Consider the following 68,240-nt stretch of genomic DNA (forward strand, 5'->3'; position numbering starts at 1 on the left):
AAGACATATAGTCCAGCAGGAATCTAGGCCTATCTAGAATAACACCTTTTTTCAAAAGAGCATTCATGATAATTTGTAAGACACTGGAGTTGTGTCAAGTTTACAGCTTGAACTGAATGTTTCTTTTGTTCCTCATGCCTAATTTCATTTCAGGAGGGACAAATTAAACATTGCACATTTTTACACAGTTTTGTTCAGGGCTGAAAATGCAACAGCATTTGACAGAGGGCATATGTTTCTAGTGACTAACTTTAAGTCTGGTACAATCTCTTAAATGTAGATTATGTTTTATTAAAGAGTGTTGCATTCTAATTTCCCCTATGACATGGAGGAAAGTACTGTGAGGTTCCTATGTGGTTTAGTTGACTACATCTTCTAATAATCCCTACAATTCAATTTCAACTGTCTCTCCTTTTGATGCTATTGAACCACTTCTACCTCCACTAAATGTTGCAACTGCTGTGGGATGCTTGGACCCCAATAATTGCCGATTGCAGCTATATTTTAAGGTGGGCTTTTGAGGAGCTTTTTTTCAAGGCCTATTTTAGGTGTTCACTGTTTACAGATACATTTCCTCTAGTGAGAACATCAGCTGGTATGCAGCATAAACTGTTTATTACTATTTAACAAACTAGATGTACCGCATAGCGGTACAAAATATGACCGCCGCTCAGTCCTGTGCATCCGTTCCGCGAAAATAAATCACACTTCAATTTGTCTCCATATTTTACTCCATCCCCCACTCTTGAAACTTTTGTGTATGCTTGTTTGGCATGCCTGAGTGTGTGTGTGCGGCTGCACAGAAAGTAGCCTACTGGTGCTGAAAAGGTGAATAGATTGTAGAATAGCCAAAGAAGATGTAGCATTGTTATAAAACCTTTAAAATCTCTAAACAATCACAAGTAGGGCAGTTCATCACAGTTCATCCATTGCAACTGGATTGATGAAAGGTCACTTACACCTGTAGGCTACATTGTATTTGGGAAAAGCAAAAAGGTATCAGCATAATGTTATTTATTTATTTATTTATAAACAAAAACATCTCTGTCAGTTCCATGCCGTTTTCAACAGCTATCAAAAACAAAGGTCATTTTTGGATGGATGGATTTTTTGTGAATATTTCTTCTTCTACATAAGATTTTAGTCATCTTTAGTTCATGTAATACTTTATTGTAAATGCACAAATTAAGTAACAGTAGTCTGAAACGTTATTGTTAATGCACAAATTAAGTAACAGTAGCCTAGTCTGAAACGAAATGCTGTTTTACATCTAACCAGTGGTGCAAATAACTGACATGTCCAAATGGGCCTTGATGAAATTAATTTTCCGATTGAGATATACACGCTCTGGCTATTCTAAATGCAAAAATGCATCAGGGAGTTATGACAAAACGGTAACTAACAAACTAGATCCTAATAGAAAGCTGTTAGCTTCCCTAAGCTTCAGGTAGGATTATAAGGTAGGCCTATTTACAACATAAATTGTCAATAGGCTATGCTGGCTAACACAAATAAAATCTCCTTTGAAACCAATGGCTTACCTTACAGTATCGCTTGGACTTAAACTGTCATATCGTATTAAAAAAGTTGTAATAACATTCACGCAGCTCCATGAGTCAAGGAAAGCGAATGAAGTAGCCACTTCTAAATGGGACCCACTACACTGTAGCTTAAGGTGTTTTGCTAAAGCAGCCATAATGAAATGAAGGTGTCATTGTTTGGATACTTCACACACACGCTTTTTTTAATTTCACAGACTACAACTACCAAGCTGTAATCAAAGCACATCGATTCCCCTCTCACACCCTGCACGCACTTAAAAGAAAATAAACAGGCGTCTCAGTCTCACGCATGTATAGGCAAAACTGTATCAGACCGGTGTAGTGTAACGTTGGTAAATCTTCCATTGCACAGAATGATTTTGTAGCACGTGCAATAAATGACAGTCGAAAGATACAAACAGTGCTGCTATACATTTGCTTGGTATAACCGCATTTATAGTTTTCTACAAATGCAATCAATCAAATGCCTCCATCACTCAACCAACGCTAACGGTAACATTACCTAGGTCCTTATTGATATTACAAGATTAACGTACCTGCAGTAAAAACCAAGCATGTCCGATAAACATCCTCAGATTTATTTCGGCTTCAAGAAGAAATGGATACAAGGATACAAGGATACAAGGAAGTTTATTGTCACATGCATATAGTTACTGGAAGTAAGAAATGCAGTGAAATTATGTCTGGTGTCAGCCTATTTGTGCATTAATGGGGGTAGTAGATTAAGTGGCAAGGGCTGCATAAAAAGGTGGGGAGGATTGGGATTGGGTGGGGGCACCAACAAGGAGCACCCAAGAGCAACAGGGGCAAGGAAAAACTCCCTTACCAAGGAAGAAACCTTGGGCAGAAGAAATGGGAATTACACTTCATGTGAACATCGTCCTATCCTTATTAGATGTTCGCTGCGGTAAATTACAGTCCTTGTAGGAAGCGTCCATTGTTTTTTCCAACCCACTTTTAACTTCCAACAAAATTACGTCTCACTGCAACGATGCGCCATCTAGTGGACAACGACTACTTCGCCAATACTGAAAATGCAGCCATGATGATGATGATGATGAATATTTATTTTGGCTTTCTTTTAATCCTACTGAATTTGTAATTATGTATCGGCCGTTCTAATACCGATAGTATGTGGGTGCCTGTGTGTGTACATGTGTATATGTGTGCACCGCCATTTACAGGCCAATGAGTGTACAGTCACTAAATGTACACATAACCTAATTTTTTTAGACCCCCCCATGGATGAAATTCTACGAAACTTGGCATACCCCCAGAGAATGCCAGGTCTATCATACACATAAAATTTGGTGCAGTTGTGGTGGTGGTCCCCGGGGACGAAATTAAATTTTTCCGTAAAAGTCTAGTGGGGCTACATACCCACCAAATTTCATGTACCCCGGTGGTTCGGTGTCCCGGGTATCAATGACCAAAAATTCAGGGAGTAGATGACGGGAAAAATTCTTGAATTGTGTGCATGTGTGCGTGTACAAATTTGTGTTTATGTGTGTGTGTGTGTGTGTGTATGTGCGTGCTTGTGTGTTTGCCTGCGTATGTGTGTTTGTGCATGTGCATGCATGCGTACATATGTCTACTGTGTGAGTATGTGTCATACGTATGATTACTGTAAATGTATGTGTGTGCGTGTGTATCTGTTGATGCACATGTGTGCACATGGAATGGGTTAACATGACCCCTGGAGGCAAACATACGGAAAAAATTGGTCATCCTAGGCCCTACAGTTCTCAAGATATTCACAGAGAACTGTGTCTGCCCTACCCTCCTTTCGGGGGTCCAGTCCAGCGGGGAGGGCTACAGATCAAAAACGAAGAATGACGGTTCCATGCTATCCATGTGGGGGTACATGCCCACCAAGTTTTGTGTACCCCGGTCTTTCAGTGTCCGGGAATCCTTGTTGGTGTAACGCCACTAAATGTACACATAAATTATTTTATTGTAAGGCCCCCCCATGAACGAAAGTACACAAAACTTGGCATGCATTCGGAGGGTGTCATAATGATCCTACACTTTTAATTTCGTGCAGTTTTGACCTTGTCAGCCAGAGATATTGTGATGAAAACACCACATTTTTTTTTGCTTTTAATTTTTAACTAGGTGGCACTATACATGAAATAAGTGGTAATGGGATGGGTTGACATGCCCCCTTAAGACCAACATACATAAAAAAGGTGGACCTCCTAGGCCCTACGGTTCTCGAGATATTCACAGAAAACTGTCTCCGGCCACCTACAGGCCAGTTGGCGTATAGTAACATAAATTAATTTATTGTGTGGCCCCCCATGAACGGAATTCCACAAAACTTGGCGTGCATACAGAGGGTGTCATAATGATCCTACACTTCCAATTTCGTGCAGTTTTGACTATGTTAGGTCACAGATACCTTCAATTACAACACCTCATTTTTACTTTTTTGGGTTTAACTAGGTGGCGCTATACATGAAATGAGTGGTTATGGAATGGGTTGACATGGCCCCTTGAGATCAACATACCAAAAAAAAATGGTCCTCCCAAACTCTCGGTTTTCGAGATATTCACAGAAAACTGTGTCTGCCCTACCCTCCTTTCGGGGGGTCCAGTCCAGCGGGGGGGGGCTACAGATCAAAACGAAAAACGATGGTTCCATGCTATCCATGTGGGGTTACATGCCCACCAAGTTTCGTGTACCCCGGTGTTTCAGTGTCCCGGGAATCATTGACGGAAATTTGGGCATGCAAAAAAAAAAAAAAAAAAAAAATCTGACTAAACCTATATGACCGCCGCTTCGCTGCGCGGCGGTCATAATAAGGGGAAAACACATGATCGAAAATTAATTAATTGTTTCTCACCAAGTGAAAGTGGTAAGACAGTGCACCTTGCAAGACTACAAGACAAGACATTGCAAGACATTGTAGCAAGGCAGCTCACTGCTCCGGGTTTGTGTTTGCTTCACCTTACTGTGTATTCACTGTGTGTTCACTAATTCACGGATGGGATAAAAATTCCTTGTATACGCAAGTATACCTGGCCTAGAAACCTGATTTGCATTTACATTTGCATTTAAGTAAATATGCAAATATACTTGGCCTAGAAACCTCATGGGACTACCCACAATATCGTGGTCCCTTTTTACTAAGGCAAATCACCAATGAGACACATGGCAGCTTTTGCAGCTGTTGAGTTTTCTCATTTTTTTCTCTTTACACAATTTTCTTGACATGCATAGGTCTACATCACAGTATGAGCTGATGGTACCTGAAAAACCAGGATATGATCATATACAACATAGCTTGATATTATGAGAACAATAGAATGATACCAACGTTTATCATTGAATGGCAAAGTATAGTAGTCCCTTCCAGTTACAGGTGGTTCTTCCACCCCACCTCCTTGAGAAGGCAGAGGGAGGGTATATAACCACCATCCTTGTGACTAGATGCCAGTGTAGATGTAGTGGCTGGATGGATACCAAGACATGCCGTGCCATTTTCCCCCAGGCATTGTAAGAGAGAACATTCATTGCATTGAGACCTGGCTGCCAAATTCAGGATAGGGTTGGCAAAAGTATTAAATACGAGAACAGCTGAGGATAGATGGATAGATAGATAGATAGATAGATAGATAGATAGATACTTTATTGATCCCCAGGGGAAATTCAAGGAGGGTATAAACAAAAAGCATGCAATGGTCCTAAAATAGCCTATATTTGTTTTTTGTGAATTGCATTTTGCTGTTTGTTAACACTGCAAATGCTTAGTATCCTTATAATTGCATGTTAAGTTAGTTTAGTTTAGTGATCTAGCTTTCCATGGGTTTCCAGGTGGGAGAATGGTGGTGGTTTCACACCCATTTGTTGCCCAATGTGGGTACATCTGCATGACAGCTTGCAAGGCGTCCAAAAGCTTGGCTACTGAAATCTGTCATTCAAGATAAGAAGCACAAATACCTCAATCTCATATACCACCTTCACATAAAAAAATCAAACATTGTCTGACTGATAATTCATTCAGCATTCATTCATGCATTGATTCTTAAAATAGCCACAATATTCTTCTGAAACTAAAATGATATTGAAAATGTGAAAAATAATATTTTCCCACTAACAAAATATGCCATTGTTCTTTACACATGCAGCATGTAGTTAAATAGGAGCAGGAGTTAAGTGGGTTATGTGTATCTGTGAGACATTTCACATTGGCAGGTTACCACACACCATCGAGACACAGGGACCTGTGCTGTTTGTCTGTTGCCTTTGTATTCAGAGGGAGGCAGAGGGGGAGGGGAGGGCAGGGGAAAGGGGGCTGGGCAAGTCAGCTCTCTCCTGGGTGCAATAATCTATAAATATCTTGCCTGAGTCAGAATGAGCCTGCAAGGTATAGCACAAACGCGGTCAGTCACTCACCAATCCACATACCCAGCAAAATCAACAGGTGAAAACCACCGAAAAGCTGACAGAGAAGTAAAGTAAAGAGCTCCAGAGCTTAAGAAAAGAGGCACTCCCTATGTGTGCTGGAGGGTGTCTGTGTGTGTTGCGCAACAGATCCTTCATAGTACAACTGCAGCAAAGTGGAGTAAAACACTTGGTGCATATAAAGACTTTCAGGCTCTCGAATCTCAAATCAAAAGTAAAAGGGTGGTTCTCTTCACTAATCCAATATAGACCGATGCTAGCATAAGTGGCCCACACATAGGTAAACTTTGAGTCATTTTTTCTGAAGTATTTTGACCTGGCACTAAAAACACTACCCTCTTTCTTGTTCTCTTCGATTTTTTGTATGTCTTATAACATTGCTTTGAATATCAAGTGAATGAAATAAACTCACTTGTCATTGTTGTGGCAAATTTTGAAGTGGGGGTATTTTGAAGTGACTGACTGACATGTTGATCCTGAGAGGTTTGTTTATGAAGTCACTTTGTTGCCCATTCTGTTCTGTCTGTAATTCAGAATTGTTTGGCAGCGGTTAGGCTAGTGTGAAAAATGACAAAATATGCAGCTCAAGCCTGACATTTATACATTCCTGTTTTCTTTGAGGGATAAAAAGTAGTAGCCTCCTCTCTCACTCTGTGTGTGTGTGTGTGTGTATGTGTGTGTGTGCGTGTGTGTGTGTGTGTGTGTGTGTGTGTGTGTGTGTGTGTGTGTGTGTGTCTCCCACTCTCTTCTCTTAAGTGCAGGGTCCTGTTTTGGTCTGCTCCTGCCAGTGAGATAATAAGACACTTCTGATGCTTGCAGCAGCATTACCTCACAGTGGGTGTCTGCGACTGGACCGAGTGAACCATCAGTAACAGTGGCTGGGCAGGGCTGGGTGGTGCAAAGGCGTGAGTCAGTGCACCAGCTTGGCTACCTGCCGATGGGTGACAGACGTCATTGCCGTCACACACATGCATGCAGGGGGCGCACAGAGAGAGAGAGAGAGAGAGAGAGAGAGAGAGAGAGAGATGAACTGCAGGCAAAACTGATTGACATCATCACTAATGCCAAAATGTGTCTGGAAACACTTTGTTCAGTGAAAAATATTAGTTAGATGCATATTGAATGCAGGATAATTTGGAAAGGGACTTAATAATGCTATGAACAACTGCTGTTTATCATATTAACAAAACACAAATGTTAATTAATATCAAGAATCTTAGAAGGACAAATACTCTTCTCATGTCCTTTATTTTCGTCTTTCCTCGCAAGCAAATCTCCTCCGGTCTAAATGCCAAAGCCTATTATCCAATTTACAAGACTGGTGAAGTGGGTCGACGCTGCTGACGCCGCTGATTGGCCCATTTTCCCTAATTACACTATTGTTATCACCTGAATTTATGAACGTGTCACGAATATATAGACAATGATCAACTGGTAACAAACTCCCCAAATAAAATAGACAAAGGAACAGGGACAAAGAATATGCACGCATTAACACACGCGTTTCTCCGCTGTCTTGCCTTCCTCCTGCCTCCTTCCTGGCTTCAGCTCGCATTTTGCTGGTGGGTTGGGGATGAGTGCGGAAAGATGCCATGGCCCAATCCGAGGGCGCGTTTCAAAAGGAAAAAGCCTCTTACATATCAGGAAGTAACACCACAAGACGACTCCATCCCCTTCGCTTCCCCTGCTCCTAGCTGTGTCTCGCTAGCTGCTAACAGCTCCGCGCCGCCACCACAGGGCTCTCCGTGGGGTAGAATCCGGGAGCTCTGGCAAGCTGTGGAGCGCATCTTCGGGGCTCCCTTCGCCTTCCATCAGCGCTTGTGCCAAAAGCCTGAAGCTTTTTGCAACCCTTACCCCGTCGTTGCTTTCGATTCGAGCGCCAACTCCGTCAGCAGTCGGGGAGGCACTGCCTTTGCAACGGAGGCGGACGTACTGACAGGAGGCACGTTCACCTCAGGCAGCATGAGTACGACCATGGAGCTCCCCAGCCAGTCTGTATCAGACTTGGTCGGGCTGACTGTAAACGAAGAGGTGATAACGGTGGACCAGCACCAGTCGGAGATGGGCACCCAAGTGACTATAACTGTTGCTATTCAGGCAGCAGAGGACGAGGAGTTAGAACCTGACGAGGAGGTATCGGTAAACCATTTGGATATTCATGGAGGAAGCGGTAGCGACGACGAATTTGGACGACATGACAAATCAAGGTAGGTTATTGCTTAGAAGTAGTCCGTCATAGACTATTTACAAAGTAACCGCATATTCTAACAATGTATCCTTTTCAGCCTATAGTTACACTGTGTCCGAGAGATCATTGATGTTGGGCTATTTGATTGTGAATCGTGATTACTGACTGCCAGGAAGCCTATAGCGAATATGGATAGGCCTACCTAAATGGTTAAAGTGCTGATATGTTACACTTGGACGTAGCTCTGGAAAGTCATTCAATTAATCCCTTCCCTTTGACGTAAATCTCGACTGTTTGCCAACCAGGTCAAGAATGGCACCTTCTGACCTGTTGATCCAATCCCCTGTGTCATGTTTCGCTGGCCCTCGATTTCTGACACGTTCAAGCTTCTGCCCTTTGGTTAAAAGGGGGTAGCCTATTTGGAAGGTTTAAAGCCTCCTTTAGTGCCCACAACAGTTGGCACCTGATGCAACAAATCAGGTTCGCGTGCCTCGCCGTCCAAATGGCTCGCGGTCGGATTCTCATCGCCAGTTTATTTGGGCTTCCACACATGTCCGTGCCTAAGGATACTTTCTTGACAGCTGGCCAGTGTGGAAATGAAGCACCAGCGCGAATAGCCTGGGGCTAATTGATTGCTTGTGTAGGAGGCATGGTGAATGATCACCTTTGTATTATTTTTAAAGGCCTTTCCTTCCTGACCGCAACACAATTGTTGATTATGCCACTCTGAGTCGTCTAGGGTGCCGTCCACTTCAGCCGGTTGCTGTTCGCGCTGGGTAGCTATTAGAAAGCGAATGTAGGCAGCGGGAGGAGGCGATGACTCACATTTATTTTTTTTTAGCAGCCAGTGTTTTGATCAGCGGGATAAAAATGTTAAGCCTTAACAATAGTCCTGTCTGATAGTTCTAAAGGTAGAAACAGTTGATTGGGAACACGTTTCTGTCTCTCACACTCGGTGTGTGTGTTTACTCTAGATTAAGAGGTCTTGGCTGCTTCACTGATGTTGGCTGGACAGTTTGTAGTGTTCAGATCCTGGCGCAGAAAGCTGTTGATGGTCATGTAATGGTCAGGCAGGCTGACTGACGATGGAATTTTGAATCCGAAAAAGCATGTTGCAGGGACGCCCCTCAGATCCCGCCCAGGCTTTTTGCGTTGTCATGTGTCATGTGTTGACATCTACACAGCCATTTAGGTCACCCTAATTTGGAATTTCTTTTCCCTCCAACATGCACTCGCCTCCTCCTTTCTTTGTTTCTGACGGTCTTTGTCTCTTTGTTTTGTCTGTGTTTTTGTTTCTTTACTTTTGTCTGTCTGTTCCCCTCTCACTATTTCTGTATTCCTTTCGTCTTTTTTTTTTTTTTTTTTTTTTTTTTTTTTAACCCTCTCCTCCATCGTCAGTGGGGCTGGCACGAGTGGGGGTGAACTTGAGGAGGAGAGCTGGCAGCCCCCGGACCCAGACCTTACACAGAAGCTGGTGGCCCAGATTGAGTATTACCTGTCAGATGAGAATCTGGAACATGACGCCTTCCTGCTCAAACATGTCAGACGCAACAAGCTTGGCTTTGTCAGCGTCAAGCTGCTCACCTCCTTCAAAAAGGTATTTTCTCAGACACACACACACACACACACACACACACAGAGACTCACTCCATGCATATGGAATAGAATGCACTGATCCATGCAAGGATGAAATAGAAAAATGAACCCTCTTCCTTTTCAGTGAAGAGACTTGTGCAACAGCACTGTGATGGTCTCTCAACATGGCATGCTCCAGGCTTTCTAAGATGTACAATCCTTTAACTGATCACAACAGCCGGCTAGAGGCTCCAGCATGATTACCCTGCTTATAGTGTAATAGCTCTGTTTCTGTTATTGCTGCCATTGCTCTGTTTTTCACAAAGCACTGTGCTGAGAGGCACATGCTAGCATCAGCAAAGACTTGTCACAATAAATTGTGAACACATTGTAATCGCATAGCGTCACAGAAATCCACTATGACCATAAAGTGTTAATCAGCTCAGTGTAACATCCTCTCTTTTTTCAAACTGTCAGTCATGACTCATGAGAGGAAGTTGCATCAGCCACATCCTTTTTCTTGCGCTGTGTGTGATGGTTTTCCTGCTCTCACCCGCCTTTCTCCCTGCAGGTGAAGCATCTGACCCGGGACTGGAGAACCACAGCCTATGCCCTGCGCCAGTCTACGCTGTTGGAGCTGAACGACGAAGGGCGCAAGGTGCGCCGCAGGACCACAGTCCCTGTGTTTGCCAGTGAATCCCTGCCCAGTCGCATGCTTCTACTGAGTGAGCTCAACCGCTGGCCCGAGCTGGGTGTGGCACTGCAGGGAGGGGCATTGGATGCGGGGGCCAATGGGGGTGGGTCGACACAGCAGGAGCGCCTGATGGAGCTGTTGCTAAAGGCTTTCGGGACGTACGGGCCGATCGCTTCGGTGCGGGTGCTCAAGCCCGGGAAGGACTTGCCTGCAGATCTGAAGAAGCTGAGCGGGCGCTACCTGCAGCTGGGAAAGGAAGAGTGCGCCATCGTTGAGTTCGAGGAGGTTGAGGCGGCCGTGAAGGCCCACGAGGTGGTCGGGGGCGAGAAGGAGGGCGCCAGCCCGCTGGGCCTGAAGGTGGTGCTGATCGGCACCAAGCCACCCAAGAAGAAGGTGTCCAAGGAGCGGCTACAGCGGGAGGAGGGGGGCATGGGCATGCGCAAGAGTCGCTCACTCAACAGCCGTGTGCGGGAGCTGCAGTTCGCCGACGACTCGGCGTGCAGCTCCTCGGAGACGGAGAGCAACCCCACGTCGCCACGACTGGCCCGCAAGACACGCTCTCTGAACAAGCTCAGCCCCACGTCCGGTGGCGGTGCTGGCTTCCAGAACAATCACCTGAGCCCGGCGGTGTCCCCGCGCTCCAGCCCTTGGTCCAGCCCGCGCGCCAGCCCCTGCTCACAGCGCAAAGCCCCCCACAAGTCTCCACTGGCCAGCGAGGGCCGACTCAGCCCGGAGCCGGGCAGGCGCTGGGCCGACTACTCCTCGGACAGCAGCCTGACTCCCTCGGGGAGCCCCTGGGTGCAGCGGCGCAAGCAGGTGGCCTCTCAGGAGAGCAGCCCCGTGGGGAGCCCTATGCTGGGTCGAAAGATCCAGAATGCCGACGGCCTTCCTCCTGGGGTAGTGCGCCTGCCTCGCGGGCCTGACGGGAGCCGAGGCTTCCACCCTCCCGCCATGAGCGACCGGGTAAAGACTGTCACCACGCAAACTTGATGCATCCCAGGACCACCCAATAGTTACCCCCTTCTCAGCCAGTTACAAGACTCTCCCATCCCCAAATCCTCAGCCAATCAATCCCTTTACCCAAACCCTCACCTCTTTACCCTCCAAACACTGAAGTGGCCACCAAAACATTTAGTTTGAGTCGTTTTGAAGTCTGGTCTTTTTGTCTTTGTAATACTTTTTATACACTTTGGTTAATAACATGCATTGTGATCATTTATTTTGGATTTGTTTTTTGTTTTTTTTCATTTTTCCAATTGATATTGTAAAAAAAGTATTGCTAGAGAAGAAATTGATGGTAAAGTAATTTATATATGTAGAACTTACAAAGCAAGCTCCTCAGTATTTGAGTTGCCACCTCCACAGGTGTCTGAAGTTCTAATTAGGGATGAACTTCAGAAGCACTTTCAGTTTTTCTATTTCCTTTACATCGCTGTCCTCTTGTGTATGCGTGTTAATGTATGTGTGAGTAATGTTACACAAACGACAGTCTTTTGAATGGTCTATGTTTATAGTGTGGTTTAGGGGTGTGTGGTGTATGAAGTATCACCATAGCACTTCCTGTATTTTGTTAAAAAAGGAAAAGTGGCAATTGCACTCATCTGTGGCCATAACCTTTCCCTTTGCCATACAGTTTCAATGGTAATTGTTTTGTTTTTTTATTTGTTTCTTTTAATTTAAAGTTTTTAGGTTTAACTTATTATTTCCCCCTTTCCATTTTTTGCCTTTTGGAGAATGCTTTTTATTTTAGTGGTTACTAGGCCTATTGTTAATCAAAGACAGTATGTCATGGCAGGGTTCTCTTCCTTGGCTCGAGGTTTTGCTGCTTCCTGTCCATTTGTAGCATGTTGAGTAAAGGGATACGCGAAGGGACGTCCATCATGGCAAACCTTCTCTCCAACACTTGCCTTTACTCATGAACTGGGGCAATGTACAGCGTGTATTTGCTATGATACAAATAAATCACCGAAATGGCATCTCAGTGGTTGTTGTTTCTTCAGGCTTTGTTCTGTAAGCTATACCTAGTTTGATATGTTCCATTCAGGGATGGATTACTGCACGGGCCTACCGGGCCCAGGCCCAGGGGGTCAGGGGGCCCAGAAGCCCAAGCCTTTGCATGGAATCATTGCCTCAATATCAACAAATCAGGATGTAGGCTATGAATCTGATTGAATTTAGTATTGGCTATCCCCAAAATGCACCAGAATACAGGAAATCACATCAAACAAATTTACCCCCAAACCCCCCCCTCCCACATATGCAACAATTAGTGTGGGGCCCGAAAGTTCATAATCTGCCCATGGTTCCATTACATTTGGCATCATGCCAACCTCGGCAAATTACCTACCAGGCCTGGGCATGGCACATAGATTTGCATCCCTTAACACAGCCGCGATGGTCTGCCAAGGCTATGCGCGTGAGCGCACGCACAGCCGCGTCTCGAGCGTGTGAGCTTTGCTGGTGTGAATCTGCACAGATGGACCGCTCTCGAGCGACTGGCGGAGTGTGATTGGGGCACGTCGGAAACGGCACTGCGGAAATCAGCAGAAAGTACAAACGCGGCACGGTGTACGAAGGGGTCGTCGGAAATGAGGCGCCGGTATTTCAGCTTCATTACATTCTAGGATACAATTAGTAAGCGCATGACATTCAGATGTTTCTTAGCAACCAGCCACATCTATGGAAGCGCAACTCCTGCCGAAATCGACATGGAAATGTGCTGCAATTAGGCAGCGCTGAACCTGGGCACGGAACTCTGACAAAAGGGTGCTGAAGAGTAGGCCTAACTGAAGTTGAATGCCGTCTCCATGCTCATTGTTTTTATGTAACACTAATTGAACAACCCATTATTCAGTCACTGCGGATCTGCTCCCCTGCGCCCTGCATTTGGCATCTGCAATTCAAAATAACGACGTTCCCCCAGACATGCTATCTTTATGAAATGGCTTAGGCTATGTGACGTTAGTCTTTAAATATTGTTATTGAATCAGGACTATGAATGGCTGGCTTGCGTCGTTAGCGTAAAATTACACCTGATCATTGGTCTGGATGATTGTTCCACGTGGTGCTTTCTTTATTCCCCCTCCAACAACTAGGCTACTTTTTTGCGAGCCTGTAATGACCATCATTACCAACCTCTCTCTACAGTGAGACAAAGAAACTAACTTCATGTAAAGTCTGATCTTAGCCTTCACTGGAACAGGCATCTACTATGGAACCTCCACTTAAAAGAGACAAAACAGTTCACAGCATGGTGATGACTCATAAGGGGCAGAGGTCACAGCTGGTTATCAGGAGGCCCACCACAGACTCCCACACCAACACGCACATACACACACACACACACTCCAGTAACAGTGCAGAGGCAGCCAGCTGGATCTCTGTCAACACCACACACACACACACATACACTGCTGTTGTGTAGGAGGTTTTGTGTGAGGGGGAGTAAGTTTAAGCAAAGGCACCGATAGTAGGAAGCAAGGGCAATGCAGTGTATGGTGTCTGACTACACTACGCTGCCTCATTTCCTCAGGAGAAAAATCTGTCCCACCATGGACGATGGAGACTCGTGCCTGGCGTGGTATTGTGCATGACTGAGACTCGTGCCTGGCATGGTATTGTTATGCAACAGCAGAGAGGGAAAGTGAGGATCTTTGCTCTCTCTGGTCATAATTTGTAATACTTTGTCAATAGTGCGATGCAACAAAGTCGTGGTGACTGTGAAAAATAGCACATTTGTGTTAACACAGCTTTAGGGGACTGGTAGGGTGGAGTGACCTTTTAGGTGACTCATGTATAATACAGAAGTTATGGAAAAAACTCAAGGTCAATAAACAACTCTGGAATAATTAACCATTATGAGTAGATATACACCATTGCTGGAGGGCACAAATAAATGTTTGTCTTTTTTCGCGGTCTTCCATGGTGTGTTAATGGCATTTAAAAGGCTACGTTTGGGTATCTACTTGGGCAGACTAGTTTTCAGGTCAACTTTCAAAGAAATACACTAGCATGAAACATAACCAAGAGTTTATTTAATCTTAAAACTTGTTGTGACAAGATGTGATACCATGTGATGCCTGACAGTAATTATTTTTTGATCAGTTATGTACTTAACCATGCACACAAGCGCAATGGATCATAACCATTAATTGAATCACGTCTTAACTCGTTTTTCTGCATACAAAATAAGAGCATTTTAACAGTTCAACAGAAAACATTCAATTTCCTTAGAAGTAGAAAACAACAACACAAAAAGACACTGGAGGAACACTACAGCATGCCTTGGCAGATCTGTGTAAGTATCAGTGCACCAGAATAAAGGAGAGCATCCATAACATCTGTTCCATTTATCATCTCTGACCGGTCATGCATTTGGAGTTTGTCTTCCGTGAGTATTTAACATAAACCATATATGGTGCTTCAGCGTCCTTCATACTGCCATGGAAAAGTCATTCCAGTCACACAGCCCACAACGAATAAATAAAAACATTAACAACCAACTATCACTTGAGTTCTCAGCGGGCAACTCACATTCAGGTTCAACCGTGTGGCAGTCGCTTCACAAACTCTGATGTGCAAACAATATCTATGGCACCCCCATCAGTATAAATCCTCAATGGCATTCCCCTCACGGGAATGTATAATGCATATAACCAATGACTTAAAAGACTCATTGCACGCACAGGCCCCATCCTGGAGCAGTTCTCCGTGAGTGACCCACCACAGAGCTTGGGGGAGGGGGAGGGGGAGGGGAAGGGTGACGTGAAGTGGAGGGGGAGCTGTTTTGACACGCGTGGGCCGCAGTGGAGACAAGCGGTGCTCCGAGTCCTCTCAGAGGGCAGATGGGAGCAGGAGGCTGTTGTGGTGGGAGCTTGGCTGGCCAGACATGTGCTAACAGGGATCTCATTTGATCTCTTGCGCATAGAGAGAGAGAGTCCATACAGAGAGGGAGAAAGAGATACAGATAAATTAAGAGAGCGCGAGAGAGAGAGAGAGAGAGAGAGAGAGAGAGAGAGAGAGAGAGAGAGAGAGAGAGAGAGAGAGAGAGGAGTCTAAAGTGACCTGGGGGGACTGGACAAGAGATCCAAAGACCTGGCGCGCCGTCGTTCCACTGTCCCCCACCCACCGCATTCCTCACCACCTCCTACAACCAGTCCACCTCGCGCTGGGCCAGCCAATCAGATGTAGAGGGAGCCGTCTGCCGGCCCCACGTAGCCCACTCCGATCAGGAGCACGTCTATCAGCGTCCAGATACCCAGGCCGCCGAAGCTGAAGAGCTTGCCCAGGCCCTCGCGCCACTGGCCTAGGTAGAACCGATCGGCACCGAAACCACCCAGGGTGATGCTGCGTAGGAACACAGGCAAGGCATGAGCTGGGCTTATTTATCACAGGATAAATGTTACAGTCCAAAAGAGAGTAATGGCCATGAGCAACACAAGGCACACTGCATTAATGCATGTGTTGAATATTGAATGAAAAGGTGTCATTGGTTCCCTCATTAGTTAAGTGACTTCCAGTGCCGTGTTTGACAAGGACTTCATAGCTTGTAATAGAAGTCTCTGATGCTAATGGATAAAAAAACTATGGCAAGCTTTTCTCAATCCAATATGACTCTCAAAGCAACTCCAAATAAGACAATAAAACGTGTGTGTTTAGAGCTAAAATCATAATGTGTAAAACTGTAGCTGCAGAGCCCAGATATCCAGGCTGTCAATAACAATGAATCATGGGATTACTACCTTAATGCCAGTGCTGTAGACCACTTGTATCCCCCGGTCCAGTTGCAGAACAAACGCTTCTTGAACTCTCTTTTCCCTGGGGAGATAAAGGCAATGGTTAACGTATTTACATAGCAACAAGCCAGCTACTCCCTCTCTCTGAAACAGCACAAAAAAAAACAATCAATCATCAGTCATCAATCAAGGCCTAGTTCCCCAAATTCCAAGTCAAGTCATAAACCCAATCATAACTGTCTGATAATCTGATTGTAATCATAATACACATCACTTCCACCACTACTATGGCCACACTAATAGAAGATATAAAGCTTGTATGTTAGGGTGTAAATGCCAAGAGTGGCTAAACACACAATAAACCATTTTATTATAGATTACATTTTTAAAGGTGCTCTAAGGGATGCTGGGTAACGTCACTTCTGTTAACTTTCAAACAAAATAGAGAGCTAGCTCGCTACTTCCTCACCCTCCCTCCCGTATTGCTCCCGTGCAATTGAAACTCTCCTAATCTTATGCAGTGATATGACCCACAGTGAGGTGAACTCAAAAGTACAACTTTGTTCTTCTTTTAGCAGTGGTATACAAACTGAGATACCTTTGCACTTTCAAGCCTGTGATGGGTTTCCCCAGATCCCATCACATTTAAGAAACATCCATCACATGCATCTTGTACCTACCCAAGCAGTGGACGTGATCCAACACTTTGCAGGTGGTGTTGTATCGCCTGCGTGGGCAAGCCACTGTCATGCAGTTGGTTTCGTTCTTGCAGCGGTACTGAGATGGGTCCAGTTGCCAGCAGAATTGACATGCTATGGTCTGGTTAAATTCTGTCTGCTGTTTACCCGATTCATCCTGAGAGTAAACACAAACACCGCAAACAGAAGGTCAATTGGCTGCCCCTCAGATGCACTGATTTGTCACACACACACACACACACACAGGCATTGTTCCATGAAGAAAATTAAAGAATTATAAAGAATTATGAATTAAAGAAAAACTGACTGTGCAATGGACACCCTTGTTGGACTTGCAAGAAAAAGATGCAGGTCTTCCATAGCTACAGTTAGACAGTTTGTACTCTTGGTAACTGCATGTAACACAGTCTGCAGGAAGTTTGCTGCATAGCCCACCACTGGGACACTTGGAGGTATCACCATTTGGTTGAACAGGAGAAACTGTGGGTGAGATGAAACAACAGATTTTCCTCCCCATACAACATACAGCACAGATCATGTGTGGAATTCAGATATTGTGTAAGTATTAGTCTTACCGGAGGAGACGGCGGGTACCACTGGACTAGTGATGACAGGACTATACTGCGCGTCTCTACTGAAGGCTTCCTGGCCCACATGCGGTGAGCTCAAGTACCCTGCAACATAAAACATCGTGTGTCGAGTTGTTCAAAATCATGTGTCTAAACGGATTTGTACAGTACGTACAAGGCAAGCATGACATGTCACTGAACTACTAAACATACGATATCTATGTCTGGGAATGCTGATAAACTACATTGTTGGCATTGTTGATCCACGAGAAACCACGTTAAGGTGATAGGGTTAAGGTAAACATGCAGTTTAAAAACGGATAAAAACGCCTATAGTGACGTCTATAGACTACACTAAAATGGGTGTTGCGACAAAGTAGGGCTGCTGACTTATGACACTGACACAGTGAATAATCTAAGGATAGAAATGTGCCCCGTGATGGAAAACAACGTTCAACTTAAAAGACGTCAACACCAATGCTGCTGTGAGCTTTCTATGATTGTATGCATTTACACATCTGCTTATTTAAAGGCCCAACAACTGCATACCTACTGTCATTGTAATGTTATATTAGAGGCATAACGTTAACGTTAGAACCTGTTATGCTCACGGCAAGCTGGCTAAGTTGCTGATGTGTTAGCTAGCTAACGTTAGCTATCGCAAATTTAAGCTAACTGTTAGCATTTCATATCAACAGAGATGGCTAACGTTGTATATGAATGCTAGAGAAGCCCGTGGCTACTCAGAAAGATTAATCTCACTTGTAACCTTGACTGCTAAGTGTTGAAAAGATCAGGGAGTAACGACATTTGTCTTCATTCCCAATTCTCAGTATAACACGAGACAGCCAGTTAGTAACGTTAGTTAAAGTTAGCTAACAGTTAACGTTACCTATCCAGCTTGATTCGTTAGCATAACGCTGGCTTGGCAAACGGAATGCGTGTCATCAGCTCTTATATAGAAATATAAGACATATGACCTTACCCTTACCGTGAACAGATTTCAGGCAAATATCTGTGATTAATAGTAAAACTATTCCATAGGCTTTCATGATGCTATAGCCCTTCCAAACACACCAGAGGTAGCGCAGGGCAGCCATGCCAGCCTCTTCCTCAGCAGCCAAACGCTCCGCCCCCAAACCTTCCCATTGTCCTTGTCCGTTTGTCCTATAGACTGTATAATATTGATTTGTCCTGTCCCCAATTAGGCCTACATTAGACAGTTTTGAACATGGATTACAAATGCAACGAGTTCAGCGATCTAGCGTTAATTTAACAAATTAAAACGCAACCACCTTGCACTGGTAAACCTTACTTACTTGAACAAACAAGTAAAATACATGTGAGCATAATGGTCAAAGGTTTATTTCAAAGGTCCAGAAGCACAACAATTACATGGAGACAGAGCTTAAATACAAATCCTTCATTGACATACACAAAATTAATTCAATATAAATGTGCATCTGTCTTTGAACACAACATGATTTTATCTTACTGACTCCGTGCCATTCCCTTCATGATTGATATTGCCCAGTTGATCTGATAGCCATTGTGTTTCAGTGTCCCAGTTAAACTTAAGTATTTCTCCAAAGCAATCAGACAACACAATGGCTAGTCAGTCAAATGGATACAATTTCTTCTCTACAGAGAAAGTACAATGACCTTACAGTCAAAGGTATCCTTTGTATCTCCTTTCTCAAAAAATGACCTCACTAGACCTTTTGCCCACCTCGCTTCCTTTCTGTGTTCACAAAAAAAAAAAAAAAGACAAAAAGAAAATCGCACCTATTCCTATTTTAGATTAAGATGTCTCCCTGTCTAATGTCACTGGTAAACTCGAGTGGTGACTCAACGGCACACATGGTGTCTAACGAGGCGCTGGTCCGGCTCCAGTTCAGAACACCTCCTCTGCGTTCCGGCAACGCGACTGCTTCAGCAGGGTCAACCGTGCTAGAACCTCCTCGACAGAGAGCTCTCCGTGCACTTTGTTGTCTCTGGTGCGCACATTCACGGTGTTAGTCATCTTCTCCTTCTCGCCAACCACTGCCAAAACACCAGGGGGAAAGAAAGATGCTCAAGACACAGCCAAGCAAAACAGTTTTCCCAACACCCTCACACTACCACCACAGCACAAGCTCCTCTGGTGGGAGCTGGGAGGAAGAACATCTGACTGACTGACTGCAGCATACTAATAAGCTATGTTTTTATGTTTATTTCTGCACACTTGAATAATTTCTCACCTAAGATGAAATTGTACTGCGCAAGCTGGGCATTGCGGATCTTCTTGTTCAAGAGACAGCCTGAGTCAAGATCGGCATCTGCCATGAAGCCTGCTTCCACAAACCGCTTACATAACTGAAGTAGGGAAAAAATAGTCAGAGCTAACCAGTGCTGCCTCCCCAACATTTCAAAACATGAGATACAGCAACCACTGAATTAAAGGAGAAATGATGAATGGACATCTATAATCAATATATGAAAAAAATGAATGTGTGACAACTAATAACCAGGGGACTAAAAAACACATTCGAGGAAATGAAAGGGTACCTCTTTGGCATAGTCCTCCAGGGAAGGATTGACAGGCACGAACATCACCTGCCGTGGGGAGAGCCACAGCGGCCTGCAAGACGAGGAGGAAAATCAGCCGCCATCAACAAAATCACACTTGTCAAAACACAATCTGACAATAGCCTCTGCCTTTAGCTGCACCATCACTATGTGTCAATGTCCACAGAATGACTCATTATTAATGAATTTAGAGTGACAGATGACTGATCAAATCCAGAGCCTTCCCATTGAGACATTTTATGTGGAAGGAAAAGCCATAACAACACATATTTAGACAGAAATACAACGAAGACCATGACAGTCTTTTCCATAGCTTTTTGATTTGGTCTGATTGTGATTGATCGTACCACTTCCCAGCATAGTTCTCAGTGAGAATGGCAATCATCCTCTCCACTGAGCCTAAGATGGCCCGGTGAATAATGACAGGTCGAGCTTTGTCATCTCCATCTTTCCTGGAAATAAAAGAAGGAAAAAAAAGTGGGGGGGAAAGAAAATCACTTTATTTCATATTCACTTTTAGATATCAGTTCTCTTTTTCTCTAATGCTAACTCCCACGCTGGGTAAATGCTGCTTCCTTTAAAATTAGATTCTAAGTCAGCAGCACTGTGTCCTTCAAAGGCTGATGAAGTTCAAAAGGGCGGGCGATGACTCACCCTACAAAGGTCAGGTTGAAGCGGATCGGAAGCTGGAAGTCAAGCTGGATGGTGGCACACTGGTGGTAGCGCCCAATAGCATCTTTAATCTTAATATCGATCTGTGGTCATAGAACATGGCATTCAGTCATTGTATACACAAACAGACACCCACACACACACACTGTTTCTAGGTGTGAGTCAGAGGGCCCCTACATCAATTTTCTGACCGTATACACATTGTACAATTACAATAAATGTTATCAGTGCATTACCTTGGGTCCGTAAAAAGCTCCATCGCCTGGGTTCAGTTTCCACGGTTCCCCAAACTCATTTAGACTATCCTCCAGTTGCTTTGAGAGAATAATGAAAGCTCAGCATAGCAATAAAAAAATAAGTATTTCAAATTCAGATCAAATATTGAAAAGACCAAAAATAGTCATTTCATTTTATAGAGTACAAACAGGCTGTATGTCAGGAAGACTAGCTTCTTCTCAGATCTGTGTCTCAGGCACCTTTCATGTTTTGTTTTATTAAGGACCCTTATTTCTTAATTAGAATATGACGAGGAATATGAACACAGGAAATATGTACACAGCAGGTCATTTAAATACACATAAAATGTAGTTTTTGTTCTGATACCAGTTCAATTTCAGTCTCAAGATAGCATTAGATTTGTTGTTTTAGCAGTGTTATAATGACCAATAACCCAAGGTTTGGGTCATTATAACACTGCAAAAACAACCAACTAGACCTAACATGTTTTTTTTTATATATATATATATATATATATATATATATATACCCTCTATCTTCTGGTTGAAAAAAGGCAATGAGAAATAATGTATGTATGGTCATCATAACATTGCTAAAACAACAAATCTAATGGGTGCCTAACACCTGTGCACAGTACTGAACCTTTTCAGCTTGGTTCCACACAGCAATGTCACCCAGATACTTCTCTGGACGTGTGGAGAGGTTGAGTTGGAAGGAGAAGCCGAAGACGTCATAGACACAGCGCAGGAAGTCCAGGCAACCTTTCATCTCGGACCCAATCTGTAGGGGAGGGAACAGCATGAGCCCGAGAACACTCTCACAAAAGAGAACAGTGGGGGTGGGGTGGGAAGGTGTGAGAGAGAGAGGGGGGGGGGATAGAGAGAACACGAGCGACTGAAAAAAGGAGAAATGAAAGGAAATGACATGAAAATTGATTGAGAGCAACAAAAAAATTGAGGTTAGAAAGAAATAACAAAGTGAAAAGCAACAAATCATTCAACACTCCCAAAAGACCCAAACCTATTACATGTCATCCTCTGTAATATTGCTCAGTCTACTGTTCAAAAAGCCCTTACATAATATGAACTACTCTTTCGGCTCACTACCTGTTCCATGGTGCAGAAGATGTGGGCGTCGTCCTGCTGGAAGCGTCGCACCCTGGTGAGCCCAGTGAGTGTCCCCGACAGCTCGTTACGATGGAGGACCCCGAAGTCAGCCAGCCTGAGAGGCAGCTCTCGCCATGACCGGGGCCGATGGCTAAACATCAAACTGGGCCAGGCGCCAGAGATCAGAGTGATGAAGAGGAGAAAGAAGAAGAGTAGATGGTCGATCAAGAAGAAGTAGAAGAAAATGCTCTACATATTTAAAGTCCCTCTACAACATACATATCTCAGATATACAAAGGGACGTCTAAGGTGTTATCAAATAATATTTCTTGGACTGTTTACTAAAATATAAAGAAGAAGACACATATATGCAAATACAACTATTGAATAAAGTCAAGTCTTGCCTACAAACACAAGAAAATTAATAAACAAGCATAAATACAGTAACCTGCATAGATATAGTAACATGCATAAATACAGTAAATTATATGACATTTAACATGTGTCTGAAAGAAATACTGAGATGACGAGTGTTTAACCCAGGCTATCAGATGCTGAGGCTTTACCAGTGACCAGGGCAGTTCATGGGCTTCAGAGCAAAGATATCCTGCTCCACGGGGAAGGAGAACATGTTCTCACTGTAGTGCTGCCAGTGGCCAGAGGTCTCCCACAGCTTGCTGTTGTAGATGTTAGGTGAGGCCACTTCCTGGAAGCCTCGTCTGCAGTACTCCTCCTGGAAAGATATTTTACAGCAAAGGACAGCAGAGGGAGGAAAGCAAGAAGGAGCATTTATTTTAGATTTTTTTAGATATTTTACATAGCACCCACTTGCACCCTGTCCTCCTAGCAATTACCTGCAATACCACAATCCATTCTGTGACCCATATAAGTAAACAATAATTGTCCAAGGACATTATACACAATTACAATGGAAAGTGGATTGACTCACAAACTATAATTAAATGAGAAAAACAGTTTCTCAAAAGTGTTTTTTACGTCATCGTTCTATGCATAATGAGCATCTGTTAGACCACTGTAGAGACTCAAACATGTGAGTTGTGAGAAAGAGTATGGCGTCTTTACCCTGATGAATTCTGTGAGGGTGTTATAGAGGTAGGCCCCTCGGGGGAGGAAGAAGCAACTGCCTGGACTGAGGTCATGGAAGAAGAAGAGTTCCTGTTCCTGTGATCGAGAAGCAAGACACATTAGGAGAAAATTGCAGCGACTTGTCAGCTCTGCGGGGGACTATTCAAACACATGGAGGCAAATCTGCTCTTGAATTCATGGCCAACTGCTCCTGCTGAACCATTTGCACAACATTAAATTCATGAACCGGTCACATGGAATGAGCCAATCAAGAAGTTATTTCTTTCCTCATATACTTTATATATTTTTTCCAGAAGCTCTCCAATAAAAGGGACTATTGACACAAGCAAGAAACATTAATTTCCCCTCATAACTGTGTACGTGAGGTTGCCTGGCAGATTTCCACCAGGGGGGCCAATAACACCGGCTAAAGTGATATCTGATTGAAGGGAACACCAATCAGATTAGGCCGACAGGGGAAACAAGTCAGACGCATTGCCCAGTGGGCATTAAGATTCCACCCACATAAACCATTTGGCAAAAAATATCTTGCCACCAACTGTTAATAAATTGTTCTTTGAGAGGTAATGGTGACACAGCATGCTACGCCTAAAGAGACTTTCTTTCACCTTTACACCACTAGAATGTGTCCATGAAAGGCTCTCCAGCACCACACAGTTGTCCACATGGACATTTATCTGGACATTTATCTAGACATTTATCCCATACTTTTCCGATCTTGCGATGGTCTCGGTTCCGGGCTTCCTCTTGGAAGCGCTCCCATTCCTTCAGCATTTTGGAGTCTGGGAAGGAGATTCCATAGATACGCTGTAAGGTCTCCATGTCAGAGCGTCCTTCCCAATATGTGGAGGAATTCTGCGGACAAAGACACATGCAATGGTGAATTGCCTGTCCCCTCATCTCCCCAAAAGGGGTCCAAAGAGATGAGAGTGTACACATTCTTGAAGGTGAAATTAGGCGTAAAGTGCTTTCAATATATTTAAAAAGCACCATGTATGCATCTATCACTAGCATATTCACGCTCTTATCAAAATGGATGCTTCAGTCTCCAACCTTGTAGATCTTTAAGGCTTTAATCTTCCCAGTGTGTCTAACGTGGGGTCCTCGACACAGGTCAATCAATGGCCCGCATCTGTGAAAGCATCCACGATCATTTTATAACAGATCCAAGAGATGTTTTCTACTTCAGATAAATTGTGTGTGCAAAGGACACACAATGGACAAGGACAAACAGGGCACCACTTTACCTGTAAACTGTTGTGGTGGGGGTGGTAACCTTCTCATTTAGGATGCGGCATTTGAACTTGTTGTACTAATAACCACAAAAGAACACATAACATGCTAGTTGAGTTGGATCATGGGATGGGCAAAAATACAACTAAATGTATTTTCAAATAAAATATCAAATACCCTCATTTTAAGTGTATCCAAATAAACTACAAAATTCAGTAGCCACGCCATGTATTAAAGTAAAATACTAAAAATACTCTTCAAAGGAAATCTTGAATCTTGAATTTCCCCTGGGGATCAATAAAGTATCTATCTATGTATCTATCTATTTAATCTATAAATCTATTCTAATCTAATCTATTCCTTGATCACAACACTGACTCTGTTGTGGGCAGTGGTTTGGGAGCTTTTCTCTGCCTACGAGATATGTCATACATCTGCAAACATCTGCAAACAGTCAACAGATCAACTATGCTGACCTGCATGTAACATCTCATAGCCTGCTGTATCAGAGATGTACTCAAGAAGTCACAACTGAACTTGTCAAGTGGTACAAACTAACCACCGAACCTATTGAGAGCCACAAAATGTGGGCTTAAAGCAACTCAATGCAGTTCTACTACCTTAAAATAACAGCTTCAAACTCATGGTACACTGACATATAATATGGAGAATGAAGTCTCTGACATTGTCAATGCATGATCAATGATACTGTGTCAAGCTGTTGATCAGGTAGGATCATGACCCTTTTAGTTGGTTTTTAACTAACTGGGTACTGTGTAAGCGCTAAACGGGGCTATATTAACGCCAAGGGGCATAGACAAGGAAACTTGAGGCAACAGCAGTGTTGCAGGAAACCACATACTGTAATGGGTTCAATGTGTTACGATGATTAAAGTTCTTAAGAAAATGATGATTAAAGTTCTCAAGAAACTGATGGTTACAGTTCTCAAGAAACCTTAAATTGGTGTAAGAGAGTGGGTGTATTGTGTATGGGAGAATCCTCACAATAATAAACAAATGCTTCTTATGTGCTCAACCTTAAACATGCGCAACAGGGTCTCCTTGCTGATCTCCAGCCTCTCAAAGGGCTGTTTGTCCTTCATTATGCCTTTACAGATGGACTCCAGATCCCCAAACTCTGAGCTCGACACACCACCACTACAGAGGCAGAGGGGGGGGGGGAGAGAGAGAGAGAGACATTAGGATTTATTCAGGACACACAAATAATACATCTGTGGCTTTCCTTATAAATTAGGCTTTTCACAAACATTGGAACATCATCACACTTTCTCCATAACAATGATAACCACTTACCTCTGTCCATCCAGAAACATGTCATAGTAGAAACCATTCTCTATCGGAGGTCCATAGCAGAGGCAGCCCCCATAGAACCTCTCCATGGCTTCCCCCAGGATATGGGCACTGGAATGCCAATAGACCTGCCCAGGAGAAGGGACAGAGGTGCCTGGTTAGTGTAGTGCTATTACCGTGATTTCCTGACTATTAACCGAGGTTTATACATTGATCTTGCTCAATTTCTTCAGCTATGAGGTTAATACATGGGGACGAGCTATACATGGTGTAGAATTCTGGGGTATTCTCACTGTATTCTGATGTGTTCATATGTTACTTCTGTGTGTAGTATACAACAGGGAGAGGTCCATATTATTGTACATAACTGTGCTTTAGGCCTGTGTACCAGCAGGAAGGTCATACAGGCCGATGTTTAGGAACATCCGAGGAACATCAGTGATAACATGGGCCGAGGGAGACAGCATGTCTGCCTATTCGGGCTAGTATCTCCATCTGTCCAGAGACGTTTTTTGTACACTGGTTGGCACCTGCCACGTTGGCATGATTGACGTTTGTATGTTTTAGTATAACAGACTTTGTCTTAGGTTTTGACACGGAGACGGATCGAGGAAGCGACCCGAGGAGCAACTTCTGTCGGAAGGCTCAGCAGCCGCTTCTAATAACAACCACAACTGTTAGACTCTGCACAGTTTTACTGTTTGAGACTTAGCCTGTGTTCTGTTATTCATTGTTGTACCATCAACAATAAATCATCATCTAATCGCCGATCCTGATCCCGCCGTCAAGCTTTATTGACCATCTTCAATACAGACATTAGAACTAAAACACAACGCAACAACCAGAGAATCCAACAATGGGAATGCATTTCTTTTTCTTCTTTCTTACTCATCATTAAAGCACGGTCTGATTCTGATTCATCGGGCTATTGGGCAGTGTGGTTAATAATACACAGGTGCGGTTAATACATGGTTTCGTTTTTGTTTTTTTTATTAGCATAACAACGGTTAAAGCAGTAAAACGGTACAGTTGTGACTGACCCAGGAGAAGTGAAAGAGGCGCCTGGTTAGTGTAATGCTATTACAGTTGTGACCGGAAGGGGAAGGGAACAGGAAGTTGCTGGATATGTATAGACAACTGCCATATTGGGGTTACAACTATAGTTACGACCTAACCCCATACATTTCTAAGGAGGATTCTTTAGGTGCTGTGTCTCCTGATTAGAGAGTCTCTGATTTAGTGCCATTAGCTTTTTAAGGCACCTTGGCCCAGACACAGCAAAGCAACACCAAAACATAACTGAGCCTACTCCATTTTTGCAAAATAGGTATGGTGTTGTTTCTTGGACGAATTGATTTTTTGGTCTGTGAACTTACAGCTGATGAGAGCAAAAAGCTCGATATAGTATAGGATAGTCCTACGATCCATGTCATGAAGTTAAGGAATTCAGGATTCAGAATAAAAATTGTGAGCAAAATAAAAGATTTTGCAAAGCATTAGGGCAAACCACTCACAGCTTGGGCGTCATCATTGTCAAAGCGCAGCAGCTCCAGAGAGCAGTCCTTCTCCAGAGGCCGGTCTAGGTCCCAGAGCTCTCCGTCCACACGGGCAATCACAGAGTTATCCGCAAGACCTTGGCTAAATGAAGAACAAGGTCATTTAAACCAGTTATAAAAAAATAAACATGCTCCATGTCTGGTACTAGCATCAAAAGGCATTTTTTATGGGGGTATATGCACTAGTTAATTGGTACTGCACATTCTTTCCCGTATCAGTTTGAAATGCAATGATTCTGCGACTGTTAAAATGATGGCATTCAGATTAGCTAAATATCTTTGACAACTATGACATCATGGTGGACCACTGAATACATTGCTGTCTGTTTTGTTTTTGTCCCAAAACAATCGTGTTATGGCCAGTGGAATTTTGATGAATCACAGAAGGAACACAGTGGACTGTGTAATGGACAGCAGAGTGGTGCTGAAATGATAGTTCCACAAAAACAAAATTAAGGCGAGGACATGAGCACAAAATTGTAGATTAACAGTGTCGGTAACTCGACCAGGAAAAAACAAAACACACAGTGGCTACCAAAGAGACCCATGTCAGCTTCAGCCCTCACCTGATCCCACAGGCTATCTGGTAGGGGCTGGACACCCAGGCCTGTGTCTCCACTTTCTGCCCATCTGGCAGCACCACTGAGATGGGATGGCTCTCCGCAGCACGCTTTGCCAGCAGGGCATCATTCTCCTTCTTCAGCTCCTCATAGAGTGTCAGACGCTCTGGTATGTAGCTGGGCCAGGGGCTTAACTGAGGGAGAGGAGAGGAGAGGAAGCCAGCCAGGGTTATGGGCATTTACTGAGTCTGGGCCAAAGGTGATTGAACAAGTCAAATATGTTCTGTGTTGATGGGCCATGATGGTGATTGATAATCATAACATAACAAACCTCCACAGCTCCTTTCTGTCCTCCTGCTTTCTCCTTCTTGCTTTTATCAGCTGGTTTGGCCTCAGAAGATGCAGGCTTAAAAAGACAATCGAATGGGATAAGGGAAACAAGTGTTTAAAAATTCAGTGTGTAAAGAATGGCAAAACGTCTGCATGCGTGCCGTTTCAGTTATGACTTTCCGAAGTAAAGATATGCTCATCATCTAATACTCGACAGCAGTGACAAATCATACTCGAGCTATTTTGAGACTGACATTGCTGTATGCCGTTGCAATAGGCTGCACTGACGTAGGTTGTATTCTGAACCTGTTCAAGGAGTGGGACAGAACAGCTACATCAGTATGTAAAAACAGTAAAAACCTTGTGTTGGGTGTGGTTCTGTTGAATATTGTTTTTTTTATTTTCCCTCACTGCTTTCTCCTTTTTGTCTTGGCCTTTCTTAGCCGGTGCCTGGCCTTGCTGCGCTTCTGAAGCTAGCTCCTCCCGCAGACCCCGCCGGAGGTGGATCAGCCGGTACTTCAGTTTCTCGTTCTCGGTCCGAAGCTCCTCCAGCTCCGGGCTGCTGGCCAAGGCCTTGAATATGTCCTGTCCGCCACAGATTCCATCACGGAGCCATGTAATTTCATTGCTTAACAGTTCTATTTGTTCTTCCTGAGCAGCCAAACGTGCTGCCATGCGCTCCGCCATGTTTAAATCCCAACCAGGGGAAGGAGGAGGGGATAGGGACAGCTGGTCAATGGAAACCAGGGTCACAGCGACATCCTATGGTCAATTTCTTACACTGCAGGTCAATATAGTAACGGGAATTACTGTGGAATACTGGAGCCAGCAATAATGTAGAAATAATGTAACATTTAAATGTCATGTTGGTCCAATTAATTACACGAGCAATTAAGTTATTTAAAATGTTATAACAAAAATAAAAAGAGAGCGGAGCATTTATTTACATACATTAATAGAGAAATGTATTTGCATTAAAATCTGCTTGACAAAGTGACGAAAAATTGGTGTCGTTGCTTATTTTCCTTTTTGCTACTAGTGGATATGCAGTACTACATCCAATCACTAGTGGGCAATAGTCGATTTGAGGTAGATTTGGATCCTCAGCTGACAGCACGCGTACACAGAAGAAGGAAATGTAAACAAGCGAGCCATTCAGCAACCGTGCTGTTTAAAGCATTAGGTATCGTTGTGTTATATTTTATCTGGTGTTATGTTAGGTGGGGAGGCAATGTAATGTTATGAATATTCAGCTTACCATTCAAAGTCCTGATATTTGTGGTGTAGGCTAGGCTACTTGAGTTCATATGGAACACTTTCGAATTCAGTGTCACATATTAACATAACTAACTAACTGGATATAGAAAGAGAGAAAGAGGGTGTTGCTGTCGGTGCCTTCACATACTGGGAGTAGCATGTGACATTTAGACGTTGGCCTATATTTAATAACGTACATTTCTAAACCCCTGCTTCAGATTCTTCCACTAATAACACTTGGGATAAAAGCTTGCTGTTGCTGAATGCGCTCGACGGTATGGCTTCGAGTTTCGCACCGCCGAAGCTCGCTGACTTTATCCTCACCGAGAAACTCGGGAGTGGTACCTACGCGACTGTTTATAAAGCATACCGGAAGGTTGGTGTCGTTAACATATCATTTTATGTGTTTGTAGTAGGCCTAGGCTATTACACGACATACATTAGAATTGATTCATAGAATCTCCCTTGTGTACAGGTGGACAGTCGCGAGGTGGTGGCCGTAAAGGTGGTCTCGAAGAAGAGTCTGAACAGGACCTCAATGGAGAATCTACTCACTGAGATCGAGATCCTGAAAACCGTTCGCCATCCCCACATTGTCCAACTGAAAGATTTTCAGGTTAGATATATTGTCATAAACCACTTCAGTAGCCACGTCTACTTTACTTTTTTGCATGATTGGCAAACTTTGGCTGGTGTTGTTCAGCATTCTTGAATTTTCCCTCGGGGATCAATAGAGTATCCTATCTATCTATCTATCTATCTATCTATCTAACTATCAATCAATCAATCATTCTGCACAGTGGGACAGCGAGAACATCTACTTGATTCTGGAGTGGTGTTCTGGCGGAGACCTATCACGTTTCATCCGCAGTCGACGCATCTTACCAGAAAGAGTGGCACGTCGGTTCCTACAACAAATAGGTAGGGAGTAGCTTGTATGAGGAAACCCCTATAAGCCTCTATAAACTTTATCATTATAACACTTGTTATGCCAACATGACTGATGAGTCATCTCAAATTGATTGACTGTTGTGTGTTTAGCATGTGCCCTGCAGTTTCTGAATGAGCGAAATATCTCTCACCTGGACCTCAAGCCTCAGAACATCCTACTGAGTGGCAATGTGCTAAAACTGGCAGGTAGGCCTTGTTCTAGAGGAGAGAGACAGAGAGAGACAGAGACAGAGACAGAGACAGAGACAGACAGACACACACACTGACACACACACTGACACACACAAAGTTTTTTACAATGTGTGTGTGTGTGTGTTTGTGTGTTTGTATGTGTGTATGTGTTTGTATGTGTGTGATGCATGCATGTGTGTGTGTGTGTTTGTATGTATGTGTGTGTGTTTGCATGTGTGTGATACTTTTTTTGCAGACTTTGGCTTTGCCCAGTACATGTCTCCATGGGATGAGCAGAGTGCTCTGCGTGGCTCTCCACTCTACATGGCTCCAGAAATGGTATGCAGGAGGCAGTACGACGCTCGCGTAGACCTCTGGTCAGTGGGGGTCATTTTATACGGTGAGAATCTGCCCCCTATAAAAGTCCTTTTATATATACAATATTGACACAGCAGCAGGGGAATATCTTAAGGAGTTATTTAAATAAATTAGATTGTTTTGGTAGTCATTAGTCTGCCCTTCTTTAATGGAGAGGGAACAGACCATGGGTTTTAATAATTCAGTAATCAAGCCAGTGTTACTTTTAAATTTATCACTTTAATTTACAAAATAAAAATGGCCTAGTTAGTAACTCTGTTACTGTTTCTTTCAGTAAAAGGCTTGGTCCTCAAACCCTTTCTAAGTCTGTTGTTTTTGTGGCAGAGGCCTTGTTTGGGCGAGCACCGTTTGCGTCCCGCTCATATGCTGAGCTGGAAGACAAAATTCGCAGTGACAAACCTATAGAGGTAAGATGTTTTAGTAACTATGGTAGTGGTAAAATCTATACTTAAAAGTGGGACGTTCTGCACACTGATTGTAGCTCCAAATAATATTTAATAAACCAGGGGGGTGCTGTGGCGCAACTGGCTACAGCATCCATACCAGCTTGGGTCCAGGTGTCCACAGGGACCTCGGCTCGAGTCTCACCTGGGTAATTTCCCAATCCCACCCTGTCTTTCTCTCCCACTTGCTTCCTGTCCTCTCACAATCAAAGAAAAAAAGCCCAAAAAGAATTACTTAAAACATTTTTTCTTTTTTTTTTTTAAAGTTGGTTGGTCAAATTTAATCCTGTTGCCGGTATCAGCATCTGCAAAGATCCTGGTGTGTGTTTGCGCATCATTAGAGGTAAAGGTTATTGCAAAACTGACTAACAAAAAATGTGAGTCTTAAAACAACCACTAGATGGCGTGTATGTTCACAATAAGGTTTTCAGCTGTGTTTTGTGACCTCTTCTTATTTTCTTAACAATTTGATCATACTCATACTGTATGAAGATCCCAGAGCAAGTGATGCATCACATCACTGATGCATCACAGAAACTCTTAAAACTATTGTTTCTTCTAAATATGAATACATTTTGGTTTGCGTTTATCTGCCTCTCTCTCTCTCTCTGTGTGTGTGTGTGTGTGTGTGTGTGTGTGTGTGCGTGTGTGTCTTCCCTCCTCAGCTACCTGTTGGTGCTCGTGTATCCAGAGACTGCAGAGACCTGTTGCTGAGGCTGCTGGAGAGAGACCCGGCCACTCGCATGTCCTTTGCTCAGTTCTTTAGCCACCCCTTCGTGGACCTGGAGCACATGCCCAGCAACGAGAGCTTGGGGAAGGCGGTGAGAACCACGAACTGAGGGGAGAGGGCTGGGATGAGTCCCCAGGGAAAGCACTCTGGTGTTGGGTGTAAGATGGGACTTTAGGAGGTTAGGGAGGTTAAGAATTGTGATTCATATTATATGCCCTCTATAATGGCTAATATTTCAGTGACTAAGGGCCTGTCCACACGGAGACGCTTTTTAGGTTAAACGCAGAGGTTTTGCTTCGTCTTGGCCGAGCGTCCAAACGAATCCTGTAAACGCACTGCCCGAAACCGCACTTTTCTGAAACCTGGTCCCAGAGTGGAGAAATCTGAAACCGTAGCCCGTTTGAGTTCGTTTTAGACAGCGAAACCCGCATATCCTGCTAGCGTGATCGATGATGTCATCGCCACACCTCAGCTGCCCTGGACTTGCACTTATAGTATTGCCTAGCAATACTAGTTTTCATACATGACATTACCTACGATTACACTCCTTTAAGATAAACATCACAACTGATGCTGCGCAGCGCCGATAGCTTATGACTTGGTGGACTGAACACTGTTTTTCCCGGTGTTTTTTATGCATTCTAGCTACTGTCAGTGACGCGAGAGAACTTAAGTTATTAGGAAAGTGCGGTGTAAGTTTAGGCTACATTAATTTGTGCGTAGTGCCAGTGTCATTCATTTATTTTACATGTCTTACAACATAGGCCTATATACATGCATTATAATGTACGTTGTTTTAAACAAAAGTGTCTGCTAATAAATGTAAAGATAAACATAAACAAACGCAATTTGTTGCGCAGTCGCTGACTACACTCGACTGCAACTGAGTCTGGTAAAAGATTTCTTTTTTACCAACAATCCATTTCTACTCTGAGCATGAATTTTCAGCATTTGTTGCTTTGCCAAACTTGATGTCATATTTGGCAACACGCAGGACTCTGACACTCGTTTGATCTTTCTTGAGTGTTCACACTTCATTCGTTTGCTCCCCATATGGTTGAGTTCAGAGATGGGTGGTGTTTGTGTGTGTGTGCATGTGTGTGTGTGTGTGTGGTGGGGGTGTTGGGGTGTACTATAAGGAGAGGATGAGGGGAGGTCTCATCATTTGACAGCCAGGGATAGTCTTGTTGATGGATTGTGTGAAGTTTGTTAGATTTCATTTGACAGAGTGAGGATGTTATAAACTGTAAGAAGAAATCTGAGGTGGTCTTGGTGGGCTATATGTGTGGGTGTGTTTGACTTCAATGCATTTTTGATTAGTGGGTGTGAGTAATGAGTTTTAAAACAAAATTTAAAACAAATGTCCAAACTAATTCTATGACACAATCTTGCTCTCTCATCCACACTCAAACTATCTGGCACTCACTTTATTCTTTTATCATGTCCTCTCTCTCTCTCTCTCTCTCACACACACACACACACACACACACACACACACACACACATATATAATAAGCTAGACTTTTCTCCCTCTCTAATGTGATACACACATACTGTATGTACACATATCAACAATACTGTACTATTTTCTTATGCCCCCCCCTCTCTCTCTGACACACACACACACTCCAACCCACTGTCAAACACAGACTCACTTGCTCACAGTCACTCCTCTGTGTTTTAGAAAGCGCTGGTGCTTCAGGCAGTGCAGAAAGACCAGGAGGGCGAGCGAGCGGCTGCTCTGTCCCTCTACTGCAGTGCACTTGAGCATTTTGTCCCCGCCATCCACTGTAAGTTACAAAGCTCTTTACACTTGCACACACACACATGAATATAAAACACACACACACACTCAAAGACATGCATGTATCACAATAGCTAAAGACATATTAGTAAAAATACAGCTCAGAACAGTTTGCACATTCTCACACACACACACACACACACACACAGTATTAGAATTCACCTCACTATTTGCAGCTATCAAGTAAAAACTGAAAACTGTTCCCCCAGTTAAGAGCATCAGATGCACACACTGCACTAGGCTAGACGTGTGTGGGAGCTATGATGACCTGTAGGTCCCGTCTGAAGTGTGTCCTGTGTTTGTTCCCAGATGAAGCCGACAGACAGAGGAAGGAGGCACTGAGGCAAAAGGTGAGAGGGAACTTATCAGCATGCAGCTTAAAATCACTGGAAAGGAGCATACTTGACTTGGTAGAAGATGAACTCAAGGAATGGAAAGTCTCTGAACCCTATGAAAGCATGAAAAGATGTGTGAATGTCTTGGTGTGAGGTCCCTGTTGTACTGCAAATGAAATCACACTTGTTTCCAGCAGTTTGTTTTAGCTGCTGTCCAGTTTGAGGGTTTCCAGTTTGCTTGGCCTGTTGTTTTAGAACCATACATCATCACCATTTGAAGTCCTGGCAGTCGATGGTCTGAAGAATGGATCGAGTAGGGTTACAGTTAATTACATTGGAGGAAGTGATTGTGTACAGCTAGGCAGCTACTAAAGAGACATTACAATGTTCTGGTCACATATTTGGAGACATCCTGCTCTGAAAGCCTACATGTCTGTGGGTTTTTCCCACTTAATTCAGTTATTTGGACTGGGCGACTAGTGGAAATCACAGTTCTTGACCATACACTGTTAAAATTCATGGGAAAATAAGTTACCTGCTGACAAGAAAAATACTTTTCAAAACTAAAATCCATGTATTGTCTTGGTTGGGTTAAATTATAACACATGATTTGTAGACTGTAATATGAAATATGTGAAATGCTGGGCAATTTGCATGAGCAGGAATTTCAAGCCTGTCACTGGCCAAGAATCCACTGGTGTGTGTATGTGTGTGTGAGAGAGAGAGTGAGAGAACACATCTGTTTGACTGCTCTGTCTCTGACTCTCTCTCTCTCTCAAACACACACACACACACACACACACTCGACTTACACACAGTCCTCCTCACAGACACAATATGTGTAATGTGCTCATCAGCACAGAATTGGCACTCTCTAGATGAGCTGTTTAAAACCCTGAAGTATTAGAGAGGGCTTATTTACCTTAAGCCAGTCCAGCCAGCCTGGACTCTCGCCCTAAGACCCTCCGCAGGGGAATGACCTGGCCCTGGTGGAATCTCCCTGCAGGTGAAGCAGTATGTCTCCCGTGCGGAGGAGCTGAAAGCCCTGGTGGCCTCTGATAACAAAATCAGCTTTGAGGAGGGCAGCTCTGCAAGAGACATACTCAGAGGTAAACACGCCTAGCATTTGCAATGTTATACGATTATATGATTTGGGTCTAATTTGAAGATGATGTTGCATGATTATGTAAGGGGCAATTTTGTTGTAATAAATGGAAAGTGAAAGCCAAGTAGAAATCAAAAATGAGATATAACAACACCACTTTTTTTAGTGCCATTCCTCTGGATGCTAGTAAAGATGTTGAGTGTGTGCAGTGATCGAGTCAGCTGATGGTGTGATCTTCTGTGTGTGTGTGTGTGTGTGTGTGTGTGTGTGTGTGTATGTGTGTGTGTGTGTGTAGAGATGTCACGGGACCAGCCCCGTCTGCTGGCAGCGCTGGATCTTGCTTCTGCGGCCATAGCTAGAGTGAGTAAGGTCCACTGGACCACGCCAGCTCTCAGAGACGGGTTAAAGGGAGTTGAGCATGTTTGATTCTGGGAGGGAAAATGTGTCTGTGTATACATATATACAGTATATTACATTACATTCATCAACACACTGGGTGTATATGGTATAAGTATATGTGTTCCCTCTACTCTGCCATAGGAGGAGATGGGTGAGGAGGACTATGACACACTGGACTTGTACCAACAAAGCCTGGGAGAGATGCTGTTGGCACTTGCAGGTGAACACACACACACACACACACACACACACACACACAGCTTTCTCTCTCTCTTTCAGCATTAGACACAGAAATATAATCTGTCTGTATCTCTCGTTTGATCACTGTAGTCTGTTCTTTTTCCAACCAGCATCATTCCCAGAGTCCTTGCCTGAGTCTGGTCTAGTCCCTGCTTGCAAGATTTCTGCGAATTCTTCCCTCTGATTATTACTAACATGTGTGTGCTGTGCATACATTCTCTCTGCCAGCTGTCACTGAGTGAATGGTGTCTTGTTGAGTGTTAGACAGGAGAGTGTTACTTTTTAACCACCTGCTTTGTAGTTACTACTGATTAGTCAATGGGAAGAGAGACGTTAGTTTTCCATGCCACCCACGAGAAAGGCTTTGGAGTAGAGTCCCGTGTGTCTGTGTTTACCTCTATAAAGCTGTGTATCGATCACCAGCTATTTGCTAATAGGTAAATATCTGGGAGCGATTAGTGCTCTTGGGCTGTCTGATTTGATGGACGTCACGTGTCTCTCTGAACAGGCCTCAAGCCTCGGTGGTCATCGCCAGCAGGGAACGGAGCAGCTCTGAAACAGATCAGGGCCAAAACTTTCTCTCTCTCTTTCAGCATTAGACACAGAAATATAATCTGTCTGTATCTCTCGTTTGATCACTGTAGTCTGTTCTTTTTCCAACCAGCATCATTCCCAGAGTCCTTGCCTGAGTCTGGTCTAGTCCCTGCTTGCAAGATTTCTGCGAATTCTTCCCTCTGATTATTACTAACATGTGTGTGCTGTGCATACATTCTCTCTGCCAGCTGTCACTGAGTGAATGGTGTCTTGTTGAGTGTTAGACAGGAGAGTGTTACTTTTTAACCACCTGCTTTGTAGTTACTACTGATTAGTCAATGGGAAGAGAGACGTTAGTTTTCCATGCCACCCACGAGAAAGGCTTTGGAGTAGAGTCCCGTGTGTCTGTGTTTACCTCTATAAAGCTGTGTATCGATCACCAGCTATTTGCTAATAGGTAAATATCTGGGAGCGATTAGTGCTCTTGGGCTGTCTGATTTGATGGACGTCACGTGTCTCTCTGAACAGGCCTCAAGCCTCGGTGGTCATCGCCAGCAGGGAACGGAGCAGCTCTGAAACAGATCAGGGCCAAAATTTAAGTCCATATCGGGACCAGATTGGGTGTAGATCAGGGCCAAATCAAAGCCAGATTGGGTGTAGATCAGGGCCAAATCAAAGCCAGATTGGGACCAGATTGGGTGTAGAGGCCAGATCAGTACCATAACAGAGGCACGTCAGGCTCAGATGAGGGTTGGAGTCAGCTGTGTGTTTTAGGGGAGTTGTTGTTGCGCGGTGTGTGTCCTGCTGGCAGCTGCAGAGGCGGTGAGTCATAGTGCTGTTGAACAGCACTCCAGGGTCTGCAGCCATCACACTGCGGGCCAGGCACAGTTCCTCCACTCTCCTCCTCTGGTCCTCCCTCTCTCCTCCCATGCTGTTTTTTTTTCTTGTGTGCTTTCTCTCTCTTTCTCTCTTCTGGTATCTCTCTTTTTCTCGCTCCCTCTGTTTTTCTTCTTCTCTTTCTTTTTTCTCCCTCTCTCCATGGCCTGGCCTTTATTAGCCCCGGCTCTATACGACCTCACACGGGGGATGGGCCTAATGGCACAGAGAATGTTGGCTAAGGAGCCAGATGTGTGTGTGTGTGTTTATGTATAGTGTGTCATTTAGGGACATAGAGAATGTGTGTGTGTGTTTATGTATAGTGTGTTTCATTTAGGGACATAGAGAATGTGTGTGTGTGTGTGTGACTGAGAGAGAGCATGCATGTGTATGTAAACTTTTGTGTAATAAGGACAGAGAGAGAGAGAGAGAGAGAGAGCTGTGCTCAGGCCCTGGGTGCCAACTCTGCGTGTGTGGTATTCAGCCACTGCCATCTGGTTCCCATCGAGCGCGCTCAGTCCGCTTCTCAATGTTATTACACTTCTGGAAACAAATAAAAACTATTATCTCTCAGAGAGGCACAGGGGCCCGGACTCTCCTGCTGGGATCAAGACGGCTCTGGACTGTGGCACGTTAGCATAGTGGGAGGCATGAAAGGAGAGAAAGAGAGAGAAAGAGAGAAGGAATTACAGAATGATACCCAAAATAAGGGAAGGCAGGAGAGGGAGAGCGCCAAGAATGAGAAACAGAAGGAATTAGTAAGCAAAAAAGCAGGGAGCTTAGTCGTATGGTGTATAGTTTCATGTAGAGTTAACTATATGGTGCATATATAGTTACATGTATAGACCGTTATAGTAAGCTGAAAAGGTGTTATGTCAGTTGGGTTTAAAAAGTCTTGTTTTCACTGAAGCCTTACTTCACTTCACGTGAGGCCTCCATTTGCAGTTTATGTTCTCTCCCTAAAGACTTTGCAGGAAAGAAATACAAAACAAATTTGAGACTTATTTATTTCTATTTCCCCTGCTTGATAAAAGATTTGTCTCTGACATGCTTCTGCCGTGATGGATGTGTTTATAATAGTGCCATTTATAGAAGAACATAGTGATGTATGTCTCTATTTAAACCCATCCCCATCTCTCCTCTTCCCCTCTCTCCCTCATCCTCCCTTCTCTGTAGCTGAACCCCAGGGCCGCAAGAGAGAGCTGCTGCACAGTGAGGTATGTGTGTGTGTGTGTGTGTGTGTGTGTGTGTGTGTGTGTGTGTGTGTGTGTGTGTGTGTGTGTGTGTGTGTGTGTGTGTGTGTGTGTGTGTGTGTGTGTGTGTGTGTGTGTGTGTGTGAGAGAGAGAGAAGAGAGAAAGAGAGAGTGCAAAAGTGGGAGAGAGCACCTCTAACCCTGCACTTGGGGGCATGTAAATCTGTCCCACTGACCTCTACCACTATAAACACATATATCTCTCTCACCCCATGCCCCAGATCTTACAGACACACACACACATCGCTGACTGACACCCACCTGGGAGCGCAGGGCAGGGGGAGTCCTGAATAGGAGCTAATAATGCCATACATCACTGCCAGGGCACTTAAGCGCAGATAAATCACCAGGGCGGCCCGGGGAGAGGCCTCACCACAACCACACAGCTGGAAGAGGGGCATCATGGGAAAAGAGGCCCAGACAGGGACGGGGCGGGGGAAGGGCGGGCAGAGCCAGGGCTCCGACTCCGGCCGCATCTTATTATGGAGCTTAAACACAACTGAGTGAAGACATCATGGTGTTGTGTTCGTTTAATGGCTAAATTAGGAGACGTAGAGTAAGTGCTCCACATCAGTTAATTTGGGTCTTCAAGTAGAAACTCTACTTGAAGGCTCATTCTAGATGTTTCTGTGATCTGAAAAACAGCACAGAAACTGAAGTGCTGCATTATCTTGATAGGAAAAAAGAATGATTATGGGTATGATGATTTAGAATTATTTGGCTCTTTGGAAGGCATCTTTAATAGTTTCAATCAATCTTGGACCAGAAATGTGTAAATGAATTATACAGTGGTTATGAACATCAGGCTGTGTATATACGGTGATTGGATCCAACTCAGATTGGATAGGTTCTAAGTAAAGTGCTGTCTCTCTCATTCTCATTCTCATTGTCTGTGCTTGCAGTATGCTGAATGTTCAGACTTAAACTGTGCACAGCCCAGGGTGGATTATTTCCTATAAAATACAGATCCATACACTCTCCATATGAGTCATCTGCCTAGAGCTTTAAGTGCATAGCCTTACGGGCCTGCCGGAGTTTTAAATTCTGTTCCTACACATGGCGTACACACTAATGTGTGAGTGAGCTCAGCTGGCAGTTCTTAATATATGTTCCAAGATTTTTTTCTGTAATCGTGTGTATGTGTGTGTGTGTGTGTGTGTGTGTGAGTGAGAGTGTGTCTGTGTGTGTGTGTGTTAAAGCGTATGTATTTAAGTGTGTGTGTGTGTGTGTCTGTGTGTGTTAATGCGTATGTATTTGTGTGTGTGTGTGTGTGTGTGTGTGTGTGTGTGTGTGTGTGTGTGTGTGTGTGTGTGTGTGTGAGCTCTGATGTGCTGAGGCCTGTGCTGGGAGGCTTTGCCAGCATCAGAGGGAGATTAAAGCCAGGCACCAAGTATCAGACGAGCAGAGCAGCACAGCGGAGCAGTGGAGCCAGGACTGAGGCTGAGCCAAGACTCCCATGCTAAACCATTACTGCAGCGCAGAAGAATGCAAATGTGAAATATCTGTGTATGCACGCTGAGGGTAATGCCTCAAGCCTTGAGCAGGAAGAAAGAGGAAAAACACGGGCCAGTGAAGGGGAGAGGAAATTGGGGAGAGAGAGAGAGAGAGAGAGAGAGAGAGAGAGAGAGGTTGTTGTCAGCAGTACGGCTCTGATCACACTTTTGCATTCTTCTCTTCTCCACTCCACTCCTTCCTTATTCTCTACTCACAGGAGCCCTGACCTTCCTGCCACCTTTACCTTTCAGTCTGCTTTCCTCATGTGTGATTGGTGCTCAGTCCTGCTGACCAGATTGCACGTAAATAAGCCACATCAAGGCTTTGCTGTCCGCTCAAGGTCTCTCTCTCTCTCTGTGTGTGTGTGTGTGTGCATGTGAACACGTACGTATGCACTCCAGGTTGTGGTGGGGTCAGCCTGACAATCGAGTCGTTCGGGGCTCCTGGGTGGCTAAATCATCGTGTGTGCACCTTACTCATCCCTGCAGCCTCGCCTGTCATGCTGGACACTCAGTCCAGAGATAGGAGGGCCAGCTGAAATATGAGGGTGTGGACGCACAGGGCTGTGTGGCCATTAGGCCACGGGATTGAGATGGAGTGGGGGAATTGATCGCCGTCCTTTTCCCTTCCAGATTAAAAGTCTCATGACCAGAGCGGAGTGCCTGAAGGAGAACATGAAGGTTAGCACGCGCACACACACACACACACGCACGCACACGGACACGCACACGGACACACGCACACAGACACACACACACGCACACGGACACACACACAGACACATACACACACACACACACACACACACACACACACACACACACACACACACACACACTCACAGACACGGACACACAAACACACACACGGACACACACACTCACACACACACACACACACACACACACACACACACACACACACACACACACACACACACACACAGACCCACACACACACGGACACGGACACACACACACACACACCCCTTCCTGTCTGCTTTCATTAGGGCAGCTATAGTGTATATGACCCTGTCAGTATGAATAAAGTGATCTATCCTGTGTGGCGCTTTTACATTGCTGTTTAGGTGATGGTTTTATCCCCAAACACGTAGCTCACACTGGCCCAGAGGGGTCACTCAGAGGTCACTCAGGATTTACTCAGGATGTACTGACAGGGTACCAAATATTACAAGCTTGCTAAAGTCCTATTAAAGGCCTTTACTTACACGCTTGGTTGTTATAATTATAACAGTATTTACCATTACAGTATATGTAAATATTTACATATTTACAAATGATTATGATAGTTACTACAACATGACCCTGCTGAGCTCCACAACACCTCTCTAGTAACACCATTGCACTCAGAGCAAATAGTGCAGCATTTGTGCTATTCATATTTTCCCCAGACTAACCATAAGTCAAAAGCCATAAAGAACTATGGTACAGACAGAGGAAATGTTAATATAGAAAAAGATGCACACTTTTATATTAGCAGCTAGATTAAGATTTTATAGTATTAGATTAAATTAAGTCATTGAATTGCAGTTATCATCTAATCAGAAGTGCAAAATACAGTATTTTATACTATATTTATTTATATTTATAGGTAAGAGGTAAGAGTTATACAAATATTATATATAGCATGTAGATATTTTCAGGAGGTATACAGGGGAGAAGTGGACAATTATAGAGAGTGCAAATAAAGGGTTGTTTGTACAGTATGAACAGGATGCACATTGGAGTTGGTTATACGTACAGTAATAACTCTGGCAGTTTATCCCTAAGAATGCTTTAATCATTGTGTGTGTGTGTGTGGTGTGTGGTGTGTGTGTGTGTGTGTGTGTGTGTGCGCGCGTGTGTGTGTGCTCGCTCTCACAGATGCGCGAGACGAAGACTGATGTGTCATTGGACAGAGAGCCGCTGTCTGAGTCTGTTAGAACATGTAAGTACACAGCAGCTCCCACGAGAGCCGCAAAGTCACAAAATAATGATCTGCACACGTCTGCAACAGCCCCCACAGTGACATTTCCCTTCTGCTCGTGTGTTGCCTATTTATTTCTGTGCCTTGGTTCCTGTCTGTCTGTGTTTACCTCCTCTGTGTTGTTGGTTACTAACTAATTGGTAATAGATAAATATCTGGAAGCAGTTAAGAGGCTCCAGAGTTGGCCAAGGAATGCTTATCCTGCTTATCTTGCCCGCATTTAGATGATGTCATCTTTGGTCAGTCCTCTGGTTTTTGGGGGTAGCGTATTTCTTCCTAAAAGATTTACAATGTTTACCAGGAGTAGTTTTGTGGTTATTCTTTGAAATAAAAACATGATCTCATCTCAGAGCAATAAACGACATCCTAATCTTTCACAGGCTATTAACATGCTAGTTAATGGGACTCTCTTAAGAGTCTATTGCCCCTAGCTTCATTCACAACTTGCTTTAAGCAATCTGTGTATACAAAAGTTTATGTGGAGAGGTGAGCCGGGCAATGAAGTGACCTAGACTAAAACAGAGCTGCAGATCTGCTTTATAGTAAAGTACCTCTGAAACATCTGTACCTGCTACAGACCTTGAGTTCGGTTACAGATGAGTTCTGTCTAAGGGCTGGTGTGAGTTTCACTCTGACTTTCCGAGGTCTTGTTTTTCTCGGCTTGTTAAATGTGAGCCTCCTCTCTTGCCGTAGCGGCCTCCCAGAGGGAGCATCTGGCTCTTTGGTTTCAGCTCTGTGCCGAGAGGGCAACGCTGTCAGCCAGTGAAAAGCCACCTGGTGAAAGTGTCTGCTCAGCTCAGTCCCACACTCACACACATGCTCACACACACACACACACACACACACACACACACACACACACACACACACACACAGAAAGATACCCCTGTTACACTCATACTTATGCTATGAAACAAACACACTGACACAAGGACACACACACACACACAAACACAGAGAGAAAGATAAAACTCTTATACATATGCTATAAAACTAACAGACACACAGAGAGGGAGATACCCCGTTACACTCATACTTATGCTATAAAACAAACACACACACATGCTTCTGGCAGTCAGCCTGAGAGTAGAGAAGGCCTCTAACCTTTAGCTCAGATCTGGACTCATGCCACTTCCTGCAAAAAAACATCCACACTCGGCCATCAGGAGCAGAAATCTGTGTGTTTGTGTGTGTGTGAGTGTGTGTGTGTGTAAGAGAGAAAGGGGGAGGGAGGGTTAGAAAGAGAGAGAGCAGGTTAAGTTGATTTAAGGCTTCACTCTTAGGAGAAAGAAAACATATCTAGCAAAGACTCATAAGTGAGTTTGAAATAGATAAATCATTTTAAATAATTTATTTTATTTTAAAATAAATGTCTTCTCCTAGTTCACATACATATCAAGTGCTTGTTTCAATTCATCCTGGAGTCACACAGATCCTGCAACATTCTACAGGCACTTTTTAACCTGCGTAGTAATACACACCCTTTGCCATCTCACACACACACAAACAAACACTAGTCAGTTGTCCACTACTGGCCACTTAAACTGTGTGTGTTTGTGTCGCTCTGAGCATTGTAGACGTGTCAGCGTTGTCAGTGGACTCATAAATAGTGTGTTGGGGTCGTTTCCTCAGACGCAAGTGGTGTGAGCAGCCGTTAGTGGACCAAAAGGCTTATGGCAGAGATTCCCCCCCCCCCACCACCACGACAGTCAGTCCACCAGTCATTCACTCTCTAAAACTCTATTAAAGGACAATTCAGGCTTTTTGTTTTGTATGTTTGGTTTGATATGTTTAAGCTTTATGTCCAGTACATTTCTACAGATCCAGAAAACTCAGACTGACACAAGATATGCACAAACAAAGGTGTTTGGGTTTGGGTGCTCAGAGAAGGTCTGAAAGGAACCCTAATATCTCACCTCTGGGTGATTTGAGTGCATCTCCAATAGACTATATAGATGTTAGAAATGCTTGTATGGGTGGCTGATACACCTCCTGCTGAGACAGCCCTGAAGACTCCCATTAGTATCATCTCTGTAGTAACATCGGTGTACAAGGACTTTAAGAGCAGATTGTTCGCAAGGTGTATTATGTGAATATAATAATATGTTGTTCCATGACCACTGCATTGACACAGAGCAGTAATAGCTATCATATAATATGCAGAAAAATATGTGTGGGATTGTTCGTTGGTAGGGGAGTGAAAAATAAAAATGATGGATTGTGTTATCAACATCCCATCAATCCTTTTCTGTTACTGTGACAACATGGCATGATACGGTGTTAGTCAGGCGGGAGTGTGAGACCGGGGAAGCTCCCTAATACGGAGGGCCCCTCTTTAAAAAGCACCCTGTGGTGCACAGAAAATGTGTCTGAGCCTTCTCTGAGCTTGTTTCTCCTGCATCCGTCTGTGACCTGTCAGCACTCTGGCTGCTGCCTTCACACCTTCCTGGGGCTCTTAACCCATCCGCTCTCCCCCGCAGCCTGCTGTCTCCAGTGAACAAAGCCTCTTCGCCATGGTGACGGGAACACTCGGGACGGACGGAAGTGACATCACCTCAAGCCTCAACCTATCCTGGATCTCAGTCTGGTTTTTGGACACCACCAGGCCTGCCTCTCCGACCCACTGGGGTTCTCTCTTCTTCGGGAAGCACTTACTATGAATAACTGTGGACCAGATTTGGTTTAGTTTAGGACTCTGGCTGGATTGATGTCCATGGTTTAGTATTACGCTCCGGTATCTTGATGAGCGCAAACTCAAACTGTCTTGTAAACATGCTGTCTGCTGTTTAACGAGGCTTTTTTACTGTAAGTTAAGCAAGAGGGTGGGAGTCCTGCTTAAGGGTGCAACGCATCTAAACAGAAAGGGAAACTACTTCAGTAGATTTAATGAATGTTTAGAGATGGTTGGATCTTACACACACACACACACACACACCCAGGTCTCTAGGTCTCTCAATCATTATACTGTATACTGTACACATACATGCACACATAAACTTCTCTCCCCCTTCAGTTGCATACTCCCTCTCTCTCTTCCTCTCTCTCCCTCTCTCTTGCTCTCTCTCTCACTCACACACACACACATTCACAGAAACAAACAACTCTCTCTCACACACACACACACACACACACTCAGCTGCGGCCCTCACCGCAGGCCGTGGCCACACACTCTCCACAGAATGCTGGAGCTCCCCTGCTGCGGATGGAAAAGCGCAGGGCTGCGGCTTTGGCCCGCGTTCCCACCGCGCTGGGGTTTGCTTTGGGCTGGCACACATCAAGCACGCCAGCGGACCCACAGGGAAGTGTGTGAGTTCACTCAGCTTGTTTACGGCCTTGCTCACACACACAAAGCCCAGACATTTTGTGGAGAGTTTACAAGCGGTGGTCCTTAGTCACTGGTCAGAGTTGTGTGTGTGTGTGTGTGTGTCGGAGAGAGTATTCGTATAGAAGTAAGAGTGGGAGAGAAAAAATGTCTTTGAAATAAAAAGAGGGTAAAAAGGTGTGTATGTGTGCAAGAGAGAGAAATAAGTGTTTTAATTACTTGGAATGACTTTGTCACTTTTTCTTTTCCGTCTCCTATAGTGTTGAACCGGAAGGGAATTTTCAGTGTTTATGATGTGATAAAACAACAGTGATTGATGGGAGATATAATGAGGATGAGTGAGCAGGTTGTGAGAAGTTGCAAATGCCTCATATTTTAGTGCTTTGAGTTTTAATGAGCACTTTCCAAGGTAGTTATCCTTAATTGCTGTACTTGATCATTTTATATGGATTTGTAATTTATTTATTGAATTGCTTGTCTGCTATTAAATTCATGGAAAATATCCTCATGTCCCTTGCAATTATTTTGAAAGAAAAGTGTCATTAATGTATGTATTTGATTATTTATTTAAAAGGGACAATGCAGATTAATTGTAATTTCAATTACACTCAAAATGAGTTTACAAATAAGCTAATTTGCATCTGCAGTCCCTTGGCAGCTCAGTACATCACCACATTATGCTAATAGAAAAGAAAGAAAAAATAAGTACATTGCAAAGAGGTGAAAAAATGGATTTATAGAATTATAATCTAAGGGCAGTCCCACGAATGAGATAGACTAGATATTCATGATTACAGCTTTGGTTTGTAATCCATCTCTTATGTTTGGTTTTAAAGGTTAGATAGCTGATGACTTTAAATATACTTATATTTAAAAAGTAGAATCCATGCAAAGGTTGAGAACCACTGTCTTAGATCATTAGGAAGGCTGTTCCAATAATTTGAGGCCCGCACTGAGAAAACTGTCCAAACCTATGTGTCTATACTGTATGCCACATTCTCCCCTGGTGGTTGCCCTAGTTGCTCTGCCACTGCTGTTCTGCTTTATGAACTCACCCAGTGGGGGAGGTGTAAGCCCATGTAACATTTTTGAAATGAGACAGGCATCTAGAAAGTGCAAAACAACTCAGAATTTTACTTAGTTATGATATGGCAGTGGTGATCGTTTATAGGTTTTTGGTCTAGTGTTTTTAAGGTCTGTTTATAAAGGGTTTCTATTGGTTTCAGAGTTGTCATGTTTGCTTGAGACCAGCTTGTGAAACAGCTGTGTGGCATGCATAACAAGTTTGGCTGCCTCTGTTAAATATGGCCATTTGTGTTTAAAGTTAGTCAGATTAAATGTAATGGTATTAGCCACCTTTTTAACATGTTTTTTGAAAAGTTAAATTAGAATCTAGGTATTTCAAATCAGACACAACCATGAGCTTTTCTCCTTCAATAAAAACAAGGTTGCTGTGCACTTGTGGATTTCAGAGAGAAGAACCAAAGTCCTTTTAGTCAAGTCCCTCCGCATTTTCGGCACTTATCAGGCATCTATTTCGGCAGAAAAGTGTGTGCGCAAGGCTTGCTTCACCTTGCTCCAGCGGCGAGATCACAACACATGATTGGCACGATGTATTCACAACACACCACATGATTGGCTCAATGTATTTACATGTCAACTTTTTTGCCACAGAAGGGGCGGGATATGTGTAGACAACTGTCATATTGGCATTACAAATTAACCCCATGTATTTCTATGGAGGATTTTTTGAGTGCTGTATCTCCTCATTAGAAAGTCTCTGGAAGAACATACAGACTGTTTTGTTAAGTGTAGACATGATTTTTTTATTGCATGCACGTAGATAACTGTATCGTCGGCATACATTGACAGATGGACAGACTGATGGCAAACCGTTAATGTACAGGCTTAACAAGAATGGGCCCAATACTGACCCCTGGGGTACACCAAGCTGAGGTATGAAGAGTAAGAATTACCAATGTGTACACTTTGTTTCCTGTTAGTAACAAAAGATCATTTTGTTAAAAGTGTCTGGTGATTCACAAAAGTGTCTAGTGATTGACAGTAGTGTCTGGTATCAAAAGCCTTCTTAAGGTCCAAAAACACTGCACCTACTCCGCCACTTTCATCTAATTTGGACTTTACGCTTTCAGAGAGGCAACAGTTAGCTGTTTCTGTTGAGTGGTTTGTGCCCAATTGCATAGAATGTAAAGGGGTATGGCCCAAATTTAGGCCATAATGAATGTGTCCTAACAGATATGATTATTTTGTGACCAAATTGCTCCTGTATGCCTCCGTACAAAAGGTTCTTTATTGACTCCTAAAGACTCTAAACTCGTCCAGCCAGTGATGGCCTTGAGTGTTCCTGTTGGTTTCTTCAACACATTCTTTACCAGAGGATCTCCCAGTATGCTGCACACTCCTTTGTTGAGACATGCAAAATACAATGCAGACATAACTGGAGACCACAATTGCGACACATCGTGCAAAAATGTCACAGGAACAAACAACCCACCATAGTGATAAACATCCTCAGATCCCAGAGGCTTCACAAATTGGGATGATTGAGTTGGGAGCTTGTGTGTTGTGCGGTCGTACTCATCAAAACGTCTGTTTGGGATGCAAAACAGCACTGCCATTTCAGTGGCCTGTAACAGTTAAATGTTTTCTTTGCATGACACAAATCTTTCTTGAGCTAATCTCAGTTTTCCGTTACTTGCTCTTCTTGTTCCAGTTACATGTCAGAGTCGGCCAGTTGGAAGAAACGTGATCCAGCCTGTTGGTGTCTGCTGCCAAAGCAGGAAGCAGGAATAGCATTCAGCAGTGCTGCTGCGGACTCGTTTTTGTCATGCACTGGTGCATAACGTGCTGTTCCATCAATAGCATTCTAGTCTAATTAACTTTGAACATACTAATGAGGCAAACAAGACTCTATGGAACTTTCCAGCACATAATGTCACTTATGGGGAAAAAATAGTCTCTATTTTTATTCGTTTCTCTGTTTCCATCTCTCTCTGGTGCAATTTATACTTTTATACACAAAATAAAATAACCATTCACTAAGAAATAAGACATCACTCCAGAGAATCTTCTGATAATATTTTAAAATCTGGTTTTCCTTTTGGTAGTGTTTGCTTTTGGGGCTTCGGATGCATGTATGTGCAGTGTCTCATGTTGTTAGCTTCAAACATATCAGCCCATCTCCTGCAGCTTAAGTAAACAGTGCAATGTGCTGATGGTCGAACATGAATAAGGCTCCTCGGAGGTCTCTTTGTGGAGGACACGTGAGCTTTCGCAGATGGAGACCCCAGGCTCCCTCGCTTCCGCTGATCTGAGATGGCCTCTCTCTGTGTCCTGCCGCCCCAAACGTCATCTCTCATTCCCCCGATCTCTCTTTTAAGACAGAATGGGGGCTCCGTCTAGAGGGCCCCCTGACTCCCACTTTAACTCACAACTCTGGAAGTAAATGTGAAGATTTAGTCTCAGTCAGACCACACTGTTGTGATTGTAGTAATTGTGGTGGTGGGGAATTGCATTCCTCCCCATTTTTTAGGGGGGTGGGGTGGTGATGTGTTCTTATGTTCTCCCCCAAATCCCATGATAAGGGCCCATAATCAGATCATGTGACAGTATTACTGGCAGGAGGGGGTTAGTATAGAGTGTGATTGTACTTTCTCACGACTTTGACATGGTGTAAAGAGACAACATACTTTACCCTTCACCCCATTGCATTCTGGGATTAATTGGCCTCCATTTTGGAGCTGCCTGATCGGGGCCTCTTGTAAGCTGTCCCCTACGGCTAGCTCACTCTCAGCTTGCTGCTGATACTGTTAATGGGACTACAATGGTAAGCACTGTCATCAGCCAAGTCAGAAAATGACTGGTGTATATTTAGTGTATTTGTGTGTGTATGTGTGTGTGAGAGAGAGGGGAAGAGAATGAGAGAGAGAGAGAGAAAGAGTTCTGGGGTTAAATCTTAAGGAGACAGGGAAACGCTCAAAGACATCCTACACACACTAGAACACACACACACGCACGCACGCACACACCCACGCCCAGTGGGCCTGGCTGCCATGAATGGTACATTGTACAGATGGGAGACTGCTTGGGCTGCCCCCTAAATCCTTCTGTCACCCCTCTGTTGTGGGGTAGAGAGAAAGGGGGTAGCGTTTTTAGGTGGGCGGGGTCAGGGTTTGTCTCCAAGAAGGCCTGAATAAAGCCAAATTTGAAAATGGTTCCAGCAACACTGCGGCCTCTGTGAGCATTTCCACCTCTCACCCCCCCAGCCAGTAGGCCCTCCAGCCTCCTATTTGTTTTGATTTTGTTCCCAGAAGCTGAGTGGGGAGGGGGGGTTGAAGGGAGGATGTCGGGCTGCATGGAACACTTACGAGATGCGTGCTTAACGTGAGCCAAGCCTGCTACAAGGAGGTGGAGAAAAAGGGGGAGGACTGCTCTCTAGAACCCCAAAAAGTCAAAACTCCCCAAACACAAACCCATTCCTACTGCCCCCACCCACCAACACACAGGCTACCTTGTCATGTCTGCCTATCGTTCTGCCAAGCAAATACCACTCACACACACAAACATTCCTGGCTGAGGGAAGGTTGTTGGTAAACCGTTCTCAAGTGCTTCCTCTCTCTCATGCAGCCCGACTATCACTCACACTGACCAACCGAAAGCACCAATCGGACCCTTGTGGTGCAGTGATGGTGACTCCTGCATTGTCTCAGTGACTGAAGGGTTACTTTGCAGGACCAGACATTTGCAGCCCTCTCTCTCTCGCCTCTTTCTCACTCCCAAGGGCTCCAGTGACAGTGGCCTCGCCAGCTCAGCTCACGAAAACAATGGAGGCTTTATGAGTGGCCCTGCATTGGGCCAACAAAAGTACTCACAGCCTTCCTCCTTGCATCCCAGCACTAGGCCTGGATTTATGCTATAGGGTTACAGAGTCTAAAGCATTGTCAAAGATCAGCCTTCTGTTTAAAACTGCCCCCCCTCAACACACACACACTGAACTGAGATGTGGGTTTGAATCACAATGAGGAAGCTTCCTCTGGTTCCCATTAGCCTCCACATATGGTTATAGGTTGTTAGGTACTGATCCACACAAACAAGCACAAAATAACATCGGAGTGTTGAGTAAAATATACTTGCGACATAGTTTTCTTTGTCATTCATATTTTATTCCCTTAAATTTTCAACATATAAATATTTGTTCACTCTCTGTACAGAAAAAAACACTTTGTGTAAACAGCGATGAAATATCAGAGCTCACTTCTCTCAGATTAGGATTTAATGTTAACTAAAGTGTGTTTTATTCTGGGACAACTCTTAAGTCCTCATCCAGGAAGCCAGTCCTATATATTGAACAAAAATAAACACACATTTTACACTATAAAGAAAAAATACTGTTATTTACCCAACCTTAGTTTTGTGTGTGTACATGAGTGCAGATATGTGAAGAGAAAAAATGAACTAAAAGGAGATGCAACACTTGACAGAACTAGGTCACTGAAGGTGAAGAGACCAGGAAAGTGTGCTTCATCCACCCCCCACAACCTCCCCCTCCACAGCAACCCAGTCAGTCCCAATTCATCTGCCCAAACCCAGGAGGGCTTTTCTTCATTGCAGGCCCACTTAAAGGACTGTTTCTCAGCTCCAGAGTCTAATATCAGCCCACATTCCACACTAGTTACACACTTCCTCAGGCAGCAAATGTAATAGTAGAGCCCAACCGTCCATATAGCTGAGGTTCAGGCAATATATTTTGTTTTCCAGAAAGAAAACACATTAGCCAGAACTGGAGCTTCGTAATTTAGCTTGCCCCCTCCTCTCCTCGCACTAAATTCATATTCCCTATGGAGAAGTCATCCAGTTGGGGTCAAAAAGAGAGCTTTAGGTCAGAGTCATTAGAAGACAAAAAAACAGACAGAGGAGAACAGAAAACAAAACAGCAGAAGGAAGGAGAAAACTGGCAAAAACTTTCCACTCTAAAAAGTTTTCTTCATCTCCAAGAAACACACATACAGTACATTAAACAAAAACAAAACAAAAAAAATCCTTCAAAATTGTGGTCAGTAAGAGGGAACAACAACAAAAAAAACCCACACTGTGTGGAATTCTAGTGAACAGATCAACTTTCATTCTTTCACCATGTACAAAAGTTACACAACATGGCTTGCAATCCCATGTTTGAAAAATCAGGCCGAATAACAGCACAATTATTGTGTTTTGGGGTGTCCTCTGACTGCCAGGAGGAGAAAAAATGGGTCTGCAGAGCCGAGTGGAAGGGGGGTTGAAGAAAAGGAGAGGTTTTTTTTAAAAAAAGGGCAAAATGGGGGGAATGGGGTAGCAAGGGGAGGGGAGGGGTGGGGGTGGGGTGACTGCTGAAGAGCCTCTCCACTTAATTTAGCGTCTTGATCCAAAAAGCCTTGTCTGTTTCCCTGCGACACACCACAAATATTTGAAGGGTGATGGCTGCAACAAAAGGGCCTGGCGCGAAGTGCAGTGCTGAGCAAACACGGCCCACTGTTTACCTTCAGTCTTAATAAAGGCATACTTCAAGGGCTATTGAGAGGAAACAAAACAAACAGGAAGAAAAAAAGTTCAAGGGGGACACCAGGAGAGGGAGCAGGCCGGCAGCCTCAGTGTTGATACTCTTGTCATTCGGAGAGGGGGATCAGACTAGGTTCACTTCCTCCTCAAATAATCATTTGTGTAACAGCATCCTACCCAGACACGAGTGTGAGATGATAATCTCCTCCTTTAAAGTCCATTCAGTGTCCAGGCTGAGGCGGCCTGAGGCCTACTAAAGGCCTTGAGTTTGCATCCATTCTTACTAGGAAATACAAGTCAATGTCTGTGGACTGTATTTCATTTTCAACCACCCCCAACTCTGTCTTTGCTATGGCAGGCTGTATCCAATCAGTAACATTTCAGAGGTGACCCATGGCGCTTAGCCAGAGGGCTAAGTCGATTCCCTACAGGGTTAGTGTGAGAACCATCAACAACAACACCACCATGTGGCAGGGCAGCCCAGGCGAGCCTGAATACGAAACCACTGTGTCAGGGTCCAGCATCTCGCGCTCCGTTTTAAACTCGTAGTCCTCGTCCTCATACACGTCATCCACCTCGGCGTGGTCTGACGGCACACCGCCGTCCCCGATGTTGCAGAGTTTGCTCATGTTCTCCTTGACCACCTCGCAAAACGGTCTCTCCACGCCGTCGCACACGCACTGGTTGAGCAGCATGCCGTTAGGGATAAAGAGCATTTGCTGAATTGTGCTTTTGCATCTTGACGAGCATTTCCGACCGTTAAACAGCTGACCACAGTAAGTCAAATAGGCCGTCAGGGAGGACTGGCAGCTGGCATCCTCCTCGCAACGTTGACGCGCCGCAGTGCATCCGATGCCTCCCGGCTGTGTCCGGGGAAGGCATGGCTCGATGGCCTGTTTCAACTTCCGGCACAGTGCGTCCTGTCCACAGTCGCACGTCTCCAGGCCAGGGCCGCTGACGGTCTGGTTCAGCCTCACCAAGGCGCTGATGCAGTGGCTCGGACACTGTCGCCTGTTCCCGCGGATGTTCCCCTCGCAAGCGGACAGGTACTGGCTGTAGGCGAGATCACACTCTGGCTCGTCGTGACACCGGAGTAACGCTTGCCAGCAAACTAACTGCGCATCCAACACCACGAACGAAAAGAAAAGCGCCAGAGCGCTATAACAAAATTTCATTCTTGGTACACGTCTGGTTAACCAATGCGCACTTTTCCTGCGATTGTGTCTGGACATTCATGTAGGCCTTCTTGTAAATAAAAACATAGAGTTAGAATGAACCAAAAAGCCTGTTCATGCATGTAGGAGCGCAGGCTGCAAACTCAAACTACTCTTCCAAACGACCAATAAGTAGCCTAATAGTCTCGGCACAAGATTTCACCCATATGTTGGATTCCAGACAACTTGTATAGCAAATCGGGACCATACAAACCGCGTGGTTAGTTTTGGTGGCTAATCACTGCAGGCTTCCTAGGAAAAGTAAACTTCCAAAGTATGTCGTTGCTCAGAACAGAAAACAGCAAGATAATTACTTTCCCCTCTGTATCCTTCATCTAATCTTCCAACTCGTCGAAATGTTTCCACAGAGTTTGAACATTTCTTCCTCCGTCTTTTCCTTTTCGTAGTATTTTGATAAGTCCCAGGTCCTTACTGCCATACTCTCCCGCTATGCGTCTTTGTCCCTCTTGCAGTTACGCTTCACGCTTCGTTAGGCATTTCTCCACAACACCCCTCCTCCTCCACCCGCAGAAAAGAAAGTTTGCCTTCCCCCCTTTCTCAATTTACAACCCTCGCCTGGGATTGGTCGTTATTGAGGAGTGAGCCGTGGGACTCATTTCCATGACAACACTGGGTTTTTGGCAATCCGCGCGTAAAATTCAGGATAAATAAAATGTGCACAACGTTTATGAAACTCGCGAGACGTGTGGTCCCCCTCAAGAAGTTCCATACATTTGATTATGAAATAAGTTTGGAGGCGCTCGAGAGAGAGGCAGACGGCAGATTCATACATTCCACTGACAGAAGCTCACATCTGCAACCCACCTCTCTAATTTGGAGCCCAGGAAAACAAATCACTTCTCTTTAACGATGACCCAAAGAGAAAAACCTATGTTTGAAATCCGTTTCCCTGCTAAGTGTACGCTCAAAGTCCCAAATAATGACCACCCTTTCCCGCTTCAGGCGAAGGTTTTAAATCTCTGGTTGATAGGAGAGAATGGAAGAGAATGGTATTTTCTAGCCCGTTTCACCTCTTTTGTGTTAGATTGGCCATGCAGTGGCCTTGTGTCTTTCTGTGCTGAAGATTGTTCACGCCCTGTGGGCAGTCAATAGAGAAAGGTTTCAGCATCAATATATTTTACAGCTTAGTCCATTCACAACGCACTCGAAAACTACCAATAGCCACGTCTTTCCTGCCATTGAAATGGAAACGAACCTGATGCGAAAAGAGGGCGCATACAGCGACTCCCGGGCCGTTTGGCTCTTTTACAAAACAAAGTTTCAGACCGCCTCGTGGAGAACCTGTCCACGTTTGCACTGCGCCAGATGGTCGACTTCACAGTGCCGCTTAGTCAAAACGTCGGTAAACGACTTTTGTGTGTCTAAAAGCATTTAAAGCATTTACAAAAGTGTCTTCAGCAGAACTGTCGTTGGAACGGGCAGGGCGATGTTCAAATGACAGTAAAACATATAGTAATTTTAGCACCTACACGTTTGCCTCGTCATAGTTCTAAATAACAGCAAAACTGAATAACTCATGGAAGTTTTAGCATATAGTTAGTGGGCAGCTTATAAGGAATCCCAACCCCTTATTGACTCTTCTGCGCAGTGTCCATTGATGAGACAAACCGGCAGGCCCAGTGGTAAGTGGATCTACCAACCTCAACCTAAATACAATAACAAACTTTAGGTAAAGGGAGACAATGCATTTCAGAACAATGTAATAGCACACTTAATATAGTTTGAATATGTGAAGTACCTGCACCGCCGGAATGCAAACGCTCTCACCTGGCGGTCCTGTGCGACGGACAGGCGTGGGCTCCACCTGGTGTCCAACAATGGAACCACGGATATGAGTTATCAATGTAAGCGCTGCAAGTGTACATCTCCATCAAACAAAGGCCACGATTTTACAAGATACAGGAAAGGAGAAACATCCCGTCTCTTAATGTATACATCAAAAACAAGTTTATTACAGTTTCAACAGTCATAAAAGGACGAGGTCTGAATATTACATTTCAAAATGAAGTCCTTACAGCGCAGAAAGGAATCAATGTGTGTGGTCTATACACAACTGCAACCATAGAAAGATACTGATATTGCAAACTTATTGCTCTGTCTTATTAAAATATTTTTGCTGCATAAGTGGGCAGTAGACATATATTTTCCACACTGGGAGCATGTAAAGCTATGGAAAAGCCCCAGGAATGTATCACAAATTACAATGAAGAGGCTGAAACTACCAGCTACAGTTGGCCTGTTGGCAGATTATGCATTTGGCCAGTGATTATCCCTTAGTGTCAAAAGCACAGACTGCTTCTTCATGGAGGGAAGTTTGCAGACAGTTAGAACAAAGTGACGAAAGAAGGCAGATACTGACATGTTTCCAAGGGATGGATCATGTGTGTATCAGAGTCACAGTACAATATTACTCTCAACCAGTAGGGGTGACATTTTGAACAAACAAACAAAAAAACAAAAATAGCAGCTAAAAGTCACCAGACCACCAGCACAACACTGTACCACTGAGACAGAGAGCTCTACAGGGCTATCCGGATGTCTGAAATTCACTGCATGGAGATAGGTGGGGAACAGCTGAAAGGGCAAAGTTGAAAGTTCAGAGGTTATTGGGGGTTAGCTGGAGCCAAGGACACAGACACGGACACATGAAGGCCAAGGTCAAAGATGCAGGCAAACAGTGATTTACATGAATACCCTTTAGTACAACAGCAACTTTTAATACATGTAGGCGGCATTTTGTTTGCAAACACCACCCTGGACAGAGTTAGCTGAGGTGTGTCTGAACTACTGGCAGTAATTGGAAGAGTGGCTGTGTCAGTTACACAAAGGTAACAGCCTTTGTCACCAGGAATGTATCATTGGAAAGTACATGGTCTCGTGCTCAGCACATACACAGCTAGAGACTGGAAGTTTGTGACTGTGTGTGTAAATGTGTGTGTGTAATCTGTGTGTGTGTGTGTGTAGGGAGAACTCAGTAGCATTTTACTTTACTATAAGAGCTATTTATGCAAAGTGTACCTCTGGTAGACAAATAGATAGATGGATGGATAGATAGATAGATAGATAGATAGATAGATAGATAGATAGATAGATAGATAGATAGATAGATAGATAGATAGATAGAGATAATCTAGTTATTGCAAGAGAATGAAAGTCAGAGGGAGAGAGTCAGATAGAGAGAGTGAGAGAGACAGAGGGAGAAAGCAAAAGAGTGATTACATGAGAGCACACTTCTCAGCGTTGTTCTTGAGGTCCTCTAATGTGGCCTGGGCCTTGTTCTTCAGGTGATCCATGTCCACGTTCTGAATGCTGGACAGCTGCCCGAGGACAGAGGACTTCTGCGCTTCCTCCTGGTTGTCCTCGGCAATCATCTTAGCCAGCTCCTCGGGGAGTTCCACGTCATCTCGTGCCGCCTGGATCTGCTCTGCGTCCAGCTCGTTCTGATGGACGGAAAAAGAGATGGAGGGAGGGAGAGGAAAGAGAGAGATGGAGGGATGGAAAGGTAGAGTGGGAGAGACAGGGCAGGGGTTGGAGAAAGAAAAAGAGAGAGAGAGAGTTGAAACAGCACAAAAATGTAGGGGAGTAGCAGAATGGAAAACAAATAATACAAGTTGTTATTCATGAGATAAAAATGTCTTGTATCAATTTGTCAGTGTTTCTCAATGACTACTGTCAACATTCCTTATTCTCAGTGGTTTCAAGGTAATGACTGAAATGGCAAAGTCATAAATGATCAGGAATGGTAGGGGCACCTTTGGGAGTCTGTACTTATCACGAAAGTGAGTCCGCACTGTTGCTCGCTCGGCCTTCTTCTGTGCAACATCGGCCTCTCGCTCCTCCCTGGGAAACAAATAAATCCAAAGAGACTTCAGTGACAACACACACATGCACGCACACACGCAGTATTGAAAATGTGTCATAATTACCTAATAAGCTGTAAAGACATCCCTAAACCATCCTTCCTCCTCCATATCTAAACTGCTGGATTTAACACCCACATATCTATGGAATTTGGCATGTCATGCTTCAGAATTATATGGTATTTAAGAAATTGCTTGTCACTTCGGCCTACTTACACAGAATGCCTCTCCAGTCAGCTGCGTTTATATGTATACAAGTCGCTCAATTCAATTTTGTGTCAGAAATGGCATGTTTCAGAACAAGCATCCTATCTTATCCACTTATAAAGCTTTGCTACTGTTACACTGTTATTTGTGCTTATGCACGACAAAACTTTACTTTGAATTTGAATTTCAAAATAAACAGAAAGCAAATATGTGACACGTCTCTAGATTATGTGCCTAATCAATGAAATGTAGTAAAACAATCCCGCATAATGCCCTCTAAATGAACCCATATGCAGTACCCCAACAGCAGATAACAGTTTGTACATTCCTTCAGCTATATAAAAAAAAACTGTGGGATGGCCTGACCTAAATAGGATAAGAGCAGTGCCCCTGTGTAAGCCCAGATACCCAATGGCTTCCCAAACACACCCAAGAGCCTATCAACAACAAGCCTCATACACACACACACACACACACACACACACACACACATACACACAATAACACACATCATCTTGTAACAACAGGCGCAGAGAGGAGGGGGAACTCTGCAGGCCAAGCCAGCAGGAAGCCTATGTGTTTATTTGTTTGTTTGTGCATGTGTGAGTGTGTGACTGGGAGGCTGAGAGGAAAAGACAGAAAGAGAAAGAGAGAAGAGTTACAGGGAAAGAGAGAGAAGGGGGGGGGCTTTTCTGTCTGCTGAGCCTCAGATGTGGTTAGCTGTCGGTCCACTGCTCCCTGTAAAGAGATGTCACTCCTTTGGGGGGTGGGAGGCGCATAGCAACACTCACTCACACAGACCGACTGACTCAGAGTGACTGACCCGCTGATGCTCATGGATTACTGCAGCAAAGGGCAGAGGGCAATCCCAACCCCAACTCACTCCCCATCCACTGTGCTGTCTTCACATATACTTTAGATACTACACACACACCACTGCACTTTTGTAGTGATGAACGTCATTCCGAGCAGAATTTACATATTTTATGTAATATTATTTGGTTCTGACATCCGTGTGGATTGCAAATGTTTTCAAAAGGGGCAACATGATGTCTTAATCAGACCGCATTTACAGTCTAGGCATGTGTGGTTGTGGCCTTCTGTCAGGATTCTATAAATACTCAGTAAATATCTGAGGAAGATGACAGAATTGTAATTAGACGTCGTGCCTGAAGTGTCTCTTTGAATCTCCGGTAGGGGGCAGACTTGGGATGGGCGACAGTTGAGAGAGCCGGGGCCTGTTCTTTTCAGAGGGAACGCCAAAATGTTGGTTGGAACCCAAAATTGTAGATTTTCGAAAGACATGTACGCACAAAGCCTTTAAATGTATTTAAACTTTGGACATTTGGGAGAGGTCAATGACACCAGAGACATAGATTTAGATAATAGAATTGTTTAAAGAAATCATTGCTTGTGTGCGGAATTTGACCTCTTCGTGTTGCATAAGCAAGGCCAGGGGTGATGTTGCACGCGGGGAAGGACCTGTTGTTAGCCAGTCATGTCGCATCACCTTGGTGCAGTGATGTCATGCTAACTTGTGACCTCTGGACTCGCTAATAAGACGAAAGGTGCTGATTTGGCGCTAAGAGCTGTTGGCATTGCGCACAAAGGTTGCGTGTACTGAGGGGTTGTGTGTGAGAGCTACACCTCGGGTTATAACTACACTAGCTGAAGTGCCAACTGTGCTTGAAAATGTCACACGTGTGGGTATGTCATACCATACACCACGATGATGCGCTGATGCCACCAATATGGAGAGCTCAGTCAACAATCTCGTCATCAGCCTATCTGCGCTTGATTTCTTTGAATGACGATGCCAGATGTATGACAATACCTCTACTCCTGTATCCACGATGACAATTAATTTGATTAGAATGCAGACTGGACAAAGTACACAAACCACATTGAAATGTTTATAATTACAGCGCCACAACCCGTGACTTCATGTAGGTTACATCATACGGTGGGTTACTTATGCCACATCAAATGATAAACTTGATTTACATCAAAGTTACATTCACATGATAATTTATAACCTCTCTGAGAGAAGCAGACAGTTCACAAGGGCACATCAAACTAAAGACATGCAGTGCAAAGGAATGGGAGGCCAGCCAGGCATCTGCATTTTTCTGTTTGGGGTGCTCTCTGCCCAGAAAGCACAGCTGTTACTTATACCCTGACACCTTCAAAGCCTAACCATAAACTAAACATCACATAACAAAAATCACTTAATTTCTTTTTCAGTTCTTCTCTATATACAAATATATGGATTAACTAATTTAAAAACATTTACATAAAATTGAGTTGAATTGACATATAATCGAAAAATTATATTGCATAGTGCTCACGAAAGCGGGATAGATCATTTTGGCTACATCAATTGGCATGTATTTAAATAATCCTGAACTCATTTACAACACAAAAACATGATTGCATGAGACAATCCGGCCTGATTTCTCACACTCCTTCGTGAAAAAAATATGGCCGTCTAACGGCATTCATTATCATCTCTGGTTACACCTTGCTGCACCTGCGCTTTGCTAATGAATTAAATTATTTCCTGTTCCTTAATTAGAAGGAGAAATCCAAGAAACGGGGGAAATGGAGCGCAATACCATGCCTCAATCGCGAGCGCAATCTCCTCGAGCAGGGGAAGCAGCTGTGCGTGCAAGAGAGAGTAGTGGATCGCGCTGTCGCGCAAATCGGCGCGTGGCGCACGGGGGGGACTACTCGAGCACTACGCTCCAACATCTCATTCCTCTCCTATCAACTCTTATTTTTTTTACGGCAGCCTATCATGATCACTATCGAAATCAGGCAAGTGAATGAAACTCATGTCCAACCCGTATTATCAAACCTTACGCTTACTTTTCCTCCTGCAACTGCTGCTGATACTGTTCGAACTCCTTCTTCTGTCATTCCTTTGGCGGCCGCCTCGGACTTCTCTCCTTCGGGTTTGTCCACTCCCAGGTCTCCTTTGAGGTCTTTCAGTTTACCCCCCACCATTTGTTTCACTAGAAAAGCCATCGTGCGTTTCACGGAGTCCTTTATGCGCCAGTGAAACCCTTCCCCTCACACAGGAGTTGTGGCAAAGGTTGCTTTGGAGATGTCCAGCGGAACGCGGAGTAAATCCAACAAAAGGCACTTCAGATCTGGTCAGTGGACGATCACACTCATTCGTACGATGGAGATAAAGTCACCCCCAAACAGTTTCCTGAGATGTGTCCTCCCCGTGGGATCGCAGCGATTAACGTTTCAGCACTAACGACAGCGGACAGCTCCTCCGCCGCGGCAAGGTTAGTCTATGAAGAGCAGCCGAGGACTCAAGAGTCAACAAGTTTGACTGCCTATTCGAACCAATCCTGGTTTTCCTCACCCCAATCCCCCCTCTCGTATTGCCCAATCCAATCTGTGTCTGGATTACGCGCTCTTTTGCATGATGCGCTTGGCACACATGGTTAACTGTGATTCGCCGTCTGAGAGCAACTCGCCTCTGCCTCACATAGTTGCCTGTCTGTCTCAAGAAACGAGAAACACACGTGACATGTTGGAATGTGTGTAGCAGTTATATTTTCTTCCATGTATCCACTTTTCTCTTAATTGCTATGGACAGTTGTTAGAGTAAGTGGACAGCTTCGGTTACACATCTCGTCATGTCACGTATTTTAGTAAATCACGGCAAGAAATGGACATATATTTGAACCCTGACAATGGCAATGAAGGGATTAAGGAAGAATGTCATGGAATTGCTTTACAAATTAGGCAGCCCATATTCAGGATTGCTCTCCAAACAGGACTCACTCTTGCTCTGTGACCATTGATAGGATGGCTATAAGAGCAGCGCGCACACACACACACACACTCAATGACACAAGTGATTGAATGATAGCCGTGTGGTACAGGTGGCTGAAAAACACACCAAGGCTACTCTATATATGTGCTGTAGCCTCCAGTCTATGGAACAAGTTACCCCTCCATTTATGTACTGCCCCCTTTCTATGTGCTCTATGCAATGTCAACATTTGCCATGGATATTTAGGGTTACTTTCCAAAAAGCACCCACTGCTACTGTGTAAGACCATTTAATGGGATGGCTATAAGACCAGTTTCTTGGCTCTGTGTAAAAATCACACACACACACACACACACACACACACACACACACACACACACACACACACACACCTTATCCAGTGACTGTCCCCATGCACCAAAGGCTAATCCATCCAACTTCACAGTCTGCCCTCTCCGGAAAACAGGGGATACAATAAACTGTTAATAAGCGTGCCAAATTATAGCAATTAAAAAATCCAAATGAACACACCCCCACGTCAAACACTGGGTGCTCACTGCTTCAGTGGGATTAGATCAGATGGGCCACATCCCAGTGTGCGCGGTAGGTGGGTCAGACTTCGGTACCTAGGGAGTTTCAAATCCCCTCAGAACATCAAAGTCTCGCTACATCCAGCAAATTGATTTACAATATTAAGAATAAGGGCAAAGGAAATGCAATCTCTGAAAAATTGAAAACAGAATTGTATCCTTAGGCGGTGTTACTCATTTAATCAAGGCCTTGCCTCGTAACTGATGTTCTCACTCCCCACTTTAGTCGGCAGCACGTGGGCTATCTATTCACGTGCCTATTCCAGGACCTGTCCCTATGGGTCCTCTTTTGTGAAGTGATAAAGTGACGCCACCTTAATCAGGCAAATCACATATTCCTGCCTGGCCTGTTTCTTCACTAGTCTGACATCTAGAGCTGACACTTGCACGGTGGAGCCAATTAAGGCACGGCAGTGGCTAGGCTAAGAGACTCTGACAGTGGAGGGATGGATCAGAGTTCTCTATGCCACGTCCTTCTCCCATCTCTCTTGCCTTTTCCCTCTCCTGCTGGACTGAATCATTCCCAATTGGCTCTCTCCATCTATAACACACACACACACACACACACACACACACACACACACACACACACACACATACACACACACACACACACACACACACACACACGACACACACACACACACACACACACACACACACACACACACACACACAGATGCACATGTGTTTGTGTGTGTGTGGAACACCTAACTCTGAAGTGATCCATCAAGTGGAAAGATCAGACGTAGGTGAGTATAGGGCATGTATTGGTGACCGGCTCAAGATCCAGGCTCCAGTATGCCTGACAGTAATTCACACAGTTAGCCAATATTCACTGCATTTATGAGCCACCTCAGCCAGCCACATTCTACTGATGTCCTATATGCTATGGTTTATTAGTCTCTGGCACTAATTCCATAATGTGCCACATTAAACATGAATGAACAACATGAAGAGGATATGAGCATTCACCCACCCTCCCACCCATCCACACATACACCACACACACACACACACACACACACACACACACACACACACACACACACATGCACACACACACACACACACAGGTGCACATGTGTTTGTGTGTGTGTGTAACACCTAACTCTGAAGTGATCCATCAAGTGGAAAGATCAATATCAGACGTAGGTGAGTATAGGGCATGTATTGGTGACCGGCTCAAGATCCAGGCTCCAGTATGCCTGACAGTAATTCACACAGTTAGCCAATATTCACTGCATTAATGAGCCACCTCAGCCAGCCACATTCTACTGATGTCCTATATGCTATGGTTTATTAGTCTCTGGCACTAATTCCATAATGTGCCACATTAAACATGAATGAACAACATGAAGAGGATATAAGCATTCAGCCACCCACCCACCCACCCACACACACACACACACACACACACACACACACACACACACACACACACACACACACACACACATACACACACACACACACACACACACACATACACACGTACATGATTCACGGATGCATGCAAATCCCTGACACAAACCCTCTTATGTAATGTGCACGCTTGCCTACTTCACACACAAACCCCAACAGAGTGCTCCTGACTGCTGCCACAGCTGGCCTTGCCATAGCCAGGCCCCAATAGTGTGTTTTCATGCCACTCCGAGTGTGTGTGTGTATGTGTGTTTGTGTTGTGTGTGTGTGTGTGTGAGAGAGAGAGAGAGAGAGAGAGAGAGAGGGGGAAAGGGACAACTGCTCAGGGACAGACACACACAAGCATGCACTCAGACACACACACACACCCCTTTCTTTCCAAACATCCAGCACAGCTTGAGGGACAGGAGTAGGAGCGGGGGCGTCTTCACCTTGAGTCTCCTCCTCACTGCCACATCCAAGGCAAGCGGGAGTAGAAGGCAGAGCAGATCTAAACAGACGCTACATTAACTCAAAGCCCAGCTACAACATACATACACCATGACACTATTATCATGGCAAAAGATGTGTCATATTGACTACGATTAGCGTCAACTCAAGGAAGAGATACACTATAGTTGTGGCATATGCAGCAAACCATCATGTCTCACACTAGCAGGCCAGCGATATTGCTAATACGTAGGATGTTTGCCATGTTGAGGTAGCACGCAAGTAGGCAAACTGACAGCAATGAACACGTCGTTCTTGTCATCCTCCTCATTGTGTTGCTCCTGCTAATTGAGAGGATGACACCAGTGGCGATTGTTTTGTCTTGTGCCAGCTTGAGATGAGCGCGCTAATCCAGCCTTATTAGCAGCTGACTGCTGGACAGGGATGAATGGCTCCTCCAGTGATGCCAGACAGCATATTGCACGGGCCAATACAATCACCATCTGCCTCCCTCATTGTGTTTGCACTCCGTGTGAGCTTCCAACGCATGGAAATAAATATATAAATATATATATATAGGAGGATGCAAGAAACATCATTGGCTTCTTGACAGCCTGGGGAAGAGAGTGCCATCTCTATGGAGATTCATATTAATTACCTGTGTATGTATGTGCATGTGCATGTGTGTGTGTGTGAGTGTTCATCATGTAGTATCTGAGCATAAGGTGTGTTATATAACTCAGCACAGGACTGGTCCATACCAGCCTCTGATGATCTGAACCGCGCTTCTTTTCTCTGTTTGTCTTTTCTGTTTGTCTTCTCTCTCTCTCTTCTCTCTCTCTCCATCTCTCTCTTCTCTCTCTCTCCTCCCTCTCCTGCTCTCTTCTCTTTCCATTCACTCTCACATTCTCTCTCTCTCTCTCTCTCTCTCTCTCTCTCTCTCTCTCTTGGTCTGGCTGACTGTTACTCCGCACCTCCACAGTTTCTCAGCATTGCTCACTCTCTCTCCTCCAGCACCTCTCTCTCTCACTGTTGCACACTGTCCACATTTGCTTTGTTCATGTTGCTCTTCTATCACTCTCCCTGTTTAACCTTCAGACTTCTCTCTTAGTTACTCTCTGTGTATCTACGTCATTTCGTCTGTTTCTGTTCTCTCTCCATCTCTCTCCCCGTCTTTCTCTCTTTTTTCATTTTCTGTTTTTCTTTTCTGTCCCCCCCCCCCCTCTCTCATTCTCCCTTCATCCTGCCCAGTCGTGGCCTGATACAGTGGAAGAGAGGCCCGGGAGAAACAGCACAGCACAATAGGTTAGTGCTGGCTGCAGCTAAATGGGATACGATAGCCGGAAAATTTCCTTTCAAGTCACTTCTTGCAAACAATCAGCCATAAAGGAGCGAGAGAAGCGGAGAAAGAGAGAGAGGGGGAGGCAGAGGGGGCAAGAGGGAGGGAACCATAGAATACAGGGGGGTGAAACGAGGATAGAGAGCAGGGGTCAGCTGGGTGGAGAGGGTGAATGTGTTGATTGGTGAAAGATGCTGATGCTGATGTGACAGGGAAACAGGAGGGGAGTCTCTACAGCACTTAACTGTAAGCCATATAGCTTTACTTTACAGGTCTTCTAATATATGGTACCTCAATACATACATTAAACCATTATTCATACCTCAATACATACATTAAACCATTATTCATATCTCAATACATACATTAAACCATTATTCATTACGTCATAATGTTAGTAACATGACTATAAGAACACAAAATGTAGCTAACCGATTATGAGATTACTTACAGTAATATGAACACCCTTTGGCTGACATCACTACATCAAACGCACGCTCACACACAGACACACACACACACACACACACACACACACACACACACACACACACACACACACACACACACACACACACACACACACTGCTTGAAGAGCCAGGCATCTGGCCTTGCCCTAGGCTTAAGGTTACATTTTTGTCCTCTGTACCTCCCAGAGCAAACTAACCCACCCCACCCCCCAGACAGAAACACACACACACACACACACACACACACACACAGACACACACACACACACACACACACACACACACACACACACACACACACACACACACACACACACACACACACTCCCCCACCCGCACTCCCTCTCTGGCTTACATAAACCTCCTCAGTCATCACAGACACACAACAACCGAGTCTGGGGAATTAAGCTCTGTGTGGGAACGTGCACATACACACAACTACACACATACACACACACACACACACACACACACACACACACACACACACACACACACACACACACACAGAAGCACACACACACGCACACACACACATGCACACACACACGCACACACACATACACATACATGGACACACACACATCCTTGAGCAGGCGTGATGCTGCATGGCGCAGAGCAGTCATCTGGAATAATCTCGGTGACGTGGGCCTGAGTCATGAGCTAGAGCCACTACGCACCATGTCCCTGCATCCTCCTCCTCCTCCTCCTCCTCCTCCTATTCTTTATTCCTCCTCATCTTCCTCTTTCTCCTTTACGTCAACGGTCTGCCCTCGGGCGTTTCCTGATGAGCCGATGCCTGCGTGTGCGTCTGTGTGTGCGTCTTCAGGACATCGGACAGCTCCTCTGTGAAGCAAGAGGCTGGACTCATCTCCCTCCCTGCTGCCCCCCCCCCTCCTTCCTGGGCTTGAGGACTGGACAGTGTCCTCGTCAGATGCCCAGCACTCAGTGTGACGGCTTTCCAGAGGTTCAAAGAGACAGACTACCGGAGGAGGGGACCGAGGTCCGGAGCTTTAGACCAGAGCCAAGAGGTCTGGACTGCTCTTAAGGGGTTGAGAAAGAGAGAGAAGAGAGGAAAAGGGAAGAGAGGAAAAGAGAGAAAGAAAGAGGGTGGTTGAGAGGGGAGGAGAAGGGAGGATAGGAGGGAGGGAAGAGAGGGGAAAAGAAGAAAGGATGGTGGATGTGAGGAGAGAGTTGATGGGGGGGGTCAGAGAGAAGGATAGAGAAGATGAACAGGAGGGCAAGAGATGGAGGATGGCTGGGTGAGTTGAGAGGGGAGGACCAGAGAGGAGGATAGTAAAGAGGAGAAAAGAGAAAAAAGAGGATAAGGGTGACACGGGTGGAGGAGAAGGGGGATGTCTGATTTTAAAAGCAGCGCAAAGCTGCTCCCTTGCCCTAATGAGGCATCACCATACTGACCCAAAAGCTACTGGCTTAGGCCAGACACAGACTATCAGAGCCTGCCCACTGGGGTAGTCTGTGTGTGTGTGTGTGTGTGTGTGTGTCTGTGTTTCTCACTTTGCCTTAACTACTAGAGTCCAGTGCCCTGCTTTAAGTCAGTGAAGTGGTATAATGATTTGTGCTTCATACTTGAGTACACAGTAGGAGTGATGCTCTCGTTGTAGGTCATTCAGAAAAGAGGGCTCTCAAGTCTTAACATCACAGTTAGATGGCACTGTTTGTGATTCTGGGACACCTTTTTATATGCGTGAATATTTCTACTTTTTATGAGATCTGTAGATTTGACAAGACACGAGGCAAAGCAAGAATCTTTAACCGCTGAATGTGTCAGAGAACAGCCCTCGCTCATTTCCTAGTTCTCCTAGTTTTCTCTTCTCTAATTCTCTCTCTCTCTCTCTCTCACACACACACACACACACACACACACACACACACTAGGGAGGCTTAAAGACTGCAGGGATTCTGCCCCATCATCCGAAGTCTCCACTGACCACTGGGACCTGGTCAAACCTCCTGCCTCATCACCACGTTGGCATGTTGGCAGTAATGAGTGAAAGAAGATTGATACGATGGCCTCTCAAAGTCACTGTGCTATTGGGTGTTGTAATTGGACATCACCTGAGAGGCAAAGGTGAGATGGGGAACAGGTCGCTGACAGGTGCGGTGTCACAATCACAATCACTCAAAATCACACAAATCACTTACACACAATCACTCAGGCACACACACACACACACACACACACACACACACACACACACACACACACACACACACACACACACACACACACACACACACACACACGCACACACACACACTAGCACACACAGGCCAGTGACATGCTTGTATTCCTCAAGGCATCATGAGAGCAGACAAAACGATATACTGTATACATACCTGTACACCCCAACTCTGATGCATGGATGTAATGTTTTGACAGGAGAGCTTGTTCATAAACATAAACAGAGAGAGAGAGAGAGAGAAAGAGAAAGTGTGTGTGTGTGTGTGTGTGTGTGTGTGTTATAATCACACATATTGTTTCATGATTCTATGTTCTGATGTTTTCTAGATATATATTGTATGATTTGGCATCACTTTCTTAATGAATGGTCATGCCAATAAAGCTTCTTTATTTGAATTGAATTGAAATGCAAGTGAAAGAGAGAGAGAGTGAACGAGAGAAAGGTCAGCGTTGGGCTGGTTTTGCCACAGCAGTATGAGGCCTTGGACTAAGATGACAGACTGCTGAGAGGTGTTAGTGTTGCCCTGCACAGAGACAGCGCTGAAGAGGAGCAGGACGAAGAGGAGGAGGGCTTGTGCGCATGTCTGTGGTTGTGTGCACTGAGGACGGTTGCTCGTCAGCACTGCGTCACTCACACGTCCGGCCTGCATCAACAGCGGCACTCGGGGAGCAGTTAGGGGTTAGGTGCCTTGCTCAAGGGCACTTCAGCTGTGCCTACTGGTCGGGGTTTGAACCAGCAACCCT

At 44.5% G+C, this 68,240-nt stretch overlaps 6 protein-coding genes across 8 annotated transcripts; 2 read left to right on the top strand and 4 right to left on the bottom strand.

Annotated features, from left to right (window-relative positions):
* The first annotated feature begins 7,449 nt into the window (after positions 1 to 7,449).
* On the top strand, positions 7,450 to 12,408 carry larp6a (La ribonucleoprotein 6, translational regulator a). Its single transcript, XM_048263549.1, has 3 exons — positions 7,450 to 8,177; positions 9,557 to 9,755; positions 10,305 to 12,408. Exons 1-3 carry the CDS (start codon positions 7,453 to 7,455, stop codon positions 11,415 to 11,417), a joined length of 2,037 nt encoding a protein of 678 aa, XP_048119506.1. The 5' UTR covers positions 7,450 to 7,452; the 3' UTR covers positions 11,418 to 12,408.
* Positions 12,409 to 14,439: 2,031 nt separating this feature from the next.
* On the bottom strand, positions 14,440 to 18,568 carry tm2d3 (TM2 domain containing 3). Of its 2 annotated transcripts, none has more exons than XM_048262504.1 (6): positions 18,421 to 18,568; positions 17,436 to 17,534; positions 17,168 to 17,340; positions 16,843 to 17,017; positions 16,169 to 16,244; positions 14,440 to 15,773 (listed from the first exon to the last, which is right to left on the bottom strand). In XM_048262504.1, exons 1-6 carry the CDS (start codon positions 18,527 to 18,529, stop codon positions 15,608 to 15,610), a joined length of 798 nt encoding a protein of 265 aa, XP_048118461.1. In that variant the 5' UTR covers positions 18,530 to 18,568; the 3' UTR covers positions 14,440 to 15,607. The 2 variants fall into 2 exon arrangements, with proteins under 2 accessions (XP_048118461.1, XP_048118460.1); XM_048262503.1 differs by having other exon boundaries at positions 18,415 to 18,568.
* Positions 18,569 to 18,778: 210 nt separating this feature from the next.
* On the bottom strand, positions 18,779 to 28,871 carry tars3 (threonyl-tRNA synthetase 3). 2 transcript variants are annotated; one of them, XM_048262507.1, is made up of 19 exons: positions 28,521 to 28,871; positions 28,111 to 28,185; positions 27,786 to 27,973; positions 27,178 to 27,301; positions 25,667 to 25,791; positions 25,390 to 25,510; positions 24,367 to 24,431; positions 24,173 to 24,251; positions 23,828 to 23,974; positions 23,096 to 23,194; positions 22,579 to 22,745; positions 22,013 to 22,175; positions 21,549 to 21,686; positions 20,906 to 20,983; positions 20,652 to 20,752; positions 20,345 to 20,449; positions 19,977 to 20,049; positions 19,670 to 19,784; positions 18,779 to 19,472 (listed from the first exon to the last, which is right to left on the bottom strand). In XM_048262507.1, exons 1-19 carry the CDS (start codon positions 28,794 to 28,796, stop codon positions 19,324 to 19,326), a joined length of 2,388 nt encoding a protein of 795 aa, XP_048118464.1. In that variant the 5' UTR covers positions 28,797 to 28,871; the 3' UTR covers positions 18,779 to 19,323. The 2 variants fall into 2 exon arrangements, with proteins under 2 accessions (XP_048118464.1, XP_048118463.1); XM_048262506.1 differs by having other exon boundaries at positions 28,470 to 28,871.
* Positions 28,872 to 29,209: 338 nt separating this feature from the next.
* Positions 29,210 to 45,889, top strand: ulk3 (unc-51 like kinase 3). Its single transcript, XM_048262508.1, has 17 exons — positions 29,210 to 29,292; positions 29,585 to 29,742; positions 29,842 to 29,982; positions 30,167 to 30,287; positions 30,408 to 30,503; positions 30,745 to 30,888; positions 31,191 to 31,273; positions 31,975 to 32,130; positions 33,724 to 33,829; positions 34,153 to 34,193; positions 35,185 to 35,287; positions 35,579 to 35,643; positions 35,824 to 35,902; positions 38,509 to 38,549; positions 40,712 to 40,759; positions 41,963 to 42,026; positions 44,546 to 45,889. Exons 2-17 carry the CDS (start codon positions 29,644 to 29,646, stop codon positions 44,560 to 44,562), a joined length of 1,404 nt encoding a protein of 467 aa, XP_048118465.1. The 5' UTR covers positions 29,210 to 29,292; positions 29,585 to 29,643; the 3' UTR covers positions 44,563 to 45,889.
* Positions 45,890 to 50,548: 4,659 nt separating this feature from the next.
* si:ch1073-459b3.2 (growth arrest-specific protein 1) lies at positions 50,549 to 54,899 on the bottom strand. The gene has a single exon (XM_048263569.1). It carries the CDS (start codon positions 53,172 to 53,174, stop codon positions 52,368 to 52,370), a length of 807 nt encoding a protein of 268 aa, XP_048119526.1. The 5' UTR covers positions 53,175 to 54,899; the 3' UTR covers positions 50,549 to 52,367.
* Positions 54,900 to 55,791: 892 nt separating this feature from the next.
* On the bottom strand, positions 55,792 to 60,732 carry LOC125307543 (complexin-3-like). The gene is given in 4 exon segments (XM_048263570.1): positions 55,792 to 56,617; positions 56,930 to 57,017; positions 60,113 to 60,150; positions 60,152 to 60,732. Coding segments are annotated over 4 exon segments (471 nt in total). The 5' UTR covers positions 60,272 to 60,732; the 3' UTR covers positions 55,792 to 56,392.
* Between the last annotated feature and the right edge of the window lie 7,508 nt (positions 60,733 to 68,240).

This window comes from Alosa alosa, chromosome 14, assembly GCF_017589495.1.
Source record: "Alosa alosa isolate M-15738 ecotype Scorff River chromosome 14, AALO_Geno_1.1, whole genome shotgun sequence".
Taxonomy (NCBI): domain Eukaryota; kingdom Metazoa; phylum Chordata; class Actinopteri; order Clupeiformes; family Clupeidae; genus Alosa; species Alosa alosa.

Coding starts and splice junctions, on each gene's coding strand:
- tars3 (XM_048262506.1), bottom strand. CDS start 28,796: ATGGCGGAGCGCATGGCAGCACGTTTGGCTGCTCAGGAAGAACAAATA. Junction 28,186..28,469: donor AGAACCACACCCAACACAAG/GTTTTTACTGTT, acceptor TGTCTTTTTAAG/CCTGCATCTTCTGAGGCCAA. Junction 19,785..19,976: donor TGGAGGACTATGCCAAAGAG/GTACCCTTTCAT, acceptor TCCCTACTTCAG/TTATGTAAGCGGTTTGTGGA.
- si:ch1073-459b3.2 (XM_048263569.1), bottom strand. CDS start 53,174: ATGTCCAGACACAATCGCAGGAAAAGTGCGCATTGGTTAACCAGACGT.
- tm2d3 (XM_048262503.1), bottom strand. CDS start 18,529: ATGGCTGCCCTGCGCTACCTCTGGTGTGTTTGGAAGGGCTATAGCATC. Junction 17,341..17,435: donor GGTACCCGCCGTCTCCTCCG/GTAAGACTAATA, acceptor TCTCACCCACAG/TTTCTCCTGTTCAACCAAAT. Junction 17,018..17,167: donor ACAAGGGTGTCCATTGCACA/GTCAGTTTTTCT, acceptor GTTTACTCTCAG/GATGAATCGGGTAAACAGCA.
- larp6a (XM_048263549.1), top strand. CDS start 7,453: ATGCACGCATTAACACACGCGTTTCTCCGCTGTCTTGCCTTCCTCCTG. Junction 8,178..9,556: donor GGACGACATGACAAATCAAG/GTAGGTTATTGC, acceptor CTCCATCGTCAG/TGGGGCTGGCACGAGTGGGG. Junction 9,756..10,304: donor TGCTCACCTCCTTCAAAAAG/GTATTTTCTCAG, acceptor TTCTCCCTGCAG/GTGAAGCATCTGACCCGGGA.
- ulk3 (XM_048262508.1), top strand. CDS start 29,644: ATGGCTTCGAGTTTCGCACCGCCGAAGCTCGCTGACTTTATCCTCACC. Junction 29,983..30,166: donor TCCAACTGAAAGATTTTCAG/GTTAGATATATT, acceptor CATTCTGCACAG/TGGGACAGCGAGAACATCTA. Junction 35,644..35,823: donor CTTCTGCGGCCATAGCTAGA/GTGAGTAAGGTC, acceptor ACTCTGCCATAG/GAGGAGATGGGTGAGGAGGA.